The sequence below is a fragment of the Pangasianodon hypophthalmus genome, chromosome 11, assembly GCF_027358585.1.
Source record: "Pangasianodon hypophthalmus isolate fPanHyp1 chromosome 11, fPanHyp1.pri, whole genome shotgun sequence".
Classification (NCBI taxonomy): domain Eukaryota; kingdom Metazoa; phylum Chordata; class Actinopteri; order Siluriformes; family Pangasiidae; genus Pangasianodon; species Pangasianodon hypophthalmus.
Window position 1 is genome coordinate 19,964,355 of NC_069720.1, and position 72,089 is coordinate 20,036,443.

General features: G+C 38.8%; 5 protein-coding genes across 5 annotated transcripts; 2 read left to right on the top strand and 3 right to left on the bottom strand.

Moving 5' to 3' along the window:
- Positions 1-1,603: 1,603 nt before the first annotated feature.
- On the bottom strand, positions 1,604-16,676 carry nrtn (neurturin). The gene is made up of 3 exons (XM_053237884.1): positions 15,760-16,676; positions 6,248-6,515; positions 1,604-4,533 (listed from the first exon to the last, which is right to left on the bottom strand). The coding sequence occupies exons 2-3, from the start codon at positions 6,486-6,488 to the stop codon at positions 4,109-4,111; spliced, it is 666 nt and encodes a 221-aa protein (XP_053093859.1). The 5' UTR covers positions 6,489-6,515; positions 15,760-16,676; the 3' UTR covers positions 1,604-4,108.
- A 12,105-nt stretch (positions 16,677-28,781) lies between these two features.
- On the bottom strand, positions 28,782-32,391 carry ndufa11 (NADH:ubiquinone oxidoreductase subunit A11). Its single transcript, XM_026924074.3, has 4 exons — positions 32,233-32,391; positions 30,852-30,944; positions 29,113-29,235; positions 28,782-28,958 (listed from the first exon to the last, which is right to left on the bottom strand). The coding sequence occupies exons 1-4, from the start codon at positions 32,309-32,311 to the stop codon at positions 28,846-28,848; spliced, it is 408 nt and encodes a 135-aa protein (XP_026779875.1). The 5' UTR covers positions 32,312-32,391; the 3' UTR covers positions 28,782-28,845.
- A 1,624-nt stretch (positions 32,392-34,015) lies between these two features.
- Positions 34,016-38,729, top strand: vmac (vimentin type intermediate filament associated coiled-coil protein). The gene is made up of 3 exons (XM_026929071.3): positions 34,016-34,412; positions 34,598-34,798; positions 37,319-38,729. Exons 2-3 carry the CDS (start codon positions 34,608-34,610, stop codon positions 37,671-37,673), a joined length of 546 nt encoding a protein of 181 aa, XP_026784872.1. The 5' UTR covers positions 34,016-34,412; positions 34,598-34,607; the 3' UTR covers positions 37,674-38,729.
- Positions 38,730-38,917: 188 nt separating this feature from the next.
- Positions 38,918-43,343, bottom strand: larp6b (La ribonucleoprotein 6, translational regulator b). Its single transcript, XM_026926336.3, has 3 exons — positions 40,828-43,343; positions 40,480-40,693; positions 38,918-40,214 (listed from the first exon to the last, which is right to left on the bottom strand). The coding sequence occupies exons 1-3, from the start codon at positions 40,929-40,931 to the stop codon at positions 39,105-39,107; spliced, it is 1,428 nt and encodes a 475-aa protein (XP_026782137.3). The 5' UTR covers positions 40,932-43,343; the 3' UTR covers positions 38,918-39,104.
- Positions 43,344-43,725: 382 nt separating this feature from the next.
- On the top strand, positions 43,726-45,497 carry gadd45ba (growth arrest and DNA-damage-inducible, beta a). The gene is made up of 4 exons (XM_026926350.3): positions 43,726-43,939; positions 44,114-44,215; positions 44,334-44,562; positions 44,677-45,497. The coding sequence occupies exons 1-4, from the start codon at positions 43,896-43,898 to the stop codon at positions 44,788-44,790; spliced, it is 489 nt and encodes a 162-aa protein (XP_026782151.1). The 5' UTR covers positions 43,726-43,895; the 3' UTR covers positions 44,791-45,497.
- Positions 45,498-72,089: the final 26,592 nt, after the last annotated feature.

The window sequence follows — 72,089 nt, forward strand, 5'->3', positions numbered from 1 at the left end:
TCCTGTAGCACCCTATGTACTCTTTCTAGTCCATGTTTTCTGGTACATGACTATTGGTGTTTTTCTCTTTTGGTGTGCTGTTATGTGCTGAGACACCAGATGACCTGTTTTCCTCATGAATATGTGGATTAAATAAGGAATAATATACAAGGGCATGCTGTTATAGAAAAATAATAAATGATGCAGTGGTGCATTACCAGCCCAAAGTTGATTATTTTCCTTTAACATCATGCTCTGTCGTGTTTTATTCATCTTATACCACAGCAGTTTTGCAATAGTAACAGTTTTTTGATTTATTAAAAATGGCAGGTTATATATTTAATCCATTTATAGTAAATTTAATGTTGGTTAGCCTCTGCGAAAGTCATAACAGCTATAAACTGTCATGCTTTCACTGCTTCTTTTTTTCTCTCTCCTGAAGTGAATAAAACAATAGAAAAAAAATAATACAGCTCATCACGTTACAAAGAAACCACAAAGCGCAACATCCTCTCTTCTGAACACTTTCCTGTGTACAGCTATTTTTCTGCCTGATGCTGGAGACTCCTTCCAAATGTTAAATAACAATCTCCTAACAGAAAACTTCACCATATCAACAATTCGTTTGTGTTATGTTGTAACCTGCGCAGTGTGTGTGCATGTCTGTGTGTGTATGTTACTGATTGTGCAAAAGTTGATGAATCATAGTTTCGCCTGAAGAACATTTCCTTTGAAGATGGGTTAGATGCATTAGCTTTGGGAAACGTTATTGATGTCTTACAGAAGGAAAAGACATGAGCTCTGTTTCAGCTCATGAGCAATTTTTTGTAAATTCCATTTATGTGTACTGTCCATCATACAAGTCCCTGTGTAAGTTATTACCACAGAAACTATAAGATATTAGATGTGTGATTTGCCTTACAGTAGACAATAGTGTCAGAGCTGCTGTTCTAGAAACTTAATCAATACCATCTGACCAATCAGAGTCGAGAACTCAACAGCACTGTGGTGTAATCTGTATTACTATTAAGATTATACTGTATCATTCTTACTGAATTACTGCTTTCACTAGAATGAACTCTCCAAACCCCTGTGTTTAGCTACCTCGGCTTTTTCTACAACTATTTTGCACTTGTTTTTGTTGGAAATATGATTTTAATGCATTTGCATCACTGCTGTCTCCTTTAACAGCTCAATGGTTGGATTACATTTTCTCTCACTTTGGATAAAGGCATGCACAAAATCAATAAAAGTAATGTGATGTACACTACATTAGTGGAGTTCTTTTAAGCTGTTTCTCTCCAAAAGACATTGTATATCTCCTTATATTGATGAATATCAGAGTATGAATGGTTTTACCTTTTGAAAATGTGCACGTCACTACTGTGACGTGTTGATCGATCACGTGTGCAGCTTTGTAGAATACTGTCTGAAATGCATTAGTTTCACTGTGTGATATTAAAACTATTAAAATGAATGTTTCAGTAATAATGAACTTTAATATATATTTTGAAAAGAACAGAAGGCAACAGAAGACACAATAATACAAAAATAGGCATCTTTTAAAGCTTGTACAGTTTATTAAACTGTGATAAGAACATAATGCATGAGACTTTGGCACCAATACATTCAATAAATAAATGCTCCTGTTTTTTCTGTGATGCTATGTAAATAAATAAACCATAACTTACTCTGTAATAAATATAGATAAACCTTTATACAGATGCATTGCATCAATGTTTATTGTAGTTGGTCAACAGGGTCCAACAAAGCCTGGGCAAAGTGGCTAAAGCTCTGGTAATGGTTTTTGTTTTCTTTTTATAATATGTTCATAATAACTGTTTAATTAGTACATTTTGGTTTGAAGAATGTGAAACATAATGTGTCAGAATGGGTAGTGTTCCAATATTTGCTGTGCCTTAGTTATATTTTGCCATGCTGCAATGTAGCTTACCTGCATGCACAAAATCCACCAGCATCCTTAAGTCTGTTTTAATGCACAGGTTTGGGAATAATCTATAAACACCAGTGTTATATCCTGGAGGTTTTAGCACAATGCCTTGCCTGCTTAGAGTTTAATTAAATAGTTGGACTCAAGATGTTCAGAAAAAGTCATTACGGGTCATTGAATTTGTTAAATACGAAAACATGCTCATTAGCCACTTTTTTTTTTTTTTTTTTGGATTATTTGAAATGTTATGTTAAAAACAGCCCAGATATGTGAAAAGCACTTGTGCAGACTAATGTGCTTTGCGCTCCCTGCAGCTAAATATTGATCTGCCTGAGGTCGTGACATTTCTGGATGGAATTAGCTTGTATTTCAAACCCAGGGATAGAAGAGGTATCTTGTGATTCTAATGCATTGCTTTAATGATTTTACTATAGAAGGAACTATGCATTTAACTCAAATGAATATGACGTGCTAATAAATAACTCCTTTAAGTACGTAGAATATTTATTTAATAATAAAATGACCTACTGTTCTGTCCACTTCAGCATTCAGTGTTTGTGTGAGTCTGTTCGAAAGGCACTAAGTGGATTAGAGTAGTCTGTTATAGGATTTACAAAAATGGAATGGATTTGGTGAGGCTATCTCGGACACAATCCTCCTGTCACAGTCTTAACGGGACACCTGCTCCTCGACTGATTTTGCAGTCAAATACAACAATCAGATCTAATTCTACATGAGATTTGGAATTTAAAACTTTATGGTTTCCATAATAGTGCCTATATTTTATCCCATATTTTATTGAGGTTTTCTCAAATCATGCACTGGGTATGAAACAACTCTTTCTAACCATTTGTTAGGTCTTCATCCCATATATGTGCATAAGCAGCTGCACTTTTATTTTCATGAGAAAAGGAGATAGCGTTTGTATTATGTTATGACCGGCACAGCGCATGTAAGTTAAGCAAAAGTTGATGATTCATCGTTTCCTCGATGGAACATTTCTTCTGAAGAATGTGGCCTCGATTGTTAAAATTGCATCTGATATGACAACGTGGCATTAGCTTTGAGAAAGCTTATTGATGTCTCATAGATAGATAGATAGATAGATAGATAAATAGATAGATAGACATGAGGTCAGACAGAGTCACTGTATATTCTTATAAGTTCCTGTTCCAGCTTGTACAGACCACCAATAAATAATTTCTCATGCTCTTTCTCATTTTGTTCAGGAGAACCTGCCAGGCTGCCATAACTTGAACAGTAAAACATATTGCCATCCATTGTCAGCAATTAAATGACTATATTTTTTTACCATGTTGCAAAACACCAACAGATGGATTGTTTTGTCTTGAGGTACACAGGCTTTAACAAAGTTCAGGGGACAGACTTCATCCTCTCTTACCCAGTGACACAAAACTTAAATGAGCAGTGCTGAATGTTGCCTGTGATCACTCTGCATGTCAATCTTTTTCTTTTTTTTTCTAATGCCTACTCTGTGCAAAAGATCAAGCAGTCTTTTAATGTAGTGTATTTTAAAGTCGAAATGTTACATATTGTTACTTAATGGTGGAGCTACTCTTTTTACAGTATATCTGTCTATATCTATTTCTACTCCACTTTCATTACCAGTGTCTACAGTATTACTGTTCATTTCATCTTTTCACACAAGTTGTTTTTGCTGTTCTCGCGTCATAGTCTTGTTAAGTGTGTGGTCTGGGGAATGTGGTATTAGACTTGCTTGTAAGGGCAACAATTATGAGTATATTTTAAATACATCTTCATCTTATAGAGTAGGACTTTTCAGGTTGATTCCTCTGAGTGCTCTCATAAGTGGAGAAGTTTAGTGGAGAAGAAAATGATTGATTATTTAAAATTCTGATTACTCTTGCAGTTTACTAGCTGACTGACTAATTCTATTTCAAAACCTCTTCCCAGAAAGGCAAAGAAAAACATAATTTAACAGCTTCTTCTGTTTGTTTTAAGACCAGACATGTAAGACTATACTCTACATGTCAATTGCAGCCTCCTTATATTTATCTTGGTCTCTCTCCTTTTTATTTTCCCTAGAGCTGTCATGACATGTTCCCCATTTTATATTCGTTTTGTTGCACTTCTTACGAACTTCTTCTTATGCCTTTACTTGAAAAAGAAGAATCCGCCTTTTCCATGTAATTGATGTCATACACAAGCACACTTCAGTGCAGAAACCTCATGGATGGTGTGGTACTGGCTGCGGTTGTCCAGGAAGGTAATCTCTTCGTAGGCCGTGGGCCGGCAGCATGGGCTGTGCCGAGCCCTGTCCATGTTCTCTCGAGTCAGCAAATGCTGACCCTTCAGCTTCGCCAGTGCCAGGTCATAGTTGCGGCGACTGGACACGCATTTGCCACTGCAGTATCGGAAAAGGATGACTTCGTCGCTGACGTAGCCCAAGCCGAGTTGGCTTACTGTCACCTCCTTGTCTGTCAGTGAACATGGCTTGGTACCCTTCTTGGCCCGCTTAGTTCTTTTGCCCAGTTTAGCATCCTTTCGAGCTTTCCTCTGCACCAGCGTGCGGATGACCTGCTTCAACTCTCCCTCCGTGAAACTCTGGAATATATGCATGACTGTAGATAGGACAGAAGGAGACACAGTGAGCTCAAATGTTTTACTCAGGTCAAAAGAACTGTACAGTTTTGCTAAAAGTGGAAAAAGTCTTAAAAAAAAAATTCTCCCAAAATGATATTCCATGACAGTTCTTAGCTGGTCACACTACTAGTCAGCTTTGATGGTTTTAGAGGGGCAGGTTCTCTAATAAATACTAATGAGTGTAACCAAGGTGAAATAACTACATAAAGAATGACTAGATTATGTAAATGTGAAATAAAAAGTTTAAGGATATGAGTTTCACTCCTGTCACATGATCTTCATCTCCGGCATTTATACCTGTGCCATCAGTACCATCTTCAAGTATGTGAAGAGGTTTTGCACGTTTATTTTCTCATATATTGTAAATGTACCTAATACAGGGTGAAAAATAAGGATTATTTGGGTATTTTATCAGCTTTTACATTTCTATTTCTATAAAAATCAGAATAGAAGACCTGGCTCAAACCTGCATCCATTGCTAACTAGCAACCAGAACAAGAGGGTTAAAGGGTCATTCAAGGTAAGCTAATGCTAACAAGATATGCTAATACTAGTGTGTTCCATTCATGCTTAGCCTAAACTGGTAACACTTTACTACAGTAAGCACTTCCTTGAACTGCATACAAAGCCATAGCTTGTGGGGTGAAAGGAGACGATAATTCCAGGGGCACACAGCTGGAAGTTGAGCCACAAAAATTCCAGTAGCATGTCCGAATATATGTCTAATATATCCAAACGCAACATAAAATTAAAGAGGGTTTGAGGCCCAGAGCAGTAATCTTTCAGGGGGTCCAGAATTCCTTACTGCATGTATGAATGGAAAATCATTCAAAAAATATCCATCTGTTTGTGATTAATACACAGTACATGTATAGCCTGAACATGAATATTTCCATAAAGATATTGTTTTGGTAAAGAGCTTGTGCTACATTTAAGTAATTATTCAGCTCTTTTACTGAGTCAGAGGATGAAACGAGACAAACGTCTTGCTAACCTGTTAATAAAGTACGTATATACCTGATATTTTACTTATGGCTCTGTTGATGTATATTAAGAAGTTTTCTTGGTATCTTAATGTAGTTTTGAGTCATTTTATACATTATCCTTAGCGTTGTGCTAAGTACTAGAGTTTAAGGACAGCTGGCCAAAGAGCACACTGAGCCCTTATTGACCTGCTTAGCACGAGTAATTCTCTGATCCTTCCTCTAATCAGACGACTCGGTAGTCAATTGGATTCTCATGAAGTCGTCTCTGCTGGAAGTATGCAAGTGTGTGCTTGTGTCTGTGTCTGTTTGTATCATTACGCATTAATTAATATGTTAAATTATTATGGGATGTTCAAAGCAATTGATCAGGATCCATTAGAGTTATTTCTTGTTTCCAAAACCATTCATATGAAAATACAAAAAAAATCCATTTATATTCCGTATAAGAAGAATTCAAATTAAACAATGCTTTCACTCTGACCTCTTGACGTCTTGCATTATTGCATTACTGCATTGTTGTATTATTGTATTGACTGGACCAATATAGGATATGCTTTTTATAGAATAGGGAACAATGCTTTTCATTCTGATACAGCCCCTGAGCCTCTAAATAAATCAATTCATTCATATATAAAAGCTTTTTCATTAAGCCAGGAAATATATTGCATACTTCCAGCATACTGGGAGAGAAAAGACTGTAGCTTACAATCAGAGATGACCGAGTTGTCCCCATTTGCTGATCTGACCCTCCGAAACTTCCCCCCAGTCCCAGATGAGGAGTTGTTTGAAGACATTGATGATGATGATGCTGATGATAATAAGGAAGATGAATGCTCGAAGTGAGGAAGAACATGTGCCTTGGAGGAAAGCAGGATTCTAGAGAGGAAGACGGAGAGTGCAGCACCACAGAGCATCAAGACGATGGCGACACACTTCCATAACTTCATCTTAAAATGACTAAGAGCATTGGCACTCTGTAAGGAAAAAAAACAAAAGGGTTCGTGTCAATGCGTCAAATCAGTTTTGTTTTTAATAAACATGACTTGTAAAGAAAGCTCTGCATATTATTCATAATATCCTACATGCTGGTCATAATGGTAAAGTAAAATTAGCCTCTGATATCTAATACCATTGTTTAAGTCTCTAATCCATTTGTAGCCAGGGACGCTTTTAAGTGTAAAATGAATTCCATGGCCCTGTGAATACAAATTTATTTCATGAGCATTATTTAAATGTGTACAATAATATTTTTTGTATTTAATAGAGCCATAGAGCTTTTTAATCATGAACTCTTCACTGACAGAACACAATATGTTCAAGTTGACATTATTTATAGGCCTAAGTTATGGAGTTTGGATTAATTCAATTCAATTCATTTCTATTTTAATTGTATAGCACTTGTAACAATTGACATTGTCACAAAGCAGTTAATAACTATAAGAACTCACTGATAAATATAACATCTTTGATAATGGTGGATTGTAATCCAGTGGTAATTGTAATGCCCTGGACCCTACTCTGAGAGCTGCTGCTCTAACTCATTCTCTGAAACAAAGCCTTGGAAACATACAAATTGCTTCGTCATCTTAGACTTACACTCACACGCTTTCAATGAAACGCAGCAATTTCTTGCCGTTGCTGCATACCAAACAAATTGCATGTGCACTGAAGTATTTTCCCTGCTGTGAAAAGGGTTTCCTGTAGACAGCTTCATCATTCAGCAATTTCATTCACAGATGTTATCACAAGTGGTTTTAACATCCGCAGATATTTTACCTCTCTTCTGAACTCTCCTCGTTATTTAATACTCACAGGTGTAGACTGTTTGAAGGGATGTGATGTCCCTCGATTGAGAGAACTACCCTGAACATTCAATCCCTCCATGCCCTTATTTATTGTTGTACTATTTTGAATTTGCAGTTACAGTTGAAACTGAAAATCCAGCACAGGCTCTGGATAAACTATTATGGTGTTACACTGGACATAGGATCCTCTTTTGGGGGTTTGCCAACACACACATGAAAAGTATATTAGTGCACTTCTTTCATTGATCTATCCAGTTAGTGGACACTGCGGTGCCTTGGGTATCTAGACTTATGGGGGTATTTTTGTTCATAGATTTATAGGCCTTTTTGTATATATCCATGTTGTGTTATCTAACTATTTCTCATATATGCTTCAAAAAATCATCAGGGGGCAAAAAACTTTAACAGAAAACTTTTAAATTAAACATTACATTTTTTTACGCCATTCCTTAGTTATTTTCTAATAGTGTTATTCTAAAATCACCTGAATGGAGTGTTTACGATGTATTTGGAATTAATTCTTGTCTGAATGAGAGAGAGAGACTAGAGATACTTGGATGCAAAACAGTTCTGTAAATCAGGAAAAATAATCTCACAGTGGAGGATTTCTCCAGACCAACAACGTCTCAAAGTACTTTTCCAGACTTTTTTTTTTTAGTATACATTGACTTCAATTAGCATTTGCCTCATAACCAGAAGAACCTAGAAAAAGTCAAACATGGAACAGAAAAAGTGACCAAGATTTTGAATTCCATGCTTGAAAAAATGAATGGTTTACAGATATTGTTATTTTACAGTCCTATGAATAGTGACTTCCAGTTTGAATTGTTTGACGCTCCTGTTAAGATCATTCCATTCCACATATACAGTTAAAGATTTAAACAAGCCATCATGCAGTGAATGGTGACATCTAAAATACCTGGGATTTATTTTATGAATTTAAACTTGCGCTGGACATTTGATCTGTCTGAAATGTAACCATGGAGGGTTGTAAAAGTTTCTTTAAAATGTTTTAAGTGCACTTTGGAGCTTAGTGTGCTTGATGCCTTGAAGGGAGCGTCAGGGGAAAAGCACTTCATGCACTGTGAAGTAAATTAGTCATTTAGACTTTAGACTGCAAGGGTCAAAGACATTTGAATGGTAAAATTAGCAGATGTCCCTTAAATATTCACATAGCTCCTGTCTCTAGTGTGCTACTTGTCTTTTATAAAGAAACTACAATAAGAGATTGTTCATTCACCGATGATGGCAACAAGCTGAAACGGTCAGTCCAGACTTCTCTAGCTACAGCTACAGATTCCAGCTCCTCCTGGAGGATTCCCAGATTTTCCCAAGCCAACTGTGAAATCTAATCTCTCTAGCAGGTCCAGTGGGACCTGCCTGATACAGCTCTAGTGGGAGTTGAGAAGGGGGCATCCTTGTTTTTTTGTACAAAAACTGAGCCCCTGCTTCACCACTGGTACAGTCACTTTTACACTGCTGCTGCTGATCCAAACTGTTTCGTCCTAATCTTACACTCTGTTTTTCCATCACTTGTGAATAGATGCTTAAACTCCTCCACCAGAGGCAAGGTCTCTCCCCTCATCTGAAGGGAGCATCCCATTCTTTTTCCAGGAGAGATCCATGGTGTCTAACTTGGAGTTGCTGATATTCATTCCAGCCTCTTCACAAACAGGTAAAGACAAGCCCCATAGCACCATGTTTTTTTTCATTGAACTGGGTTCTTATTAAGCTATAACATCGATATTTATCTTCATTCCTCTGACTTATTAATCCTCCACTATCATTTTCCATAAAGTATTTTTGGAAAAAATACTTTTTTTTCCAAAAAAAAAAAAAAAAAAGCAGATCTTACTCTGGTATGAAGGTGATGAAAGAGAAAGCATTTCAATACTTACAGTACAATTCTTACACAAATAAAGTACCAAATGAAAAGAAATGTAGAAATTAAGGACTTATTTAGCACTGTGAAAATCAGATCCATTTGAAGTGTTTCATTTGAGGCATTTTAGCAATAAGTGTATGTGTTTGCTAACACAGAGCTTGATAAATGTAATGTAAGTTGGTATTTTGCTATTATATGAAAATGTATTAAAATATTTGCAATATTTTCCCCACACTTGGTCACTGCTTATTCAAACAACTACCTAGTTCTCCGACATGATGGAGGCCGAGAGCTAACGCACATCCTGTGAGACATAAGCAGCTCTGCCACTGCATCTTTCTGAACTGCTGGTCACGCATTGTCAATTGTCAAATGTCAAGGGCAGATAAACACCCTAGGAGGAAATCGCTATCTGCCTTTTTCCACATACTTGAGCAAAAAGATGCCCATGATTGGCCATTTTTGCTGCCTTTGACTGCAGTCCACAGACAGCTGTGCTGTTGTCTGGATTCAAACTTGCACAACCCCCCACCCCCAACCGCTTGCATGACTTGGGAGCCCCATGATGATGATTATTTTTATCACCTTGATTAGGTCCAAACATACAGAGCATGATAATATACTTTCATTTGATGAACGTAGTCCTGAAGTAATGGAAAATATCTACTTCTAAAAGGACAGATAGAAAAATATGATCATCGGTTTAAAATCAAACATTAATTAAGCATTTATCTTTTTTTGTTCTCAAATGTATTTCCCATTCAAAATCAGTATTTCATACTGTCATTGTTGAAATGTCCACTTGACCATGGCGTCTCTGTGTGTATAATTTTTCATGTGTGACTCTTTGCGGCCTCAGTCTTCTCTAAACACTTATCTGACTAATAGGTCTTGTTCTTCATTCGCAGAGAAGTTTCTTTGTTTCAATAGCTACACCGGAAATGGAGTCCAGGTTATTCTCTGTCCATAAATCCCCCACTTAACTGCCTTTTTCCTTTATTAGGAAACATGCAATTGTTTCATTTCCATTACAAAAGAAACTTGAATGTTATATGTATATATGGAATACAGAAAACAAGACTAAAAATAAAACAACTTCTTTTGTCGAGTGGGTTCTTAACAATACAAAGACGGACACAATAAGACCTTTAGAACTACCTTTCCTCAATGCAAGGTTCTCATGCTAGAGAAACAATTGGAAATTAACTGTCCTGTAGTTTTTGCCAAATCATGCCCTCTATCACAGTATATCATATACTCCTGGATTTCATACACCTCAGAAAACAGGTTTGACCCTGAGCAAGTAATCTAAAACAAATCAATTTCAGTTTGAAATATTTCTGGTTATCAACAAAAAAAAAATTGTGTGTCTTATAAGCATACACATTCACTCAGATGCATGAATGAACACAACAAAGGGACGGAAAAGCTGTTTAAAGCTTTAGTGGATTAGTGTTAAGACTGTCCTATTTACCTTGTCAATCATGTGGAGCGTCAGTTTTTTGGAAATTGACATAATGAGGGTGTTAGGCTAAAATATCAAAACTAATATCAAAACTGTCATTCGTAGAACTCAGTAAATACAAATATACAATTGTCCTCCTATTATCTATTATATCTGATGCTTTCTCTTTTGGCCATCCTGAATGAATATGTATATTTGGATGAACATATGTGTGGCTTCCTTGGAACACCATTCAAATGGTCAAATGTTGACATATTCTAATATCTATAGCATTGTTCTGAAAACCACCTGCTTTCCTGAAATGATGTATGCTTCTCTTTTGAATGTATATTACACTATATGGCCAAAAGTTTGTGGACACCTGACCATCCACCTATATGTGCTTGTTGAACATCCCATTCCAGATTTAGCCCCCTTTGCTATTATAATAACATCCTCTCTTCAGGGAAGGGTTTCCACTAGATTTTAAAGCGTGGCTGTGGGGATTTGTGTTCATTCAGCCACAAGAGCATTAGTGAGATCAGGCACTGGTGTAGGGTGAGGAGGCCTGGGGTGTATTCGGTGGTCCAGTTCATCCCAAAGGTGTTCAATGGGGTTGAGATCAGGGCTCTGTGCAGGACATTCGAGTTCTTTCACTCTAACCTTGACAAACCATGTTTTCATGGAGCTTGCTTTGTGCACAGGGGCATTGTCATGCTGGAACAGGTTTAGGCTGCTTAGTTCCAGGGAAGGGAAAATGTAATGTTACAGCATACAAAGACATTGTAAACAATTGTGTGCTTTCATCTTTGTAGCAACAGTTTGGGGAAGGCTCACATCGATGTGAAGGTCAGGTGTCCACAAACCTTTGGCCATATAATGTATATCAACCAGAAGTAAAGTTTTAGCATTTGAAAAATCTGTGGCACAGGTGCATCATGGACAATTTGACAGCCAGTACTGATTAGGCTTATGTTCATTTTACCACTGCATTTGTTAAACTGGCTCCCTAACATGATCTTTTCAGAAAAACAGGCAAGATTGAAGAGTAAATTTTAAAAAATTCCACATCATTTTGGTGCAATATATTTATGGTTTCTTAAGGTAGTATTTTCATGTTATTAGAAGACAGAAAACCCAATTTCGCCAGAACATGATTTTTATTTCAATCTTCCCCCATCCCTCCAGAATTCTAATATAGGTGCATCCAATGGGTTTTCCCAGACCTCCACACATATTAATAATGGTTGAGAGCAACTATTCAGCTCACTTCTTCTTGAATTATCATTTATATTGGTTTAGGAGAGGCATGTTTCAACAATGACCTACAAGTAAAACTTAATACAGTGAACAAAATATAACTGAGCCCCCCACACACAATGAGTCTACTGATGAAGGAGTACATTGAACTAGCATGAAATTAAACTAGCAAGACTGTTCTTGGATTATGTCAGAGAAACCAAACCGCATTTATAAGCACTCAGCTACCTCTGATGAAAAAATATGCCGTTTTAGCTAAGTGTGGTAGAAAAATCACAACATTAATCCTCAAACAACACCACTAATGGATGTACTGTATATCCTCATCTGTTCACAATGATTTTATAAGTGTGACATGGTGTAGTCCTTAAGAAATTACAATACATCTGATATTCTGTCAGTGTTTGTAACTATTTATGCTATCCCAGAGGCATCTTATTACTTGGATACGAATGATTATCCACGAAACATTCTTCTACTACAACCTCATCATTAATCAAAATTAATAAACATCAAAGTGAACCAAACATTACAGTAAGTTTTCAGAGATTTTTGACTCAAAAGAACATGTTGAAATGCTTTGGTTGAGTGACAGCATGATCCTTTAACCTGACAGCAGACTCCCCAGTTCTTCCCCATACTGTGTAATCAGTGTAAAATTTATGAGTAATAGTCTGCGTTCTTCCTCGTTCTTTCTAGTTGAACCAAAGATATTTATGTCATTTGAAGTCATGGTCCTCTTTTCACAACCCCACCAGGGGTTGAGCAATAGGCACACCCTGATTTTTTCATCATGTAACTTTCGATAAATGCTGATCTGGGAATAGATAATGATTTCTTCACATACAAAGTTGTGAACAACGGGGAAAACACCTAGAACACTTGAGTATTCCAGGTGTCTGCATGAGCGTAGGCAAGACTAATGTCGACCATACTGAGACGCTTCAAAACACTAAACGCTGAGTTTATTATATTTTCCAATAAAAATATTCATTCATGCTTGTTATGCATGGTGTAGCTCTGGGATTTTAGCCAACCCTGGACTTGCGTTCTATGTTCATCATCAAGTTGACGCTAGCTAGTCAAAGCCTGTATGGAAGTGAATGAAACTAGACAGATGTCTGCTAAATGAAGAGAACTTCTCCCGGTGTTTATAGGCCCTATGATGAATGTTTAGTTCAAAACCCTTGTTTGTTTTTTTTCCTGCCTTTGCAGCTCCTATATTGCATGTTTATATTTAGTTGTATTTCGTCTGTCATAGTATCTCCTTTTACACAGGAAAGTTTAACGAAGAGTGAATGTAAATAATGTATTATTTATGAACTGCAGTATATTCAGTGTTGGTAGGACAAGCATGAGACAGAAATACCTTTATGTAACCTTGTATATTTGTTATCATTTCCATACCCTAACGCTTTTTATCCAGCAACTGCATGGAACACAAGCTATTGTCACTCTGTATGAGTGAGAAGTGGAAGTGTGGAAGTATTCACAGTATCCAAGTTCATAATTTGCATCCACCGTGTTATCATCTCAGTGTTTTTTTTTCTTTTTCTTGATTGGCATATATAATGATATGGCTCAGTTTTTTAAAATGCTCTCCAAACAGATTACATCAAAAAAACTATACCTGCATATACCATATTCAAATATTAAATCTATTTAAAAGATCATATTAATAGAAATTATTTTTTATCATCCCAGCATCCAAATAGATGAATATTAGCAGCAAATAACTATAATATTGTTGTTAGAGTTGATAACAGTGACTTTAGTGTGGTTGCCTTCATTCATATATTAATACTATAACAAGCACTCTATGTTAGCGCTCATGATCTAACCTCATATATCAAACATTACATTATTACTAAATAATTCCTGTTACTCCATGAGATATATACATAGAATACTTAAAATATAAATACACAAAATGGGCCGATACAAGACATTCTATTTAACAGATTGACATCATGCTGTAGACACACATCATGCTATCTTTGGCCAGGTGATCAAAGCAGAAAAAAGTGAACGCTATCAATGATCTCATCTCTCAATCCTTTCACTAAATGTCTTTCTTCTGCCAGGAGCAATTGCTCAGAGTCTAGCCATAATGGCTGTATAGTCTGTATTTATTTCTACACCTCAGTAGGACCATAACTCTTCATTTCTGAATCAACACAGGTGGCCCTTCAACTGCGCTTACTGATGGGAATTTCATATTGAATATTCTCAGTACCATCAATCATTATCATCCATGAATATACACTCACTGACCACCTAATTAGGAACACCTATACACCCGCTCATTAATGCAGTTATCCAATCAACCGATTGTGTGGCAGCAGCACAAAATGCGTAAATACAAAATCATGCAGATACAGGACACATCAGACATTAGAACGGGTTAAAAATGTGATTTCAGTAACTTTGACCGTGACCATGACCGTGACCGTGGTTAGATGTTAGTGCCAGAAGGGCTGGTTTGAGTATTTCAGAAACTGCTGAAGTGGAATTTTCACAGACAACAGTCTCTAGAGTTTACACAGAATGATGCAAAGAACAGAAAAACACCCAGTGAGTGAATGTTCGGTGAGTGGAAATGCCTTGTATGATGAGAGACGTCAGATAAGAACAAGCAAACTGGCTCGAGCTGACTGGAAATATACGGTAGCTTAATTAACCGTTCTTTACAACCACTCTTTACAACCGTGGTGAGCAGAACAGTATCTCATTAAGTGCAATATGACGAACCTTGAGGTGGATGAGCTACTACAGCAGACGACCACACTGAGTTCCCCTCCTGCCATTCTGATGCATGACGAGAACATTAACTGAAGCTCTTGATCTGTATCTATAATGATTTTATGCATTGCTCTGCTTCCACATGATAAGCTGATTAGATAATTGCATGAGCAGGTGTACAGGTGTTCCTAACAAAGTAGTGACTGTATTTGTATTTGAAATTTAAAACATATATATGATATAAACATTTAGGTCCTTAACCATCAACAAATGTTATCTATGCTGGGAACCAGAAGGAGGTTGTGTTGTGCCTTTGAGCAGAACCTACACCTTTAGATTCTTAGCTTTATGACTGGATTATATTCTGTGTAATGTACAAGTGGTTGCCTAATAAATAAAGGTTATTTTATTCCAAATAAATAAAGCTCACCACACAGGTTTTGACTAATCCCAGCTGGTTTTGCATGGAGTGGCTTTTTTTCTGTTTGCGTGCTGCATTGCACATCATGCATGCTTTCGCAGAAATAGATGGGGCCACGTGTTTTACACCTGAGGCTGTCCTTGGATATCTACGTGTGGGAGTGAGAGTGAAAGTGCCACTGTTCAGTCACTAAGAACACACAGTTTTGAGCATTTTACGATCCGTATTTGGACTAAAGATTTCTCAATTTATATCTGCCAAAGTAAACTTCATATTGAAATGCATTTCTTTCTTGATGAACTCTACCACCTATTTCAGCATAGAATGAGCAAATAAACTTACAAAACACAGATCCAGCAGGTTTGATGTCTAGCACCATTATGATTCAAGTTTTAGTGGAAAGGTTTTTTGTGAAACTAAAATAAGGAAGACTAAGCTACCTTAGACATGTTTTTCCCTGATTACACAACTTTGTTTACATGAACGTCACAAGAGCTTTCAATTGGATTTTACTTAAACAACTATATTTATTTCAGCATAATTTGACATTTTAATAATAATTACCTTGTACACATTATCTGATGCATATTTTAAGCCTGTTCACTTCTTCGAGTGACATCTTAAGCACCAGCTTAAATGTCAAAAGAGGATGTGCTCTTACCGTTTGCCCGGCTTATCCAGACTTGTAAGAGTGTCTCTGTTTTTGGTTGACCTCTGGGTAAAAATGGCATTAATCAATATTCCAGCTCTTACACTTGAGAGCAGTGAAAGACAGTGTAGTTATTTCGTCCCCTGTTTATTGCTGTCTTTTGCAGGTTTCATCCAGGAGTCTAGAGCATTAGCCCCCCAAAGTGCAGCATTGTTTCAGCTTCAAAGGATCATCAGACATCGAGGAGCTCAGCGTGTGTAAAAAACATCCCCAAATCCACATCTTGTTGCCAGGGTCTTGTTACGCATTCAGCGTCAGACAGATAAATGATCTGTAGATTTCAGAAAGTTGATGTGCTGATAAAAGCAAGTATTTAAAAAAATTAATAAATAAAAATGCTGCAGGACCGACCAAAATAGTGATAAATATAGTCTGATGAGATACAAAAGTTAATTAAAAAGCACTTGGTTTGTCAAAAAGATTCTCTGCATGCAATTTGCCATTTCTCACCAAGCTTCTCATGAAATACCATGCTGAAAGATAAAACTCCTTGGGAAAGTTGTTTATTCCACAAAATTCCTTCGCAGTGATTCACTAAAATGAAGAATAGCTGGTGGCAGCACGCTTATTTCTCGCCGACAAATCTCCTATATTAAGCTTCCAAAATGTTCTCCAAGTAATTTAAAAAAACACTCAAATCTGCTGCTACAAGGTGTCTAACAACCACATAAAAGGTTGTAATCGTTTCCCATCCACAGCATGACCAGACCAGTTTCTTGCGTAGTGAACAGACTGGTGTGTAAAGATGACTCTCATGCTGGTTTAATGCTGAAGTGCTACTGCAGAGGGATGGTTCAGGAGAAGAGATGGGAGGGAGAAAGGGGGGACACTATGGGGAGTGTTGTGAGAGACACACATGCAAGATAAATAAGCTCCTCCTGTGGGACATTGTTGGAAAAAAAAAAAAAGTTAATTATAGATTGCTAAAAATTCTTGCACACTGACTGGTAGCAATGTCTAATTGTGTATATTTCCATTATGTATATTGATATGGCACACAATATCACAAAAGTCTTGTGTTTTTATAGTCATTTCACATATTCCCTTCACTTAAAACTTTCCAAATGTTTATGGACACCATTGTTTTATGTGTGTTATTTATTTTAATAATAAATGCATTTGTCATAATTACAATTCCTAATTTTCATTTTTTTATGTCAATAAGTGGTTCGCTATGACAGGTGTGACATGCTTATATGCAAATAGGCAGTTTGGCTTTCCTCCTTTTTTTTTTTTTTAACTGATAATTTCAGTATCAGGTGTGGTTCCTGCTTGGTTGGAAAGCCAAACTGGCCCTTTTGTGGATGAGATTGCATAATTGCCATATTGATATACTATTTGGAAATAAAATAAAAAATTTCTTGCGCTCTTGTTTCTTGTCACATGACCTGTGTTTTCACATGATCCGTTCTGCATTACATTGAGCTAGAAACAGTGCTGGCAGTTCGCCTTGTTTTGTGCTGCATGACCAACACTAAAGGATCAGTATGATTCTTTAGCAGTGAAAATGTTTTAGCGCCTTAATTTTGTATATTTGAATTATCGATATGTCGTCATTGTTGAAAATAACACTCCATTTTAGAAATTCACTGTGTGATTTCAGAGGTTTAATCGAGGTGATGATCTAAGCAGCCTATCAACTGTCCAAACTCCAAAAAAAACACCATTAGAACAGAGGTAATGAGTTTACATTTCAAGGGAGAGATTGTGTACAGCTTGGGAATTATATTTCCTAGGTTAGTCTTAGACTTATGCTTCTGTATACAGTTTCAGCATTACGCTTCACAACAATCAGCCCGTTTAACATACTCTGAGGGTTTTAAAATGAAATTTGTTAAATGGGGAAAATGTGCCACAAATATTAAACATTCTAAAATCTAATATTAAGATAAAGTCATTTTGTGCTTTTAACTTTGTGATGAAAATATACAGTAAATTACTTACAGATCACTTTCATACATGGGTGTTTGTGTGTAAAAGAAGCATGAGATATAAGTGTCTAACTGAAATATTCCTTCAAGCTAGTAGTTTTCTTAGTAACTGGGATTGGTTTTTTTTTAATTCAGTAATTTTAATTTAAATTCCCATCTTATCTGCACCCAACCTCCATCATTAACATACTTTTTCAAAATCAAACAGGTTTAGACTGAATTTTTAAATTCTTTTTTGACAAAATGAAGGCTTTTTGTGTGAATGCAACTGAATGCACTTACGACTGATGATCCATTATAGATGTCACTCAGATGTGGATCAGCACATTTGTTTGGTTTCCATAGAGCAATGGAAAAACACTCAGGGCATGGGTTTAAGTCATGTATCAGCAGCAACTTTGAATTTTTTTTCTTAATAATGACCTTGAGAGTAACTTGTAATAATAATGCTTGACAGCTGTGAGAAAGACTGCGTTACACCTTAGTAAAAGCGGATAATATACACATATATACGTAGTTAAATAGAGCTTCATAAGAAGATTAAACTTTAAATGCTGAGTTCATAGAGAAGCAATTAGAGCTAGAGCTTTTATTTCATGCTCATGCAAGAAGATAATAGCAAGACCCAACAGGGATTTTACAAATACCTCTGTCTGCAAGCGTGCGTTAATAATCCACTGGGGTGCTGAGAAAATTTCTGTTTTGTGTGGTTTAATTGTAATCCCAGGGCCCAGGCTGAGATTTCTCTCCTGGCATGGCATCCTTTGCTAAAGGCTTCCCTTCCCTAATGAGAGAGGTTTGTGACATGACGAATGAAAACCGCAGTCCAAACATACCGTCTGAGGCAAGAAAATCCCAGTAAAAATGGCAGCTGTATGTGGAAAATAGTGATTTCCATGCAATCACACCCCAAAGTCATTCAATCGCTTTTTTCAGTTTATACTTTGGATATTAAGGTCAAGAGACTGTGTGGGGACAGACCATTCTCTGTGTGAATACTGATTAGGTCTTGGCTAAAGACTGAGGATCAGGTAAGTGGGTTGTGAAACACACTGCTGCCTTCAGATCATAGTGACTATAAACATCTCTGAGAGGAAGGAAAAGCCTGCAGCTGTGCTTGGCTGAGAAACTGAGGCCTTACATCTGCTGTGTGTGTAAGAGGAGCTTGGTTGGCCATGCTTACACTCGCCCTGTAACATGGTCTAACCATTTGAAATGTGTAAGATTTTGCAAAATGGTATGGAAGGCTAAAGTTTGGAGTTGTGATGGGGTTACGAGTCTTTTCTGGCAATTTTGTTTGCATGAAATGCAACAAATTTAGTCTTTCTCGTTAGATTTCTACTTTCTGTCCCGTATTATGGGTGTGGGTGGGGTTTCAAGTGATGGGTTTGGTCCACTAATAGAAGAATGAATAAGGGTCAATAATGCTCTTGAATTACATTTAAAGGATAATAAAAAGGAAATTCAATTCAATTCAATTCATTTTTATTTGTATAGCGCTTTTTTACAAAGGTCATTGTCTCAAAGCAGCTTTACACAAACAAAAGTAAAGTGAAGTGTGTGTGTGTGACGTCTCTGATGAGCAAGCAGGGCGACGGTGGCAAGGAAAAACTCCCTGAGATGGTGATAGGAAGAAACCTTGAGAGGAACCAGACTCAACAGAGAACCCATCCTCATATGGGTTTACACTGTAGTGCGCGTGTGTGTGTACAATGTGTGTTGGTGTAGTCGGTGGACAGGTCCAGAGTGAAGGGGGGGAGGGTCTGGATTACCAGCAGCTCAGGAGTGATGCTCATCTGGTCCAGAGCGTAGGGGGGTCTGGATCACCGGCAGCTCAGGAGTGTAGCTCGGCAGAAAGAGAAGGAAAGTGGTTAGGTACACTCACAGTCACCGTGTGGAGATAAAACTTAATGAGGAGTGCAGGGGACTCCGGCAGGACTAGCTATAACCGCGTAACTAAAAGGAGAACCAGGGGGAAACACAGACGTGAGAGATCCCTGATATGTAAGGCATACAGTCACTCTGCCGTCACAAACCTGAGTGACTAACGAGAGTGAGGAAGACAGCATCCAAACACACCAGATCACCATAACACTCAACATCCACGAGTCCCCCAGATCTACTCCTTTGTCTAAAACACTAGTCGCTGAATGCTAGGTTAAATAAATAAGTCTTCAACCTCGACTTAAACACTGAGACCGTGTCTGCTTCACGTACATTAACTGGAAGGCTATTCCATAATTTTGGGGCTTGGTAAGAGAAAGCTCTGCCCCCTGCCGTGGTTTTGGCAATGCGTGGTACTGATAGACAGCCTGCATCCTTAGAGCGAAGTAGGCGCGGCGGAACGTAAGGTACTAACATATCGCTTAAATACTGCGGAGCGAGACTGTTTAATGCTTTATAGGTTAGGAGTAATATTTTAAAATCGATGCGGAATCTTACTGGGAGCCAGTGTGATGTAGATAAGACTGCTGCTGCATTCTGAACTATCTGAAGCTTATTTATGCATCTAGACGAACATCCAGATAGTAAAGCATTACAGTAATCTAATCTGGACGTGATAAATGCATGGACTAGTTTTTCAGCATCACTTAGCGAAAGTATATTTCTAATCTTAGCGAGATTTCTGAGGTGGAAAAATGCTAACCTGCTTACATTATCTACATGCGCCTCAAATGAGAGATTAGAGTCTATAATCACACCGAGATCTTTTACTGTTAGACTACTTGAAACAGAGAGACCGTCTAAAGTAACAGTGTGATCTTTAAACTTACTTCTAGCGGCTTGTGGTCCCAGTACCAGAACCTCTGTTTTTTCCGGGTTTAGCAGGAGAAAGTTGCTTAGCATCCAGTCTCTTATGTCTATCGCACATGCCTCAACTTTCTTTAACTGGCTATTCTCATCTGGCCTACCTGAGACGTATAACTGTGTGTCATCAGCATAACAATGGAAGCTAATATTATGTTTACGCATTATGTTACCTAAAGGGAGCATGTATAACGTGAAAAGCAGTGGGCCTAAGACTGAACCCTGCGGAACGCCATATTCTACTCGATAACGTGCTGAGTGGTCACCGTTTAAATCTACAAACTGATAATGATCAGTTAAATAAGATAACGTGAAAAGCAGTGGGCCTAAGACTGAACCCTGCGGAACGCCATATTCTACTCGATAACGTGCTGAGTGGTCACCGTTTAAATCTACAAACTGATAATGATCAGTTAAATAAGATCAAAACCAGTCGAGGGCTGAGCCCTTAATTCCTACAACCTTTTCCAGTCTGTGAAGAAGGATATTATGGTTGATAGTGTCGAACGCTGCGCTAAGGTCGAGTAAAATTAATAGACTAATGCAACCCCGATCAGAGGCTAATAGCAAGTCATTGACTACTTTGACTAATGCTGTCTCTGTGCTGTGGTGGGGCCTGAAACCTGACTGATAAAGTTCATAGATATTATTACTTTGTAGATATGAAATTAGCTGCTGCGCTACTACCTTCTCTAGTATTTTAGATAGAAAGGGAAGGTTTGAAATCGGCCTATAGTTGGTTAAGTTGTTAGGGTCAAGGTCTGGTTTCTTTACTAGTGGTTTAATAACAGCTAATTTAAGTGATTTTGGAACGTACCCATTGCTCAGTGAGGAGTTAACTATTTTAAGCAGGGGTTCAGTTACGGTTCCAACTATTTGCTTAAGAAGACGTGTTGGTACCGGATCTAATAGACAGGTTGATGATTTAGCAGAAGAGATAAGCGAGATTAAATCATTCTCTTCAAGAGGAGTAAAACTTTCTAAGCTCTGATCTATGGTTAGTCTATCCTCCCAGTCTATTGTATAATTTGGACTTTGGGCCTGTATCTTTTGCCTAATGTTTTTAATTTTGCTATCAAAGAAATGTCATTGATGAGCACACACAGCAACAATGCTTTAAAATTTGACCTGGAAAGAGCAAAATTTTCCAATTAGCGGCAAGCAGGGCTTTGCTGAAACCGAATACATTTTTATACTACCCTTGTGAATTTTTAGGAAAATGTGAAAATGTGTAGGACAAGTATTAAAATATAATTTTATTTTCTTACAAAATGAAGGAAACACAATGACCATAACAGTGATCATTGCTTTCAGTTGTGAAATTTCAACCTAAACCATGGCCTTATGATAAAACACTAGATGAATACCCACAATGCACTGTTTTTGGTGTGAAAGGGACATACTGCATAACGAGCATTCATTAATAGACATACTCTTGCTTCTAATCTGCCGTTTAAAAACATTAGTGTACGGTGACTAAGAGATGCACAGCACTACAAAGTTACCGCAACACAAAAAAATTTAATCTGACAAAACAAATCCAACAGATCTTGATTTGAAACAGCCTATTGTGTTTGCGCTGTAGAGTTTTTAAAGCCGATTGAAGCACATGGAACAGGGCTGCTGCTGTTAAAGCGCCTTTTAAAGCGATCACATGCATGCTAAGCTTAAACAAACTTTATTTGATCTTAGACAGACGTAACATTCTGACTGTCCAGTGCAGACATTTGCAGGTTATGTTTATTGAGTAAAGCACAGAATTTAGGCTCCAGGCTTCCCTGATGCCTGAGTTGTGTGCAGTGTGAATAAAAAGCCTCATTTGTTGCCAAATACTGTATTCGTATCTTAAAATACTGTATTCGTATCTTAAAATGTATTCATTAAATGAATAATTTCATTTTTGTTAGCTTTTTCATGTAGGTAGTTAGCTAACTTACTTTGCTAGCTAAGTAATAGAATATTTTGTGTTGGCCATTGTGCTAGCTATTAGCTAGCTATGACGACGTTACATCGCCTGTTAGCTGTCCTTAATTACAGTCCATGTGTAGAATGTGACAACAGCTTATTATCAGTCAAATATCCAGTTGTTGGTGGAAAGTTAGTTATTTATATTTCAGTAGCTGCTGCCAGCTATATGGATTACCTATTTAAACTAGCAGGCTGTTAGGTAGCTAGCCAGGCTAACTCATTTAAGCTTGTTGCACCTGGGTTTGTGGATATTCTTGAAACTTTTATCAGGTTTTATCAAATGTTAGGAAATAATGTATGTAAGATGAGTATTTAGGGTCTTTTGTTTTACAGTAAAGGTAATGATACCATCATGAAAGTGATTGATACTGTATTTAGTTACAACAATATTACAGTAGCAATACTGTAAGGCAAGAGTGTCAAACATACAGCCCGTGGACCTGGACCATCCCAACAAATTCAATTCAATTTTATTTATGAAGCACTTTTAACAATGGACACTGTCACAAAGCGGCTTTACAGATATCTGGATATAGATTTAGATTTAGACAAAGGTTCTAATCTGGCCTGCCAAATGAATCCAGAATCCGTGTTGTAAATTAAAATCGTCTTGTGGAGGAAACTGAATCAAAGTCTCTGTTCTTACTAGAGGCGAAAGAGATAATAATAATCCCAGCTACTGACAAAATGTGCTAATGAAATTTAATTCTAAAAATTGGACTCGTAATGATGTCCCTTTAAGGCTTTCACAGCAACGGGGGTGAATATTTATGCAATCACAACTTTTTATTGATAAGAGATTTATCAATTTTTCCCCCAGTTGAATATTATTATTGCATAGAATCATGACGTATAATCTCAATTGATGAACTGCAGTCTGTTCTTCTGTTTTGCAGGTTATATATCTGTGTGTTTGTGTGTTCAGGATATAGCTTTCAGATAAATGCTGATAAATGAACACCTTTAAGAGGAGCTGCTTGTGTGTTATTGGTTACCAAAACGATCTTTTTTGGTCCAGCTCGCTTGACATTGGGCTAACTGTAATGTGGCCCATTACCTAAAATGAGTGTGACACCCGTGCAGATCTTTTGATACAGTATCTGCCAGAACTGTAATTCCCAGAATACCAAACACTGTATGTTATTATAGAAATTACAACTAGCCTGGCTTTTTATAAGTAGCTAGGCTGGATTGTGTTAAGGTAAATACTGCATGAGCTTACGTGCGCTCTCTTGCATAAGCTAATTTTTTTTTTCATAACAAGTGAATTCAAACACGTTTCTCAGCTTTGTTGCAATATCCTGGCCTTATATTTAGTCTACTCTGGAAACACTCACATAAATCAATTCAGAAGAAAAGTGAAAGCGTAAAGTGTGTGTCTGTCATCATTTCTCCTCAAATGACACACTGCTACGAAGGCACATGGCCGAAGAGGGAGATTTCCTCTGGGACAGCTTATGGGCTACTACACAATGTTCCATCTTGTCTGCGAAGACAAGCCTTTCAAACAGCATATTATCGCTCATGAAGGTCTGCACATTGCCCCTTTTAAGTATTTTTTGCTGACCTTTTTTGCATTCCACTTTTTTGTGTGTGTCAGGATATGTGTATGACTGATTTTGCAAGCAGCCAAATCTCAATGTGTGAGAAGTTTGGCTGCAGTGTATTGGATTCCCGTGGCTCAGCACTGTGTAAATTATTCAGTGGTGGGATTCTCTTGGTTTGGAAGTTTATTCGTTTAAGCTCCATTGCATGCCTCAATTTTCACTTGCCACTGGTTGTATAAGAAATGCTTCCCAGCCAAAGATTCATTTAGTACATGGGCATTGTATGACATTGGTATGAGTATTTATTATAAATAGAATTTACTATGAATGTAAATATCTATATTACACCTGATATATACTAGTGTAGTCTATTATTTGGAGAAGCTGTGATGCTCATTAAGTGTCTACATGTCAACACTTACATTTACATACAGAAAGTTATTTTTACAAATTGTTTACATTTTTGGAAGTCCTTAGTAAATGTATCATAAGCACTGAGCTAATCTCGTCCATTACTTTATAGCAACCAGTGCATCTTTGTGCTAAACAGTACTAAAGGTTACGTCGTCCTGCAGATCTGTTGTTGTAATATGTAATGAGAAAAGGTGACCTTTCTCAACGTTTGTTCCGATTGTGTTCAAGACAGAGATTGTAACAGGTTCTGCTAAGTGGATTATCAGCGTGCTGTCCATTATGCAAAAGACCTTTCAACAAACACTGATATCAAAGATATTCATAGAAGCATTTGTTCAATTTGGGGAGCATACAATTAAGAGAGAGCAGAGGTGCACTCACAGACTCTCAAGGGGCTTGTGAAGATGAAAATTAAAATGAAATTGAAATCAGTTTTATGCCCACCCTCATAATGAATGTGATTTAATGTTCAAAAAAGAAAAAAAAAAAACATTACTTCATCTGAATACACAATATGGATCAATACTAACTATATTTACTTAGCCTCTTTAGATTAAAAGGTTTGCTTGAATTAACCAGACTTGCTGATCCAACCATAAGATAAGTGACAATCAGGTTTTTTCCTCCATACACACGTTACAGTCTGAAATTACACTACAGGCTAATCAAAGACTAGCACTACATTTACCACCAGTCATAATAAATAATGGGACACAGCAACTAGCACTATGGCTGCTAATGCTTAATGCTGCTAATGCCACTTGACTTGACTTGACTTGACTAATGCTTACTTGTGAAAGCAAAGCGAAGCAGCTAATCAATTAAGGATGTAAGTCAAGGAGAAAGTCCACATCAGCTGCTTTATACCTGCCGACTCATTAGAATGGGAGAAGTCAGGAGTCACAGTACAGGATCAATATGTTGTACGAAAGTCAGCTGATTATTTTATACAAAAGCCAATCCTTGGGACTCCTTTAGCAAAATGGAGATTTGGAGACTGAAAGAAAACTCACCAGAGGCTAGGTGTAGCAAACCTTCCTGTCAGATTTATCCGAGAGTCTTATTTATTAGGACACATTTTACTTGATAGCTATTTTCTTCTCCAAAGAAGATCTGGCTCCTAAGTGTTCTATGTAGAAATCTATGATAGATGGTTTATCAGAGAGGGTTCCAAGTAGAACCCCTTAAGGAGGTGCTTAACTTTGAAAGAAATCCTTTTCTAAATGTGTTGCTCACAAATTATTACATATGTAATATGTAATCATAGAAAAATCAGGGTTATGAATTCTTAGCTTGGGCAGTATGGTGGTGCAGCGGGTAGCATTGCTGTCTCACAGCTCCAGGGTCCTGGGTTTCAATCCAGAGCTCAGGTTTCTGTTTATGCGGAGTTCTGCATGTTCTCTCCATGTCCACGTTCCTCTGACTGTCCAAAAACATGTGGCTAGGGGGATTGTTTACGATAAATTATCCATAGCTGTGAATGTGTTTGCATGGTGCCCTGCGATGGACTGGTGAATTCTCCCACACTATGCCCAGTGTTACAGGGATTGGCTCCGGACCCAATAGGACCCTGATGAGGATAAAGCAGTTACTGAAGATGAGGTTATAAGTTTATACATAAAATCTTTAATAAGAGATCCATCCAGAGGGACAAGAAGACACTTCAGGGTTCTAGATTTAACATGTTTTTCTAAGTGTGTACAAACCCACCATTATGAGACAGAATTATGAGGCCTTACACTTTTGTGTGTGGTGGAACCAATTTGATTTGCTCAACTGAATCGTGTTTCATTGAGACTATGACAAATTTAGAAAAGACATAAAACACAGACAGCCAGATAGAACATTTAAGACAGCCATGCACAGCTCAGAGTCCAAAACAGTTTGGAGATATTTTCCAGCTCAAACACACCTGTTTCAACTCATCATTTAATAAATGAGGCTTCAGTGGAAAAATTGAACACAGCCTCATATCATGGGCAATATTTCATCATAAACATCCAATTGTTCCCAAGAAGAAGCCAAAACAATATAAATCCCTGATTTGGACAGACCGCCCTAATAAATATCAACACTTTATTTCCTAAAAACAGTGACAGACTTCACTTGCACTTCACTTTTTCTCTTGTACTTTGACACATTATTTACAGTATAGACTATGGCATGATATACTTTAACACTGGTTAAAGAAGTCAAACTTCAGACCAAAAAAAATGTACCTACTCATTTTAAATGGACCATAAACCATCATACTATAATAAATTAAACTTGCATAATGGATTTGGAGAGGACTTTATTAGGAACACTTTACTAATAATGGTGTATTACCATGCTGGAAGTAGCCATTAGAAGATGGATAAATTGTGGCCATGAAAGGATGCACATGGTCAGAAACAATACTCAAATAGGCTGTGGCATTCAAGCGATGACTGGTATTAACGGGCCCACAAGGCAGGTTGGGTCCATGGATTCATGCTGTTGGTGCCAAATTCTGACCCTACCATCTGTGAGCCTCAGCAGAAATTGAGATTCATCACACCAGCCAAGTTTTTCCAGTCTTCAACTGTCCAGTTTTGGTGAGCCTGAGCCCGCTGCAGCCTCAGCTTTCTGTTCTTAGCTGACAGAAGTGGAACCCAACATGGTCTTATACTGTTGTAGCCCATCTACCTCAATGTTTGATGTGTTGTGCTTTCTGAGATGCCTTTCTGCTCACCTTTCTGCCTTTCTGTCAGCTCAAACCAGTTTGACAATTCTCAGTTGACCTCTCTCATCAGCATGGCGTTTCCGTCCGCAGAATTGCCGCTCAATGGATGTTTTTTCTTTATCGTACCATTCCGAGTAAACTCTTGAGGCTGTTGTGTGTGAAAATTCCAGATCAGCAGTTATACAAATACTTAAACCAGCCCGTCTGGCACCAACAATCATGCCACCATAAAAGTTACTGAGATCACATTTTTTCCCCATTCCGATGGTTGATGTGAACATTACTCAAAGCCGCTGACCTGTATCTGCATGATTTTATGCATTACACTGCATAGTCACTATCACACAATTGGCTGATTAGATAATTGCATGAATGAGTTTTCCTAACAAAGTGTATGTTCTTGGAATGAAAGTTACTAGAACATACAATTAACCATCACCATAACAATGAATTTTTGCATTAGTCCAAGTAGTTGAACTCATTTTCCCACCTCAAAACCTCAACTGTATATTGGTCTTCACAGAAAGCCATAAGAGACAAGTCATCTCTACAAATCAGCCGTCCTCTTGCAGCTGAGGAAGCAACGTAAACAGCTAGCAGCTGTTTCTTGCATTCGTTATATCAGTTTTAAAGGCCTCTCTGTAAATGTTGCAGTAATTGCCTGTTAATATGGTCTAGTGAGTTCAGTGGCATGGCAATAAAAATCTAGCACCTTGGCAATCTCTCTAACCTACTGATAATAGAGCTGAGGCTCTGTTCGGAATTGAGATCTGAAGAGAGCTGCTTGGAGACAGGAGACCAGTCCAAGTTCTCAGTGAACACAAGACCAAGTGCGTGCCAGACCACCCTGAAATGAATGTGTGCATATGAATGGAATGACTGCAGTTACAGCAGACTCAGGCATTAAAATGTAAATAACTTCAAAACATGAAGGAATCACAAAATCATTAAGATTTACCTTTTGATCACGGGTTACAGGTTAAACCTCCCTTGCGCTGTGGTAGTCTTGGGATTTAAATTCACAGATTTTCTGTCCACTGTCCCTAACACAACATGCTAACAGAAAGAGACTGATACTGACAAAAGAACATGCAAAGCTGTTCTTTAACAAATTGTTGAAAATGTTTGTACTGTACTCATGGTTTGCACTCTCTAGGATATGGAAGAGCAGGTAGGAGTATGCCTCAGTGTTGATGAACATCTCCACCTTGTGGCAAAGTCCAGGAATAATCACCAGGTTAAATGAGCTTCTACGTCACAGATTCCTGCTTAAGTGTAAAAAAGTGTACCCTCTTTTCTTGGTAAAAACAATACAATATTATAAAATGTTAGAGGAAATTATACAATTATCATAGCAATTAAGTCTAAATCAGCAGTTGCCTTTTCAGCGTATGCGTGTCCGCATTCCCTGTTGAGAGCACTCGCTCACATTCAGTAACCGCTTTATCCTGGTCAGGGTCACGGTGGATCCAGCGCATACTGATGCAAGGGTATGTAAACTTTTGCTCTCAGTATAGCCGCAAATGCAAGGGTGAATAACATGTCTCAAATTATTTAGCATTATTAAACAGCAGTCAAGCATGAAAACACCATTCAACACACTTTTCCCCATTCGTAAAGATTTATTTAAGCAATATACAATATGAACACAATAGTAGTTAAGGTTTTACAGTCTGGGTTCACCATATAACCTCCAGCCTTCCTTCTTCCCAACTTTAGTGAGCATGGCGACGATCCCCAGCCCCAGACAAGCAGTTGTGCCCGTCGTAACACTGTGAGCTATACAGCAGACAAATATAAAAAGAAAAAAAAAACAGCACATTATTTCACATTTATTTCATAGTCTTACTGGACATCATTCACAAAGACCACGTCTTTCCTAGTTAACACACAGATTTGATATTTTTGACAATGTTATCTTTGATACACTCACTTCGAGCCCCAAGAAAGGCTCCTGATGCACATCCACCGAGGAAGTAGTTGGTGGGATCATCAGGAGCGTCTCTAACATGCGCACTCAGGCAAGTGGTGATTCCAAATATCGCCCCCAAAGATGCTGAAAATATCACAAACATATCACAGCAGTTATCTATAGTTTAGCACAAGCAAACCTTTTTTCTTAGAATGGAAATTAAATTCTGCTGCTTATAAAGATGTCCAGACAAGAAGTACTATAAGATAAGTAATCCAAACGAGAGGAGGTTTCAGGCAGGCTAGCAGATAATAACTGCGTTTCAAATGGTGCACTTCATGTAGTTAATATGGATAGTGTGTTCACACTGGGAAACTTTGTAAACCACTGAAAAAACAAACTGGGTAATGTAGACACTTTACATTAAACAGTAGTCATGCGCAGAGCCACCAAGTAGCACTAAGGTTTACTTTGTAATGAGACTCTCACTACAAATTAGGAGCAAAAGAAAACCTTCCAACTAGCTTGTTATGAACATATTGGCAATAACATCACTAGTATTACTGATAAACACTGTAAAATACCCCATATATTCAACCCGTCAGATTGGATTTTATATGTTATTGGCTTCTAACAAGATCAGTTACGTGAATATGAACAAAACTCTTTTTATTTGTCATTATTTACTGTGAGCAGAGGAGATCAATCATGAATGCAGTTCCAGTGGAGTTATGCGATTTTCCCCTTGCAGCTTGTAACATAACTTTAGCTAACTGCTTTATTTATCTCCATCTTCAATTCCTCCTATTTAAACTACTATGATTGCTGCTGAGATTGGAATACATCAGGTTTAAAGAAATACATGTTCACTAAATTCTTTCTACAGGATAGACTCTTCCCCAGTCTCATAAATACTACGTTTTGCATGCATCAGTCCACAGTGCAAACCTTGATGCATGTCAATTTTGGTTAAACTTCTTACAGCTGCAACTATTTCCGCTACATCTGATTGTCATTTTGCATTTTAAAATAACCTGCCTGTGAATGTTTTTAGATACAGTTCAATGACGTGAGGCACTGTGCTATAAATTGTCATTTAGTACAAAATGTTAGTGTTCGATTCGAGACATTTACACGCTGCTACTACAAACTCAAGAACCTAGTGTATAGTAAATAGAATGTAGTAGACTATTTGAGATGAAACCCTTTAAATGTCTTTAAATATAAATCAGCCACTCTACTGACAAAGCAATAGAAATAAAAATCTTTTAAAATCAATATTTCCACATTCTGCTAAATGCCCATTCCTGTTTTGGGGTTTATTACACAAATATTAGGTGAAACTGATTTTATGAAAATATGAAAACTAATATTGTACCCTCTCTCTAAACAGAAAAGTAACATGCAAAGTAACAAGTGCATCTACTCATAAACATGGGCTAAGTGAACATAAACACATACTTACTACTAAAAATCAATTTAATATTCCACTTTTGAGCAAAGTTCTGCTAATACTGACATATTGTTACAACCTCTCAATTTCACTGATCATAGTTAAACTTGAAAAGTTTAGCCATCATGCACGAGATCTGAATGCAAGAACCAATACTGAGTGACAAAAAACCCACATTCAAAATTCTGAAAGAATCATTTCAATTTAAATTGTACTTTTATTATATATATATATATATATATATATATATATATATATATATATATATATATATAAATACACACTTCACAACAGTTCTGTTACTTACCCATTGTGACTGTGCCATTTACTGCCCTTGTCAATGCTTCAAGTGACGTTTCAGGCCGGATTAACACAATGTGATATGCCGAGCCAACCAGCCCTGAAGAGAAAATAATTATTATACAATCATAATACAAAACATAATAATTTTAAATAAAAATAAGAAAGTTATTGTAAAGCAACCATTTTTGCAGAACCTCAGTCAAACACAGGTTATTCAGAGCATCATAAATATCAAGTCAGATGCTTATGGCATTAATATTTTAGATTATTATTTGCTGACACCTCTAGAACAGGAAACCAGGCTACGATTAACGTTACTCTGATATTAGGCTATATGTAGTTGTTTCACGTACAAGACCCACTTTCATTTCATTTAAGCTTTTTATGGGCCCGTAAATAGAATTTCTGAAAGGGCGTCAATTTTAAATTCAACACAGACATTTTCTCATAGGCCACCTAATCAGAGAAACCTGGAGTTTAAAGACAGGAGTAAGAGATAGAGGAAAAAGTCAAGGTTTAAAGACAGGAGTAAGAAATGGAGGAGAAAGTCAGGGTTTAAAGACAGGAGTAAGAGACAGAGGAGAAAGTCAGGGTTTAAAGACAGGAGTAAGAGACAGAGGAGAAAGTCAAGGTTTAAAGACAGGAGTAAGAAATGGAGGAGAAAGTCAGAGTTTAAAGACAGGAGTAAGAGACAGAGGAAAAAGTCAAGGTTTAAAGACAGGAGTAAGAAATGGAGGAGAAAGTCAGGGTTTAAAGACAGGAGTAAGAGATAGAGGAGAATGTCAGGGTTTAAAGACAGGAGTAAGAGATAGAGGAGAAAGTCAGGGTTTAAAGACAGGAGTAAGAGATAGAGGAGAATGTCAGGGTTTAAAGACAGGAGTAAGAGATAGAGGAGAAAGTCAGGGTTTAAAGACAGGAGTAAGAGATAGAGGAGAAAGGTGAGGTTTAAAGACAGGAGTAAGAGATAGAGGAGAATGTCAGGGTTTAAAGACAGGAGTAAGAGATAGAGGAGAAAGCTGGCTTCCAATAAGTATATTTATGATACATAGCTTTATGATACATAGCTTTTCTAATAAAACTATAAGACTCAGCATTATTTAACTTACAGTAACACGACACACCAAGGGGACTGGGGTTGGGATTTTTTTAAAAGGTTTTACATATGCTCATATGCCCATATGATATATCAGTGAACATTTTAAAACGTTATTTAACTATAGCTTGAGTTCTGATGTTTTGCTGTGAAGAGTTAGCTAGCTAGTTATGTGGTTAGCTATGTTACTAGCATGCTAACGCTAGCTAGCGTTCTCCATCGCACTAGACCCCGTCTCTCGTTTTGAAAAGGAAAACTGAAATACAGAAACAAAAATGTCCAAGGTGCTCACCAAGGGCAGTGCCCAGCTTGGTGGTAATCCATGTTTTCCCGACACAATCTTTGCCTTCTTCGAGGTCCCAGTAACCCATTATGGTCGAAACAAGGACACACGGAAGTCTCGCGAGACTTCAGCGGTAGGACAGGATAGCGCGAGACTGAGTGTTACTTCTTTTGGTTTTTGGGCGCTTTACATGCAGCTCCTTGTATTAGCGCCCTCTTCAGGACAATTAGGATAAAAAAGTGGCTAGTGGAATATGGGGTAGATTTCCTTAGCTTGTTTTCCTATTACATAAAATATTTTTTTATATATAATAAAAAATAGATTTCTTCTTCTGCTGTTGATGAATGCTCTTTCAGATTGGAGCTATTCTCTTTTCTTTACACTTTTGCAGCTTTCTTTTAAGCATTTATTGATACTCATGTAGACTTGGAGTCCTAAAAAACATTCCACTGCGTTTTCCAACCGAACTTAAATAACACAGGTTAATCAATCAGTGTGTTTATTAAAGTGATTAAAAAAAACACTAAAATTTTGGTCAGCCAGGTGCTGTGGACCATTAAATATCCAGATTGTTAGGTGACAATGGTGTATAAATACCCCAAACTACACATACATATAGTCTACACTATGTAAATCCTTAGTAATACCTGAACAACCCAAAACTTTACTGTCCCAAAATGTCCAAACCCACAGTGATGTATTTCTAAGAGGAGAAAAGGCACATGGTTTGAAGGTTGTGGACTAAAAATTAAATGAATAATTAAAAAAAAAAAAGAATACACCCTGGTATATGAACACAAGTCAAAAGGTAGAGTTAATAATAGCACAGATTCCCAGTTATACCTCATATTAAACAAAAAAAATATGTGCATAATTACAGTCACAATGCTGAAATACCTGATAACAAAAGTACATAGTCTAAGTAAAGAAAATAAATAAACAAACCCTGGATTGGGACACTGATAAAAGTTAGTTATATGAGATGAGTTATATGGAGTTTTATTTCTCTTTGTTTGTTTCTCTCTCTGCCTCTTTGTTTTGTTGCTAGGTCTAGATTATATCTTAAAATTCTCATATAATCTTCCTGGTGTTATCTGAACAGAAATGTTCATTCTAAATTGGCTACATGCTGCTGAAATATGCACATATAAAATACAGATTTGATTAAAGCATTTAAGACTCGTGTGTTCAGATGACAGTGTCCAGATGGCCAAATTACAAGTAACTTGATTATATATACATAGTGCGCTAAATAGGGTCTTTTAAGCCATTATTTCATATGTTAAATAGTGCATTTATTTGGTGAATAAGGAATATTTTGGTACTCAACCATGGTTGGTGCTTTGGCGCTTTTACTTCCGGGGCGGAGCAACCACAGGTTACTCGGCTTGTAGTGAATCAAATCAGTGAGTCGGATCATTCAGTTCACCAATAAGAACCGACTCTTTTGGCTCCCAAGCGGTTTATAGCCTTTTTGTCCTAATCTAGAAAAAGTCAACGATATTTTGACCAGGGATTTTTTTTTTAAAAAAGGATGACACATAAATTACATGTTTTACGGCTGTATCTATTCATATAGATATAGAGGACGCTGTTTGGACAGGCGAAGAAACGAAGAATATATTTGATTTAATTAACGAAAGCAACATCAAATGTCTGAAGATGAACTGATTCAGGCTAACCAACACCTCAAATGTTGAACTGAGGTTTCCAAACATTTAAGTTACAATGCACGAGTAAAGTATTAGAAAAACAAAAACCTGTTCATATGTGTGAGTCGGCTCTCCTAAAAGAGCCGGTTCAAAGAGCCGACTCGTTGTCAAACGACATCACTAGCTAGCGAAGTTGCTGAAGCTAACGAGTGCCACAGAGTGAAAAATAGGAGCAGCTTAACGGCTAATTGTGTTATTGTATTTATATTGAATGACTGTAGAATATTATTTGACAACTGTAGAATAGTCGCTGAGACTTGTGGGTAGACAGGAGGTGGATGCTGTAAGGTTGCTTTGGAGCATCAATGCTTCAAGACGAGACTGAAAGGCTAAAATATAGCTAGCTAGCTATTGGTTAGCTAGCGTGCTACGCTAAAGTCACCGCTTAGTGCCAATGAAGCTGAAGTAATTGCTTGGACAGTTCTTGTGCATGTGACTCAGCTAATAGCAGGCTGCTAATCGGGGCGGACTGAAAGGGTGAGTGTGGAGGGTGAAGGATGGATAGACAGCTAGCTACCAGCTACCAGCTGTCAGCATCACTGATACTGATACTGATGCTGCTGCTGATGATGATGATGATGTTGTGTATGCTCCTTCCGGTCCATCCCGCTGATCATACTCGCTGAGCGACTGATCTGAACTGTGTTGATACTTTCTGACAGGTTTGTTGACATGTCGTCTCCATCACCGGTCCAGATAAGAGAGGCGAACGCGCATCTGGCTGCTCTGCACAGGCGAGTCGCAGACCTGGAGCAGAAACTCGAGGCAGCCGAGAACACGCTGCGGGAGCAGGCAGAGAGTCTGATCCGGAAAGACGAGCAACTCAGGGCAGCAACACAGGAAATAACAGAGAGCAAGGACAGGTAAACGACAAACAAACAGCCCGTGCATGTCTTAAGCCATATAACAGGGATGGCACCACTACTCCAAGAGTGGAGGGGCAACATTTATGCTCTGACTGACTAAAGACTGACTTACTGTACTCTGACTGTACTATTCATATTTAGCAAAACACATACATCTCCGAGTTACTGAGGTGATCAGAGACAGGTAAATGTAAACAGACTGAAAACCATTACTAGCTGGTGCTTAAACTGATGCTGTGTGCATACTAGAGGTGTAAATCGCAAGTTTCATTATGATACGATCTAATTTTCTAAATCTGAAATTAGCCAGCGATTCGATATTTCCTGATCCCTCAATGAATGCCATGATGCGATTTCGATTCGATTGATTCAGGGGCCTGCGATCGATATTAAACAATGTGTCTATTTCACACAATCGGTAACATTTCTGTTAATTCACGAATGCAACCAGAATATATTTTGAAAAATTTACTGAACTTTCTTCCACTATGACCCGTGATGAGCTTAAAATTTGGCGGATGTCACATCTGGGACGTGGCTGGAATTAGAGTGTCTTAAATAAAGGTCCATTTCGTAGAAATTATACATGCATCAATATTTACACATTGCATCGATACATCGAGGCATATCGATGGATCGTTACACCCCTAATGCATACCTGCCTGTTTCCTGGGACCTCAGATCTTGGGATGCTGCTCTGTCATCATCTTTTTTTCTATTATCAACTGAAAAAACAAATACGATGGACTTACAGATACGATGCATTTTGTTACAGTATGTATTTGGAGCCAGGGTCTGCTTATAATACAATAACAGGGCAAAACACACCTTTTTAATGAACGTCAGAGTAGTTGTTTCAACCCCATATGCTTCATTTTGCAGTTTACTCATCAGGCAGCTAATAACAGACCAAAAAAAAAAAAAAAACTCATTCACAAAGTTAGATAGCACTAATTCTAAAATATGTGTTAAAGATCGAAGACGTTCACATTCCACAATAGGCTGTGTTTCACTGTAGTAACTGTTTCGCTAAACATTTTTCCAGCAAGCCTTAATGAATTTATTTGAAGAATGTCATTTGAAGAATGTTCCTGTAATCGACTCAGAATACAGAATATGTGCATACATTACTTAAAATATTGAACCGTTAGCGATACTGATTCAGCACACGATTATTAAGTGAGCGCCAAAGCGCGGTTAACCCTTAATTGCTCACAGGAGATCCCCTTTAGGAGAAATGTCCCACCCTCAGCTGAACTGGAAGTTTTGACTGGTTTTTCAGCCGAGTCAGACCTGTCTGTTGTTACCGGAAATGCTGGGTCACCGTCCCAGTAGTCTGAAAAGTGCCTGGTCAAATGCCAGCTCATCCCCTTTGCTCCGGCAGCCCTGCTATATAATCATATCATCACCTGCCATATGATCGTGGAGATTTAGTAATGGCGGAGCTTTTACTACCATATGTTGTTTAATGCTTGTGTTCTGTTAGCTACTTATCAACGGATGCACTGTTCACAATTCATATTGACTTTGGGCAGCTGTGACAGGTAATAATATCTGAAATAACCAGCCTGCCTGGTTTTGGAGAACAGGCAAGACACAAAACCATTTGTTATATCAGGTCTGTGTGTATAATCCAGTATTAGTGAGTATGGGGTATTGTAACAGAGTCAGTTCACATTTAGTTGGTGTCAGTTGATATTTCACTATTGTAATCTGTTTTATTCTCTGGTCAACATGGTACCTGTGTAATATAAATATAAAGGGATGTATAGAAGCAGAGGCACCAAATATAATTTTGTTCCACTTTGAGTAAAACAGAACACAAGAGTTAACATGCTTAGTGTCCAGTGCATGTTTGTAGGTCTACAGTTACTGACTGCTGCTCTGCTGGCCCTCTCTATCCATTATTGAAAATGGAGCACCATTTACCGAGCGAAAAGGTTATTGGAGAATGTTTTTACTTGGACCATTTTCAGTTTTCAGGGTGTTCCACTGGTACAAGTGTATCAGGTACAACGTTGTTGCTGGGGTTTTTAAACACTGTGTATTCACACCTACGTACATTATAGGTGTGCAGTTAAAGACTAAGTCATTTTCTTCATGCACATTGTGTGTTCATCCTCTAGCCCCATCATCAGTGCCAGTTTCTGACCACAGGATCAGCATCGGTTGTATGTTATTGCTCGGATGACTGTTTTTAGAAAAAAAAAATCCTAGCAGTGATGTTGTGTGTCATGCATTTGTTCCAGCGCAACACACACTTGTCACCCACTGGAAAGTATCTGCTCAGGTGTGGTCCCTTTCCAGTAATGGATGAGGTAGAGAGAGCTGACAGACAGCGCATAGCAACAGATGTGCTATTGTATACCAAGAAAATGCACTAACTAGTCACTAAGTGTAAATTTATATTATGAATTTTCAAGACACATTCATCCAAAGTGATGAAATTTGAAATCTGTTAAACCAACATCATCTGGTTTGATCAGGTGGCCTTGTTTTTTCCACTCTATTTTTAAGGGAGATTTCCTACCTCCACGAGAAGCTTTGTCAGTCAGAGGAATCCATTCAGAAACTCCAGCACATGGTGAAGGAGAAAGATTCCCTGATTGGGCAGTTGCAGCACCGCTGCCAGCTGTTGGACAACATCTGCAAAAGCCGTCCTCTGTTAGACAGCATGCTGGCCCAGATGGCTGAGGCTGAGAGAATGGGGCCTGTTATTGACTTGGTAAACGCCACAGCAGACACTTCACTCACAGATGGAGAGTCCAACTGCAGCCCTTGTGGTCTCTCCAATCACAAAGACTTTTCGCTCAGCGAGGATGACATGGACGATCCAGAGCTGGAGGGCGTAATGTTTGGAACGACAGTATGAAAAGAACAGCGGACCTATCATGTTTCCATATTTTGTGTCTTGGGTAGAGCAGATGTGGAACTTTGTCCACTATGAGAAGCATTGGACAGTTTTTGGTTGATTCTTTTCATCCAAATGTGTATCCAGTCCTATTCATATCCCTTTTTTTTTTTTTTTTTTTTTAAACACTACATGAGTATGAATCAGCAAACTGCTCCCATGACATTATCTCAGTAAAGCTGGTTTAAATATGGTGGCCTAAGACAATAATTCACAAGGTTTTAACCTCTTATCAACCCATTTCTTAACATTTTCATTTTAAGATTTGACCACCAAAAGTGATGTATTTACACATGCAAGGTTTATCTTTTTTTTTTTTTTTTAAAACCATAATTATTTGGGAACCGTCATTCAGCACGACGAAAAGCCTCACCCAATTTGTACATGACCTACATTCCTTGGTGTCTCATCATATTTGATTCTGTGCCACTAACATTTTTATACAAATGCAAATGTTACTGAGTAAATACAAACGTTACTCAGACATTGAGATGGGTCAGTCAAACAGAAGTCGATGTCTGGGTTGGTTGCAAATAATCTTCACACAATTTGTAAATGCTTTATTCTTAATTTAGTTGTAATTCCCTTGTCACTCCTTTAACATTAATTTTTAGATCACAAAAATCCATTTTATTTTCAGTTACATACTGAATTCAGTCTGAACACATGCAAGTTTTAACATTATTTGGAAAAAATGAATGGTTCCAGTTTCCTCATCAGCTTGTTGGATGGTTTTTCATTTGTCTCTCAAAATGACATTCAAGTGGGTAACTGTTGCACATATTCTAGCTATCAACTGTCCTATTTGGAACATTACAGCTAGAAAAAAACTGTTAAGTATCTTACTCTGTTTTATGCAAAGGTGAAGTGTGCTACTGCATTATGGCACAGTGCTTGTGTTATCAGGGCATGTGTGTGTTACCTTTTATTTTCTACAGATTTAATTGGTGCCTCAAATGTGATCACTTGGTCTATGGAATTATTTATTCTACATTAATAAACTATTTTGCTATTCTACATTGGCTCATTTTAGTGCTATTTTGATAAAGCCAACACATTCTGCATGAACCTTAAGTCACCAACTCACTATACAGATTTTTTGCACCAAAATCAAAGCTACACAAGTTACATGAAACTATTTCTGGTGATGTTCAATCCTGATGTACATTTCTTGACAATTAACATTCCAAATAATTCACACCATGTACTGATTACAATACAACCTTTATTTATTATTTTATTTAATACAAAACAATTACCATAAAGGAATACATTTTTTTAAACCATGGACATAAGTAATTACTGACAATAGCATTCATTGGACACTGGTTTAAAAAAATATTTTGTACTGCAGATCAACCCATAAGTCCACTTCAGAGACCCACTAGTGCCTCACTGTGGCAGCAGCACCTTTCCTCTTCCAATGCAGTTGTGAAAACCTTTAGTACCATCAGGGCCCAACGGCTGGCGCACCACTAGCACATTGATGGCTCCCTTTATCTGATCTGGGGACAAGGGGCAGCTTTTCTCTGGATAAAAAGCCTGTGCAGCATTTTTACGCCGTTGGACCCATGGACTCCCTCCATAGCCTGTGCTGTCCTGTGAGAAATCACCTGAGCACTTGCTTCTGTTATATGATGAATGACAGGCTGAAGTCGGAGTGCTGCTTAATGGAGAAGTGGCTAGTGTCGAGGCAGCATGACCTCCAGGAAAAAGCTTGTGTGGCAGGAGAGGACTACCTACCGGGCTGCCCAGAGGGTTTCGAAAAGGGTCAGAATGGGAAGTGGAAATCCGTGGGATGGCCAGGGGACTACCATACTGAGCCTGAGGGCGAGAGACTCTACGGATAGGACGTGGTGAGGCTGGAGTGAAATCCGACTCTGATGAACTGTACAAAACTGAATCTTCCAGACAGTAGAAGTTTTTCTTGGACTTCCGGTTTCGCTTTGTTGAAAAGTCAATGTCGATGCCCTCCTCTGACTCCTCCTCTGCTTGACCCTGGCTGCTCCCTTGCTTCCGTGTTCCCCGGCTCCCAAGGAGTACCACGCGGATACCTTTCCCACCCTGCGCCTGTTCCTGGGCTTTCAGAGTTTCATATGCCTTGCGCACCCCATCCAAGTACTCATATTCAACCACAGCACATAGTTTTCGCCCAAGCTCGGCATGTTTTTTGGCATAGCGTTTGAGCTCCGCAGGGATCTCTTTTCCTGGGCGGAGGATACGAAGAGAAGTGATTGTACCATATGAAGCAAACATGTGCATGGCGGTCTCCATGATTCCTTGCTGATCAGTTTTGGGTGACCCGCTGTCCTCAAACTTGGTAGAACTGGAACTGGCCAGGAAGTTCCAAACTAGCAGCAGCTTAGTGGTGGGGATGCAGAGCAGGCGGTCAGGGATCGGGGTTCTCCGTCGTACCTTGGTTCCCATCTCATTCACCTCCAGGTGCTCAGACATTTGGGCAGCAGCCAGAGTGGTGCGCCAATCACGTGTCAGATCTCGTATCTGCCAAAGTAGGAAGGTGGATCAAGCTGGCTGTGAAGGTTGTCAATAATTCTGGTCATTTCAGTGAATAGGAAAGTCCAGTCACCATGATTTACTACATCTACACTCTTAGAAAAAGGGTTCCTCATGGGTTCTTGGCTTCCTTGAAGAGGTTCAATTGGAATACTGTCTAACAGGCAAACACTCTGCAGTTGAGTTCTACTTAAAAGCTTTGAGGGTACCATCAATTATTGTTTTCCTACCGGCCTTAAGTATTCAGACTCACCTTTTTGAATGAGGTCAGCAACTTCAGGCTGACGTAACCCATCCTGTTCCTCTGGACATGTTTTAAAAGGAAGGCATCGGCCTCAAGATTCTCATCAGAGAGGTAGAACTCAAGCTGGGCAGCTATTTTGCATCTCAGTTCGCTCGGTGGTGGAGTCCAAACCTCACCCTCACACCCTTCCTCTTCAAACACATCAGTCAGTTCTGCTGAGCTCCTGCAACGCAATGTTCATTTGTAGCTTGAATACACACCAAATGATAGCTAGGTTTATTGTTTAACAAAACCTTACCATCACCACTGCTAATGAGCATCACATTATTGCATGGCATGAATAAATTTAAGTCTTACCCATCCAAACTATCATTTAGCCCATCGTCAGTGTAGCAGGATAAACTTTTCAGGAGCACACTCTCTTTACAATGAAAGATGTCGGTAAAGATGGGGGAAGACATACTTGAACACTCAGGGCGTTTTCATTCATAATACACGTTTTTGACACGAAAAATCGAGCAGCCAGTACAAGAGTTGACAGTCTGGTTACAGCTGGTTGAAATATAACTGCTGTTGAAATAGCAAGGTTGAGTTTTCCAGCTTTTCACGCTGCCTCCTCTGGCTGCTTCTCCTCTCTCAGCAGGACACCTGAGGCCAGGTGAAGCGCTTTACAACACTGATCTTTAAATGTGCCCACGTCACAATTGATAGAAAGCGACTATTGGGCGAGGCACAAAGCGACGTTAAATAGTGATGCGGATTCGGCTCTTTTCAGTGAGTCGGATCATTTGGCTGAACTCAGCCGTAAGAGCCGACTCCTTCGCCTCTCAAACGGCTGCACTGTTATATATATATTTTTTTCCTAAACAGGGCAAAATTTGCAATATTCTGACTGATGAATGTTTATCTTTGCTTGGCTATGGCTGAAATTATTCAGTGAAAATTTCAAAATTAGCAAAATAACATTACTTTGCATCTTAGACACTTTATTTTCAATATTTAAATATTTATCTTTATTTAAATCAGCATCCCTGAGCACCTGTGTCTGTTCTTCAGATTTACTTCTATCTATTCTGATAACTGATGGCCTCCCTATAAACACCCTGTCATGCTGCTTCAGACAACCTAGATGAACCGAGTCAAAGAGCCGACTCGTTCGCGAACACACTAAAGTGAAACGTAAAAAAAAATAAAATAAAATAAAATAGGCCAATGTAGCTTAATAGGCCAATGTAGGCTAAATGTAAATGCAATGTGTTATCATTTGCATGTTTCCAAAGACATCAATCAGACCTAATATAGGTAGGGTATAAGTGTTTTGTCAGTGATTACTGGAGGTGTGGTGTTTAAGCCATGGCTGCTTTCTGTGTGTGTGTGTGTGTGTGTGTGTGTGTGCGTGTGATGGTGCGTATTCCAGCTGCAGGGGTTCCCCAGAGGACAATGGTGGCAGCATGACCACCGTCTTAGCATGAGGGGAAAACGTCGGGCCTATTTTCCCATCCATGCAAAGTGCTTCCTGTATATTACGTTTTTATAGGGGTGTCAAATAAGCGTTGCTCACTAATGTATTCCCATCGAGGAAAGAGGCAATCTGCAGCTCTTTGTAGACCAGCCACACACACACACACACACACACACAGAGAGAGAGAGAGAAAGCGAGCATATGTTAAATGTCTTTATAATCAATTAAAAATCTATATAATCAATTAAAGATTTCTTTATTTATTTATATATTCCGTGCTTATTATTCATATTTCCAAAACCATTACATGGATGTTTCTGGACCAACAGCTTGATCTGATTCAGTTCTCTTCTCTTGATAACATTTTTCCCCTCCAGGTGGCACTAGCTGACTACAATGTCGACCCCTACTTAAAAAAAAAAGTAGTATTTATTAATTAATTAATTGTAAATTTAATACCGTCACCTTACCTCAAATATAATGCATTACTTTATTATAAGACTTATACAGTATATGCCAATATATGACATTATGTTCTATATTTTTAGAGTTTTTATCCCCAGCAAAATACAAATGGTCAGTGTATGGAAGGGTGCAGTTAGGTGTTTTAACCGCCAGGTGGCAGTAGATGATCATGGACTACATGGTTATTATATAAACAGGACTGAGCCACCTGAAAGCCATGTACTCATCCACTAAGGGGCGTCATGGGTGTAGTAGTGTGGTTTTAGCTATAACGCAGCTTCAGTAAGGTGTTCCTTCGGTGTCTCTGTGTGTGTGAGTGTGTGTGTGTGTCCAAGCCATGGCTAAAGGCTATGGCTAAGGCTAAAGGCATTTGTTTCACCACAGTGGTAAAGCATAGGCTATGCATGAATCATTTGCTCTCTTAGATTAGTAGTAATGGAGCAAACAGCCAATAAGAAGAAGTCTCTTTTTGCATATGACTACATATGTTTTAATAAATATATACCCTTATAAATAAATTGACCTTATAAATAGGGTTTTGGGAGGTCAGTCCTGCAAAAGCAAAAGCACATGAAGAAGCAGTCACAGCATGCTGATGTTACTGCAGCAGCCCCTATAATTAGAGCTGCTGGAACGGGAACAGCGAGTGAGGAAAGTTCCAGGTAACGTGGACAAACCCGATCACCTTCTAGAAAGCCGGTGCAGACTGGCAGTGAGAACAGTGCGTTACGCAAAATGCAAACTAGCAGAGCTGAAAGCAGCATGAATTTAAGCCACCAAAAAAACAAACAAAAAAAAAGATTTTGATGCACCACTGAAATAGGACCCCTCTGTACTGCTAGCTAGGAACTGTGAGAAAACGCCTTTATAAATCTTGACATTATCCTTAAGAGACAAAACCACTACTGCAGTGCCAAAGTGCAACAAGACTTAAATACTCAAATGCATTTATATATATATATATATATATATATATATATATATATATATATATATACACACACACATATGAGCCTACAAATCACTTTCTAATTAAATAGTTGGCATGATGCAAGTTGTTCATCTTTCACAGCAACACGAAAGTACAAGTACAAGGGAAACTCAGGAAATTCCACCACACTCTATCGTGACATAAACAGCTACATAACTGCAATAGGTAAGGGGGGGGCGTTCAGTCTGCCCACGTGGGCTTTAAGCGTGATGATCTGTACCCCACCAATGACGAGAAAGGCATCGAAGGTTCCCGGTTGCTTCCAGACCAATAGGAAGCGAGCGAGTTGGACGAGGCCACGCCTGCGAGCGAGAGCCGATATAACGCTTGTGTTTCGCTGTCGGCCGGCAGACGATACTTTCCCAGCCACAAGAAGGAGACGAGAATCAGGACTAAAGCACTCGGAGACGCATTTGGATTACTCTCACGCTTTCCTACCGGAATCTATCCTTTGCAGTTTCACTTGGGGTGTTTGGATTTGCCTACTACTGATTATTTGACAACATCATGACTCTGGAAGAAGTCGTTGGAGGCAATATTACTGATAAAAAGTGAGTACTTTGTTTTAACTTTGCAGAATTATAATGTAAAATGACATTGCATGCATAAACAATAACACTGATGAAAAGCTCATCAGAGCTACTCCAGGCAAAATGCATGCATGAACCTAAAACTGCAGAAGTTTGCACTAGTTGCTTAGGAAATTGTATTTTTTTATTTTGTAGGATGGATGCTGTGAGTCAAGCCTTAGAGGAGCTGCTGGTAGCAGCACAGAGACAAGACTGCCTTACTGTCGGCGTTTACGAATCTGCAAAGCTAATGAATGTGTAAGTATCCTACCTTCTATGAACAATCAATAATCATCCTGGTGTTTTTCTTTTCTTTTCCTAAAGTGTGTTATTGACAGCGCAATTGACTGATGTGCGTATTATTTTCCGATCACAGTGATCCAGACAGCGTGGTGCTGTGCGTTCTGGCCACTGACGAGGAGGACGAGGACGATATCGCTCTTCAGATTCATTTCACTCTCCTGCAAGCTTTCTGCTGCGAGAACGACATCAACATCCTGCGTGTGTCCGGGCTGAGGCGCCTGGCGCAGGTGATCGGAGAGCCGAGCTCCAACGAGAGCAACAATAACGGCGAGCCTAGAGACTTCCACTGCATCCTCGTCACTGTAAGTAGCAGCTCAAGCGCAATCACGTGCACTATTGCAGTTTTTTCTGATCTGCAACCCCTGCAACCGAGGTTATATGATTAACACTTTTTTTATCATCCCTCTTTCATGCAGAATCCTCAATGCCAGCCTCTGAAATGCCAGGCTCTGAAGGAGGTGGGGAACTACTGCGATGAGAGCCGCTGCAGGAACCAGTGGGTGCCTTGCCTGTCACTCCGCGAGCGCTGAAGCACAGCGAGCTGCGATCGCGCGGAAAATCATACCAAACCGTCTGGTTCAGTGAAGAGCGGAAGGAAAGAAAGAGGCGAGGGGGGCTTTTTCTTTTTACCGCTCTGCGTCAGCTACCGTTCAGCCAAGACGCTGGAGGAAACACAAAGGAAAGTTCCTTGGGGCTGATGTTGGGCTTCTCGGCCCAGTTTCGTCCTCCGCTACGAAGGAGCGTTGTTCTGCGGTGGTAGAGAAGAAGGAGGAGGAGGTGGAGGTGGAGAGAGAGAGAGAGAGAACCGTAGGACCACGCGATGTGGGGGGACTAAGTGCCCGCATGCGCGCTGCGTAGGAGCGCGTGCACTCGGTTTCCCATAAGCCATGGACAGAAATCGAGAGAGAGAGAGAGACTGTCCGGCATTGTAGAAACCTAGCTGTAGGACACCTGCTGCTGGACTTCATTGCTTAACATTGCAATTTCTCATTTGTTGGACTAACATCTTTTAAAACATCTTTATGCTACTATATAGACATGTGGAATGCAGCTGCTTTTTAATGACTGCAAACAGGCCAGTGTTAGAAGACATGTGGATGTCTGAGTCACTGTGGACATACATACTATGAAATGCTGTTTTGTAACTTATTTCCCATAACTTAAAAAGAGTAATATATGTGTCTGAATATCATGTGAACATCATTGCTGTCTCAATAAATTATTGTGTGGAAATGAAGCATTTGACTAATGTTTTGAATTGAGGGGTTGAGGTGGGCTGAGGAGTGTGTGTGGGTGTGTGGGTGTGTGGGGGGGTGATTAACAGTTCTGATGCATCACACAACCAAACCAGGAACTTTGCCCAGGTAGTCAAACACTCAAATGGGGAAAGTGACAGATTACGCAAACAGAACAAATGGACATCATATACTTTGTTTGCTGAGGGAGAGTGTTCACATCCTCATCTACTGGTATCTGCATCATATCCGTCACAGTTGCATCACTACACTTCAGGGAACAGGCATTTATAAGGTCATTCAAGACTGTTTACTTTGGCATACTCTCCAGTCTGGAAGGTGATAGAGTATGCACATTCACAAGCTCCAATAATCAGTCTATGCCTGGAAATTCTCCACAGTTTCTTGGATCAGAGTTTGGAACTGAGTGTTTTGGTAGCTCATTTTGAGAATTCTAGGAAACTTACTCTTTGCTAGAAGTCTTTACACTGGTATGATAGAAGATCACCATATAAGCAGTATGGGCTACATCAGTGTCTGTTGCAGTTAACATGTAGGAGTGCAAGTTAGCAGGTCATGTCCAACATCAACGAAATTCCAAGGCACAGTTTTATTTGAAAATAAATAATAGGTCTGTACATTGTTCAGGTTGGTACTGTGGCATGCAAGGTAGTGTTGGTGCCTCATAGTTTCAAGGTCCAAGGTTCAGTCATAAGATCTGCATGTCCTCTCTCTCTGTATGTGTGGTTAAGTGTACACTCCTGGGCTAAAAAAAAAGGGCCAAGCCCAAAATTTTAAAAGCTTTTAATGGTCTTAACAGCAAATTGTCAGTCAGGAAATTAGCAAAAATTAAACAAATAGATAAAGGTACTTAGTATAGGATAGCTTTTCCCTTTGATTTCTTTAAATGTTTAAGCCGTGTGGCCCTTGATGGGCTGCATCAGGTGTGGCAGATAACCAAATAATGACTAATCTTTTAAGGGAAAAAAAAAAATCCCAGAAGATATTTTGGAAAGTTTTGTACACCCAGACGTGTCAGTTTGAATTTTACATCAAACATCAAACATTAGCATGATTTTACCTTTGCGTACAAGAAGACTACAGAAGACTGTATACGTGAATTTCCCTGTTTCTAGCTTTTCCCCAAACAGATCACTGCAGCAGAAATAAATGAGTAAATGGAGGCACAGGAGCTCTCAGGAGTGCATGTGTTTCATTCTTGCTCATTTCCTGACCAATGATTTGTTATTGACCTTTAAAAGCTTAATATTTTTGCTATTTGGGGCTTGGACCATTATTTTTTTCCCCAGAAGTGTAGGTGGAGATGAATCCAAGAGCAACAGGTAGTCACAGGATTCAGGTTAACAATTTTCCAGTAGAATAAAAATTGTGCAGGATGAGATCCACTGTGCATTAACTTATCAGATGGCACTTTTTTCTGCATTAGTATGAGCAAAAATCTTATCAACTTATTGCTTAATATTTCATATTACAAAATAAGAACTATGATATATTTGTCTCACACTCTCTATACTCCACTTGAGATAGTCTATACACAGTAGGTGATAAGATATACTGTACAATGGTGTTTGAGTGATATTTGCACCATATAAGTTATTTAAAATTTATGATGTCAAAAAATAATCTCAAATTACGAATATTCACGCTACATTCCATATTTTTTTAATCCTTTTGGTCACAGCAGGTCTATTTCTAGGCATTCCCTGAGTTAAATATGTATTTCTTTCGCCTCTTACGTAGCTCTATTACCGATTACGCATCGGTATCTCCGGAAACGTCATTGACCATATATGGGCAATTTTCAGTGCTATCGCGGAGATTCCCCCGGCACGAACTGAACTCCAAAACAAGCAGTGGTCGTGTTTCAGAAAGCACAAGGAGAAAAAAAAAAAAAAAAAACAATAGAAAACAAGCGCAATCCCAAATCTTAACATTGATCTTTGTAAGCCTGCTGCATAACTCATTATGTCATAACTCATGCCATGATTTGACAGATATCACCGTTCTTACATGATACTAAGCCATCTAAAAAGCAAAAAATGCTTTTTTGAAACTAAATAACGCATATTCAACAGATGTTTCAGTTAGGATGCGAGGGCGGAAATAGCTCGGCTTGTCAGTTACAAAGCTACTATGAGTGGAATGCGGAAGAGAAAGAGAAAAAAATCCTCCCTCTGAAGTGCTGCGTGCCTCAGCGAGAGACGTTTCGAAACACATGAGACTGCCTTATTCAGTTGTCGTGATTAAGAAGTGAATAATTTGTGTTGCAGCACACCAGGAATGTAGCCTACTAAGCTCACGCCTTACTGTTGCTCCTGAACCTTGGACAGAAGACTTCTGATTGTACATGTACTTCTGATTGTGCATGCATACAGAAGAAACATCAGCACATCAGCAGTTATGGCTGATATTAAACCCCTCCACACACACACACACACACACACACACACAAAGCAGCTTGGAAAGAGAAATACTTCATTACAGCAAAATATTTGCAAGTATAGGCTCATTGCACTAAAAAGGCACTGCAGTGATATCTACTACATGGTTTACTCAAGACTACAATCAGGTGCATAAGCATAAGCCCATTGCAGATATTTCCCAGTAGGTTGAAATTCCAACATATTCACTAGACTCTTACAGAAAAGGGGTTTCCAACATTTAAGGGGATCTTTTCAGCCCCCTATAAAAAGTCCAGCTCAGTCTGACCAGCTACCAGCTGCCAAAAAGCAGGTCAGTGTGATCAAGCTGGTAGACCATCTTTGCCATCTGGTAATTGCTGGCAGGAAGGAAACAATTTCTTAAAAAAAAAAAAAAAAACAGTAAGGCAATTAGAAAGTCTTAAATATATATCAAACAAATAAGTGATTATGAAGCTGGTGATTATTTTCCAGCTTCCATATCACTTGACTTATTTGATTTTTGGTGCAATGAGAATACTTGCAGATACTTTGCTAGAAGAACATTTTAACTTTCCAAGGAGGAGTCTACCAGTTTGACAACCTCAGCCTGTGTTTTAGCAAGCTAGCTAGTCAGCAAACTGGATTTTTCAGCAACACTTTGATGTGGGGACCTGCATAGAAACCTTAAAGGGTGTAAGCGGGGAAAAAAAAATTGTAAGGGTGTACATATGCCATTGGTTATTTTCAAACAGCAAATAGCAGTATTGTGCATTACCCACATGGGCACTACCTACTGTATATCTGTGCACACCTATCATGCTGCTTTCTGGATATTCTCCACTATGCTCTCAGGCATGATTCTCAAAACTGTGCTCTATTTACAGGATAGGGTGTCGTTTCAGACATAGCCTTGGAATATGTAGGTAAGCAGGCACAGAGAGAAGGGTGGAGGGTGGGAGGGAGCGCTGGCCCTTCCCAGAAAAACCAACCAGCTTATACTTTCTTTACAAAGAGGCACAGACATAGAGACATTCTGCCTGGCTCCAGATGATTTTTTTTCCACCTCTTTCCTGCTCATAAAGCCTTGATCTGTGGGTGATCTGTAATGAGCGTGTGCCACCCAGCCTGCTTCTATTTCTGTGCTCCAGTCTGACTCCCACCCAGAGGTCGGCAGGTACGAGAAGTCTGGCTCATATGCACAGAGCCCGGTTCCTGGTTCCCACCCACAGAACGGGCTCTTTTACAGCCCAGGCTCTCGTACAAATTTTGAGGTTGTGCTGGAGGCACGAGTGCACAGCTTGGGCTGCTTTTATAGAACTGGTGCCATGCTTCTGCATGCTCAACTGAATTGAGCAGGCTGTAAAGAATGCTCCCACTTTCATTTCAGTGCCCCATGTGATGCCTTTAATCAAGGCGTCTTTGGAGCTTTATCTCACCTCCATAAACCAGTAGCTCATGCCTAATTAAACATACCAGTTACTAGATTTCAGCAGATGTTAAAGCCAGAGCAAGGGCATGAATGAAAACACATTCAGGAAATGAATGCTCAGTGTGTATCAGTTTCTAATGCATTTGAATATAGCACGATGACTCTGAAGACCAGCAAACGGTCATGAATTTTTTTTGACAGGCGGGTATGCAAATATTGTGTGCTCGTCATGGCAACAGTTAAGGAAGGCCTTTAAAGAATCCTAAGCAGTTCAAAGCTACCTCGTTGGAATTTCTCAGTAAGCATGATATGCAGAGGCTCATTTATAGGGTTTTATTGACTCTAGATAAACCTTTGGTTTTTTCCCCCAGAAAACATATACTAACTCATGTTTACCTACTCTGATCTTCACACTCTTTGGTTTGTGCCACAATATAATTGACATAGAGATCCTTTTGAAGATTTAGCCTATTGTGCTCCAATATAAGGCCTTTGTGAACTCTTAGGATGTATGCACCCATGACAAAAAAGCAATCACTGGATTGGTTAGGGGGTATGAGCTCATGTTCTGTTTATTTTAAGGTGTGACGTTCACTTTGACACTGGAGTGGATTATACGGCCTATAGGGAGTGGGCAAAGTTTGATAATAATAAGTGCTCTTGTACACCAAACCCATCGTGTTTTAAAGGTAGACAATGGCGTGCAGTGTGTTCCACCAGTCTCTCCAAAGTGGTGGAAAGAGAGTGTACGCAGACTCTGCCCCTGAGGCGTCACGCTGAAGCACAATAGAGGTCTTCATGAGCAGCTAAATTCGCAGAATGAAACTGAACTGGAAGACTGCATACTGGAGCCTCTCACACTGAGCTGGAGAGAGAGAGAGAGAGGGAGGGGGGTCAGAGAGAGAGAGAGAGAGAGAGAGAGAAAGTGAGAGAGAGAACAGTGGGACTTTTCTTTTTCCAGTAACGATTACTCATGCCTCATGCCTGAAACCTTCTGACAGTCTAAAGTTCGGCGGACTTTAGGAGCTATTAATAGCCTAGTGGCTATTTTTAGTCCAGCATGGCTATATTTATACTTAAGGGAGTGGCGGCCTTGTGGAATAAATATAGGCGTGCTTGAGTCAGTAAGAGGCTTACCAAAGTCCTCAACTGATTTTCTTTCCCCTCAAGTGGTTTCCCAAAATCAGCCTGCGTCTCTATGCCTCAACTCAACATTGCACACAGGCTCTTTAGTTGCATATGTGCTATGCAAGGCTGCTAGAGTAGTGGTTGGGAAGACGGCAGAATGCAAAGTGTGCAGACGTAGCCCAAATTACAGGCTGGTTTGGCCCCCACCCCTCTCATCCCAAAGCCTTGGCCTTCTTTTTAATGTCAAGAATGCTCCTCCACCCCTTACACTAAATACAGGCCAGTCTGTTTGATATATGCCACCATGCAGAATCTAAAGGAGCATCTTCACAAGTCTGACTGGACTTAAATGCAGTGAAACCACACTTGAATTGTACTGTTCGTTTAGCTTGATAGTATTCCTGAAACTTGACCTATTTGTACTAGCAAGGGAATGTTTTTGATGGAAACTACAAAGCACTTCTGTAAGTCACTCAGGATAATGGCATCTGCAAAATGCTGTAAAGACAACAGTGATTCCATTCAGGTTGATTTTGAGGACAGTGTTAAAACTAGGACTGAACAAAGAACAATGTATTTACAGGTAAACAATTATAGATGGGATGGACTATACTGTATATACATTCACTCACTCACCGTCCACTTTATTAGGAACACCTGTACACATGCATATTCATACAGTTACCAGCCAATCATGTGGCAGCAGTGCAATGCAAAAAATCATGCAGTTAATGTTCACATCAAACATCAGAATGAAGAAAAAGTATGATCTCTGTGACTTTAACCTTGGTATGGTTGTTGGTGCCAGACGGGCTGGTTTGAGTATTTCAGAAACTGCTGATTTCCTGGGATTTTCACACACAACAGTCTCTAGAGTTTACACAGAGTGGTGTGAAAAGCAAAAAACATTGAGTGAGCGACAGTTCTGTGGGTGGAAATGATAAGAATAAGGTCAGAGGAAAATGGCCAAATTGGTTCATGCTGCCAGGAAGGATATAGTAACTCATATAATCACTCTTTACAACCGCGATAAGCAGAAAAGCATCTCAGCATGCACAAAACATCAAACCTTGAGGTGGATGAGCTACAACAGCAGAAAACCACATCAGGTTCCACTCCTGTCAGCCAAGACCAGAATTCTGAGGCTATCATGGGCACAGGCTCACCCAAACTGGACAGCTGAAGTTTAGTCTAAAATAAATAAATAAATCACCTGGTCTTTTTCCAGTATTCAGCTGTTCAGTTTTGGGGAGCCTGTGCCCATGATAGCCTCAGATTCTTGTTCTTGGCTGACAGGAGTGAAACCTGATATGGTCTTCTGCTGTCCATATTTTCTATTATTTTTGACGGGGCTGACAAGACTGAAATTATTCTAACATTACATTGTTCCCAATTTGTTCCATTTGCTAATTTTATTATAGTATAATGTGAATGTGTCAGTGATATCTTGAGATCTGTGGTGTGATGTGCTGTCGATGCCTGTGATATGATACTGGCTTGGCCTCTTCATTATGGGATATTTCTTTTTGTGGTCCCTTCTTGAACCATTATGAAAGTGAGCTGCAACCTGTTAAATATTTAGGCCAGTATGAGGTATTATTAAGTTATATGTAGCCTAGGTTACTTTGTTTCCTTTAGTACTCTGTTTTAAGTGTATATTGACTCTACTTTCAAGGACTATTGAAGTGAGACCAACTTATTTACATGCATCCATTTAGAAGACACTTATCCAAAACGACTTACAAATGAGAGAGGATACAATCCAATCAGTTGAGGGTTTACAGTGGTACGCTGGCAGTCGTAGTTTATCTAGTTTATCCACTAGTGTGAAATAGATATGGAAAAAAAGAAAAAGGTGTTCCATCGAATACCTAAACCTTTATATTTAATGACTTACTCATTGTCCACTCCCAGATTCCAGTGGGACTCTAAATTAGTGCTTTACTAAAGGCAAATGAACTTGCTTGGTGAACCAGTTACTGTACGTTACTGTAAGCCTAGATTTGTTTTCAGCTGAATCCAGGCAGTGTTAGTATTAACTGTAAGACAATTATATGTAGTGTGCCTAATGAGAGTGATGTACACAGGCTTTTTCCAGTTAGATCTAGATTTTTTTCCCCAATAAAAATAAATGTCACCAACACGGCTCAGTTCACTTATACCCATTTCTTACTTAGATTTTCTAATTCTAGCATATTTAACTTGAACCCATTTCCTGATGTTTAACCAAAAATGTTAATACAGGATGGTCAAAAACCTTTGACTGGAAGTGTATATACAGTCTATAATTCTAACTCACAGTTTTCTGATTACTAGCTGAGAGTTTTAATCACTGAGACACTATTGCCTCCAGTGTTACTGCCTTCATTTTTATTAGTACATATTTTACTCTACACTCTGGACAGCCAACTACATTCTGGACAGTTTACTAAAATATTGGCTTGTTTGTTTCCAACTGCAATTTTCATGCACAATCTTTATGCTTTCATAATTGGCTTTTGAATATTACTTTGTAGAACACTGGTAGTTTTTCTCCTGCTTATATTATATGCATGTAGTAGCTGCTTGACCACTAAGCCATTGGTGCTGCTCCTATCTGCTCGTAAAATCCATTACGTCTAATTAGATTGAGCTATTAGTTCTCTGAACATGACACATTGATTAGCCAACTGGAATACAATATGGCATGAGACACCCAATGCACTTTTAATGGTGGAACAACCATACAATAAATGGCTGCTCATTTTGGAGATCAGATATGCAACCACAGAGCATAATTTGTTCCAATAGTGTGTGTGTTTCAGAACAGACACAGATATTAACAGATATGAATCATGCACAGTGGCTCATCACTGTGCAATTTAGACCATCGACACTCCCATTCCAAAAACATGATTTTCTGGCATTGTGAGATTATTTGCGTAGCCTGTATGTTACTTCTCCTTTGAGGTTAAATGAGATGGTGCTTTTTTTTTAATGGGAAATTGCTGGTTAGGAACGAGTTGTTATTATTTGTTTATAACTATGATACATAAGAACTGCATGAGTATAGATTTACTGTATACACATGTACATACATAAAAAGGGGAAGTGAGAGAGAACAGAGAAGCGAATGGTAGCAATTAAACTTAGCACAAATCCTGGGTGGTCTCATTAAGTGTTAAAAGCAATTACCACCCTGGAAAAATGATTGTGCTACATTTGAACTTAGCCTTCAAACATCATTTATAGCAGAGAGATCAAGGGCAAAAGCTCTCTTTTGGCTCCAATGGGACGGGCCTGGGCAGACCTTTGGATCTCAAAAGTAGGAAGCACAGCAAGATAAAACATTTTTTTATTCTTATTGTTTTATTTAAATTCCAGTTGTATCTGATTTAAATATCCAAAGTGATTACTTTTATGTTGTGTATGTATGGTAGGTTATGCACCTTGACAACAACTAGAACAATTCATGTTTTTGCATCATTTGAACCTTGTGTACTCAAACTAAACTCAAAAACACATTACAGACATCTCTATTGTACAAATGCAAAGAACAACCCTTTCTGATGAAGCCTAGTTGCTGAACTTGTGGCAAAGACTATTGTTTGGCCCTCTGTGCATTTGCCTTTGTTTGGGGCCATGTGTAATTAAAAGGTACGTGTAAAACCAGTGGGAGTGCTTGCTTAGGACTGGTTTCAGTGAGAGACAGGGGGTTTGCATTAACTCCAGCCCGTTTGACAAACCCAGAGTTGAAAGGAAACCTCAAGTGCAGCCAATCTTAACCTCGACCATCCCCACGCCCAGCCACAATCAAGAGGCAATGGGATAAACCGTGACAGCATTATGAGGGTCAGAGTGAGACAGTGGGCTTTACAGGGTGTGGTGATACTCTGTGATTATAACTGAGCAACAAAGAGACACTGTTGTGTTGACGCTTGCAGCCAGGGTGCACGATGGGTGCCATGTCAGGTTTGCATAAGTGTGAAATTAATTACTTTCAATAACACAAACCAGTAGCATATATACTGTAAGCTTAGTGTCAAAAGAGTATATTTCTAAAAGAGTACAGATGAGTTAATAAAAAGCATACTGGCAGTATGCATTTCAGTTGCTTCAGTCCATAATTCAATTACTTTGGGTTTTGGTGTTAAATGAAAGCTCCAGCCAAAGAATTCCTACAGTAGGACAACTGTTACTCCAACAGCATTCAAAATGTGCGCTGTGTTCAGTGTTAGTAAACTGAGGTCTAGTGCGGGGGCCGTTGTGGTACTTAGTTAAAAATTTCTGGCTGAAGCATAAAAGCCCAGAAAGTAAACATTTCTTTGAAAACTGGGACTTTCCTCGAAAGCTTATCTAGGTTGCAAAGTATACAGCATATAGGCAGCATATAGACACAACATAGGTAACAAACATCCATACATTATTTACAACTTCCAGTTCAAAAGGCATAAATACCATAAGTTATTGGCTCTTGTTTTCTTTCACAAGTAAATGATTAACAGGTCATGGTGTCTCTGAGTTTCCATTTCAAACCTTCTAGAGTTTTGGAAATGCACAAATATTTAAAAGCATAAATATTTATATTTATTGATATAATAGTATGCGATAAAAAAAATGTTGTTTATGAATTATAGTATTATTAATCACCACAACCCTGACAAAGAAGAAAAGTTTACTGAAAGTGAGTGAATATTGAAAAAATATATTGAAAAAGAGTGAATATTATTAATAAGTGCATTCTTCCCATTGAAAAACTGAAAGATAACTGCCTTTTTTTCCCCATAAAAAGCAGAAGATATAAAAATGTCAAAATTATAAAGTGATTTATAAAAGCAGTGAACAGACTTCACATCAGTGGGCTATAAATTATTGTTTGCAGTCAACACAATATACCACACCTTCTACTCCTACACACATCATGCTGGTGTCCATTTTTTTTCTTTTTTACTCCACTTATTCCCTGTGAATCAGCCCTTCACTGTCAACCTGACAAAAAACACAGACATGTCCCATTGTCTTATCTGGAATTGGTGTCCAGCCTCCCCAGCTGTACTGACATCTGTTTGTTCCTTCGGGACGTGTGCCACTCCATACTCTCTGAAAGAAGCTCTCCCAAATCTTATTCAAAGGCGTGTTTCCAAAATCACACACTCATTACTGGCTTTGTGTCCAACACTCCAGCTACCAGCTTGTCCAATTAATTGCAATTAAGTCCACACAATGGTGCCTATAACAGAGTGGTAGGTCATTATAGATTAGTGAGATGTTTTTAAGATTTTATTTGATATTTGCAGTAAGTGTGTTCTTCAATTTTATATGATAACACACATAGTTATGTTTGTAAAATGTAAAGTTAGTAATGCTAGTGGGCTAATATGCGACCTCGACAGGGGAAATTAGCCCGAAACATAAAACAGTATGCAGATAAAAGTGTCATTTCCAAACATATAATCACAATTCTAGTTTCTCTGACGTCAAATAGCAACTCTTGTGTGTTTCCGTCAGTCTAGTATGCATGTGCCACTATTAGCATCACAAAGCCTGCGCTAAATCACTCCCTGAACCCCACCACATAGTTGACTCACCTCAGTATCCCTAAAATACAGTCTCACTCACAGTGTCCCCCCTCCTCCCAACTTGTCTCTCTCGCCAGCCTGTTAACACCCTCCTTTTTTCTCATCATGCTGTCCTTATTTTCTGCCCAACAAAGAAAAAAAGGGAAGGGGAGGGTTATGGCACTGGAAAGGCAACACATGGCAGTGACCTCAAACTGTCGTTGCTGACCAAAAGTGTGACGTTAAGGAGCGAAAAAGCTATTCTGCACTTTGTTAAAGACGCATTTAGCAGCTTCCCAGAGACTTGGCAAAAATATATGCTATTCCTGTTATGTCTGTATGTTCGTACTAAAATAAGAGGGAGAAAACAAGAAAAGTCTAAAACTGTGGGAGTAAAAAAAGTTGGCCCAGACAGGGCAGAGCTATGAGTAGCTGGCTGGAGAGAATGATAATTTGTTTATTTACAGATGGGCGCACACACTCACACACTCACACACTCCCACAAACGTGCGTACAGTATCTGTGTGACTCACACACCCCAGAGCCTGGAAAAAGCATCTGGACAGAGGGGAAGCATCCCCACAAAACCCATCATAACAGTAATAATCTTACTGATGGAGCAGGCCACAGGAGCTAAACAACGGCCCAAAGTGTGACTGTCTGATCCCAAACACACACAGACACACACATGCGCCAGTTGCCCATCATTCACGTGTCTGCACACCCACACATTCAGCCAAAATCTCATAAGGGTGGAAAAGGGGAAACTCGCATTCCAGTGAAACAACCACAACAGCGAAGTTCTGCCTTTGGAGCCCTTTCAGCTCTGAGACGAGGGCTGTGGTCTTAAACTGAAAGGTTTACTCATCATTCTCAATCAGACAGAAGCCAAGCCAGACCCTCCCGAAACTCTACTCCAAACAAAAGAAGGGTAGATGGTTATAAATAAAGCATGCATTTATATGTAAAAAGCCAGTGTTTCGGTAAGAATAGAGAGCTACTCTTTCATTATCCATATCAAAATACATATTTGGTCAGACTCTGGTTTGACTGAAATGTCAGAGCATCCAAAGAGCACACTGAAACAATCATTTTTAACATTAGATTCACTGATTCCCTTTGCAACAGTAGAGTCTCTTGATTTCTTGAGAATTTTAGATAGATTCTTCAGTATTAAAATATACAGTGGCCTAGTTCCTGAGAACTCTGGCAAAAGTCTTTTTGCAAACATAACCATCTGCTGGAATGCTGAAGTAACCTGGGTGTATTCCATATAAATGAGCTAAGTGAAACCCGTGGGGATCTCAGAAAGACCAGTTACATTTACACATAAATGAGAAGCGGTGAAAATGGTTTCTGCCTAAAATGGAGTGAGAATGAGAGACTTATTTTGATGCTAACCAGACTTTTTTTATAATTTTATGCAGCTTTCAATAAAGCAGAAGTGACACCAATGCTTACGCTTCACATTCTGCAAGACGATCCTTAAACAGCTGGTGTGGCCTGGTGGTGTGGCCTTAAACAGAGTGGCTGTGTCTCTAGTGACCATCTTTCCCAAAGCACGACACACTTTTGACCTGAAGCATTTACACATATAAACATAACATATGAATGTGATAAGAAAGTTAACACTGCTATAAATAGCTATTAAGTTAGTGCTGTATTTATATAAAATGTAATTCCATGTAAATCATCTCATTTTTACAACTGATTTTCCTACATTTAAAAAAAAAAAAAAACAAGATGGTATTCCTATAGTGTTTTACCAAACTAACAAAATGACAAACAAACTTATCAAGACCTTTTAAAAAAAGATCATGCAGGATTGTTTACAATGATATACCATAAACACTGAATGATGTGTGGGTAATATGACAGATACTGATGTCATACTTCAAGACATTTTCATAAAATAGTGACATTTAATCTTGCTTACAATGTACAGTCAGAAGAGAACAAAATCAAATTTTAACATCTAATAAATAGTTTTCTTTTCCTGTGAGTCACACAAAAGGCATAATAGCACAACTAGCTATGGCATATGGCACTGATATCCTCAATGCATTACATCATGATGTGTCAGTGGCTACATGCACATCAATATTCTGATATAAATCAGAATTTAGTAATATACTAATTAGTATTGAGTCATGTAAACGCCGCAATCCAGTTGCCTGATTCAGATTAGGACAATATTCTGATTCCCCAAATTCCAATTCCCACTCCTGGAATATACCAGTTTTAATCTGAAATTTGTTGCATGTAAACACCTTATTCAGAAAATCCACTGAAAGGAGATAGGTATTTAGGAACGGCAACTCAGGCATACTTACAACAACCATGTATACGGGAATATTCGGATACTTGTACGCATATAAACATCGTATTCCGAATATGGCTGCAACCCGAAATACAGCGCTTAAACGGAATTTGATGTGCATGTAAACGTAGCCACTGACACATCATGATGTAATGCATTGAGGATATCAGTGCCATATGCCATAGCTAGTTGTATAGCCAGTTTTACACTGTTCCATCCTTAAAAGATATAGAGACAAAAAAACAGTGGGATATCTATAATTATGGAGAGAGAGAGAGAGAGAGAGAGAGAGAGAGATTTGGCCCCAGGGCAGCCAGGTCAAGGAGCAGTCTGGAGCCTTCTCCTTATGAAGGGATACAGCCACTTACTGTCATTTACCACCATCACTCTACAAACACACCTGCTGCTTTCTAACAGCAGGAAAAAAACTGATATTGCTCACTCACTTCATTGTAGAGGCTCTTCTAAGTCTCGTGGCCAGTATGTGGCATGTCCTGACATGAGCATGCAGGCGGTTAGTGCACTTCAAACAAATGCTGCCCCACTGCCTTAACTACGTTTGGTGTATTGTATAGTTTTTAACCCATAAGGTACAGTCATTCATGCCTATTCAGGCAAAAGAGTTGCTTTTTTATAGCACAAAAGACTAACTATTGTGAAGGGAAAAGTAAAGGTGGGTTTATGTCTTTAAGCAAATGGCTTTGTAGATAAAGAAATCTATTGATGCTTTTGTGAATTTCCAAATGTGTAATTACTGTTTTTGCATTAGGCCTGTTTTAGTCTGAAATCAATCATTGTAGACAAAAAGATCACATATAACATCAAAGAGTTCAGACAACTTTGTCTGTTTGATAAATGATCAGTGCTTTATGGTAGACTGGAACAAGGCTAGAGGCTAGACCAGAGATTCACAGTGTGCAGGTGTTAAGTAAGGAATAACGCACAATGGCCCATGCTGTTATAGGAAATTAATCTGTGCTGGGTTGGTGTGATACAGTCTGATGGGAAGCAGAGGATTAAAATTCCTGTAAGAGCATGGCCAAAACTGTGCCAATCCTTTCAGTTCACAGTCATTTGCCAATTGAAACAATAAATAGTTATGTTTAACATTACTGAATGTCTACGAAACAAGTTCATTCTTGTAATCACTTACATTTTAGCAGCTATAAACAGTCAGTCCATCACTAGTCTCTTTTTTTTATTCTCTCTCTTGAATTATGTTGTATTCGACTAAAGGTCATAACTCAAAATTTCCAACCACTGACTAGGAAAAACAGAAGCAAACCTGCCCTCAACTAGGAATTCCTACTCAGGAACTCAGGATGGTTTCCTCATCTCCAAGTTCAAGAAGTTACACTGTATATAGAAGTATTTGCTTTAGATCAATCAATATACAAATGTATTACCTCATTGAATTTATAACACTGATACACATATACAGTTTTGAGAAGGAAAATATACATCATTCATCACAGCTACCTGGCTAGCTTGTCTCTAACAAAAGACGAGCATGGAGTTGTTGTTTTTTCTCCCACTTTGTAGCTTGAACAACGGAGGTTGAAAATGATGTAATTCTGAGCTCCAACTTCTTCTTTTCAAGGTAAGTTCAATGTAGCATTAATAAGACAAAAAAACAGCTTGTCATGTTACAGAGAAAAGCGCATAGTCCCCTGTCCTGAAGACTCTTCCATGGCAGAAACCTTCAGTTACTGTTTACAAAGCACTGAAAGCCAAGACTCTTTTAATAAAAGTTACATGAACATCTTCTAAAAGAAATCTTCACCATATCAATTATTTCTTTGTTAAATAACAGCATGTCTTTTTAATCCATTTTTTATCTATAGGTTATGTGGAGCGTCCACCATGCAAGTCCCTGTGTATGGGCAGTTGATAATGTATTAGAATGAACACATTAATATATACCTATTGTATATAAAAATATTTATGTTACAGCCAGAACTACTGTCAGAGCCGTGATGTAATAGAAAATGAATGCACAATGTCGGATGTGAGAATTCAACAGTTCTGTGGTATAATTGTGTAGCAACAACGCAGAAGAGTAGTCAGCTTGCTGCATGCCTCAGAGGCAGAGCAGAGTCACAGCTGGTGGGTGATTCACCCCTGACTGAACAAATGTTGTTCTCTGCTTTGCACCCCTACACACCCCTGCATGCACACCCCCACACCAACAGCTGCTAGGTAGTTAGCTGTGGCCTGGTCTCTGTATGACATTTCTTGCACCTTTTTCTTTTTAATTTATTGTGGCATGACATATTAGTTTGGAAATCTGGTTATCTAAACGATGGATAATTTTATAGATTAGAGAAATCTATTAGATAAATAGATTCGATGATTATTATTTTCTATGGTAGTGGTTTACTTATTGCTCCGTTGCTTTTTTGGGGAATTCTCAAACTCTTGTTCTTGGAATGTGTAGTCTAGGCAAGAACATTTTGCAGATGATTATCTGAGGCAAGACCTCCCAAAATAATCAAATACTATAATTCTAGCAAAGCAGATTAAAATCAGGGACAAACCATTCCCAGCTGAATGACAAACAGTTTTTTTGTCTAGTCTGATGCTGGTACACTAAACAAATACACGCCAAACTTTTTGGAGCCAGGGAACCCTTTAAATTGAAAATAAAAAATAAATAAATAAATAAAATCCAGACACTTCTACAGTAGAGATTGTTCATGCACATAACCAAACTATTCAAATATTAGACGCAATAATAATTTGGTTAATTATGGGCACCAATTTCCACTGATATATGAGGTCCAAGCTGACATTATTTATAGGCTCACTTGTTTTTGAGTTATAGAGGTTTGAATTAAACCCATTAAATTTAAGTCACCAGCCAAACTGGCTAATACCTAAAAGAATTCAATAAAAAAATAAAAACTTTGGTAATGGTGGGTTGTGATTTCCATCACTGTAACAATATTTAAAAAAAAAAAAAAAAAACAGACCTTGTGGCTATGCTTCACAGAGCGGTGCACACTTTGAGAACCACGGCTTTGGACATTCACAATTTAAAGCTGCATACAGAAGTTTACCTCTGCAGACGTGCAGCCATATTAAAATGTGCTGAGTTTATGTAAATCATGTGAATGCATGGATGAGCACTGAAAAGTCAAGTTAAGACAGTTAATAAAGTCATGGGTGTGTATGTGGAGACAGCAGGATGTAGAGGGGACTGTGACAAATAGTAAGAGACATTTTCAGGTGTGGTGAATGCATGAATGACTAGTAACAAAAACGCTTTGACCTCAAAGAGAAGAAAAAAAAGAAAATTGATCATAATCCATCAAACCTTTGACTCATTTGACAGAAATAACTCACGGCTCAAGGGAAAAAAACTTACAGAAAAATGCTGCACAAAGAAATTATTTGCAAAATATTTGCATGGATTTGCATGAGTTTGCATGGCTCTGGCCAGATGGCTTGTAGCACTGCCCTGGCTTTCGTTCCTGTCTGCTACGCTCTGTCTCTGTTCCCTCCCAGTCTGAGACTCAACCGTAAGCAGGGGCTGTTACTGTCTCGGTTTTTGCAGTCAAGAATTGCGGCACACCCGGGTCTGTCTGTGTCTGGAGTGTGAGAGAGAGAGAGAGAGAGAGAGGAGGGGATGTTACTGGATGCCATATAGAAGCGATATATTGCACACTTGGACCCATAGTCTGTGTCTGCGCACAGAGAAAAAGAGTAAGAGAGAGAAGAAAGTGAGAAAGTTCATCAGTCAGCATTGACTCAGAGGGAAAAACCCAGACATGTGCAGCAAGACAGCCAAGAGGGGAAAGACTTTGTACGCAGGGTAAACAGGACTCAGACCTCCTTATTAAAAAGAAATCGGTTTTACACAAATGCTGGCTGTCTGCTTTTTTCCCTCCTGTCCCACCATCTCAGACAGATTGCTCATGCCTTCTAGACAATGTGACATTCCTTTCTCCAAAGAGATCAGTGTCTGGATTCCGGGTTCTCCCTAAATTTCCTTTCTGTTGGGTATAATCATTCAGTGCTTAGACAAAAGTCCCTAGCAAAAAACACATAGCAAACCCCCACGATTCTATTTTAAGAGCATTAAATCTGATGATGATGCCTCTGCGTACAGCATTTGTCTTATGAGCCATAAGCTTTAATGTGTGTGAAAGTAGCAGCCGGAGAACAGAGTTGAATCACACTAGTCAACATCATGATAGGTTTGTGTGGACTGTCTCATCCACTTCCACAGACATGAGGACCATCTTATGTAATTCCCAACTGACTCATGTGTTTAATTATAGGTATTTCCATCAAGGCAATAAAGCTAAAGTGAGCACTATCACTCAGAATAGATGTAGTGTACATGTCTGGTCTGACACATCGTGATGCAAGTCTATGCCCAAACACACGTTAATGCTGACCCACAATTATCCTATTTCAGAGCCATTAGAAAAATAATGCAGTGAATCATATGAAAACTATGAAGGCCCCAGAAGATCACAGTTGCTATCTTTTTGTTCAATGGTCGACATTTGAGTCAACAAATTTCCAGCACTTTGAATGCGTCTTTTGAAAGCAGTGTTTAGAAGAAACAGAAGATGACATTATATTCTTTAGAAGCAAGGCCAAGTTTGCAAGTTTGTTTTCTTGAAAAACAAGCCATTTATGAAAAGAAAATACCCCGAAAGAGCTGTTTACTAAAAATGGTAAGGCATCTTTTCTATGCTTGACATATTGATGTTTCAAAAGAAATCTCTTCAGTTGTACACTTTGTCTGTAGTAGAATAAAAGATAAGGATGATCCTGTGGTCTCAATGATTCTCCAACAAAAGGTGGATTTCTCAGGGATGTTCATTCCCTTTATAGAAGAAGGGTTTCAGTGCAACATGAACAGAAAGGACACCAGTAAAAACTTTTAAATGATACAGTTTTCACTTTTTATGTGTTGGCATTTAATTTGAGGAGATGGAGGAAACTAACTGAAATCATCATTTGCAAACATCTGCTAAGATAATAACATGAAAATCAGCCATCAAGTATGTGTGAGTAATTCATGATGCATTGTAAAATTGTCAGAGGATTGGGTGGGGGGGTAGTGAACTCAAAAGTCATCTTAAATGTAAAAGAAATTGACTCATTACTGGAGACACAGAGACCCCCAAAGGTCTTATGTTAGCTTGAATATGTAAAACTTCTGATTGTGTCTGATAAGTCACAATCAGAAGTTTTACATATTCAAGCTAAATGCTTCCCAAAGGCAACTGGATCAAAGTGATTAAAAATGCTTTCTAACTTATACGCCATAATATATCACACAGATACCAAGGAAAGGTATCATACAGAAGACCAGCAATAGCTGTCAGGATCTTCATTTTGAATACTATTATGCTGAAGTGAATGATAGCTTGCTGCTCAAAAAGTCCCTTTTGATTAAGGCTTCCATTGTTTTGTGTTGTGTGACTGACTTATGACTAAATTAAAAAAAAAAAAGGGGGGGGGGGTGCACACAGTTCTGCCAAATTGTGACTGAATAACTGGATACCAGTGGAATTTCACATTTCACCTCAATTGATGGCAAACATGCCTTTTGTTTGAACAAGCCCTCTCAGTGACTAAATTTATCCTGGCTTTTTTTTTCCACACAACAACCTATTTTAGTTCCAACTGTTTATGTACGATTTTTGACACACTCAACTTTGCAGCTAGTTACTACACTTTCTTGGAATCTAGGTGTATTCACAGAAGTATCATTTAGGACTAAAAGTATTCAGGTGTGGTTTGTTTGCATCTGCATCCAGAAACCCAAGGTTTGCTTCGTGCCGAGGTGTGCCACCACACACCCACACATGCAGAAATCTATATTATCCAACAAAGAGAGATGATGAATCAGATGCACAAGGTATGCACTTCTTACGGAAGAGGACTGTCTACATATTTGTCTAGAGTGTGGGCATGAACTGTCCTCTATTATAACAGATAGTAAGCACTCAAACTCTGATGTTCAAAGGACAGCTGTAGTCAGCTTAAAAAAATCAGGGCAGATCAGGTGAAATCAGAGATCACTTCAGAACAAAAAAAAAAAAAACTTCTTCACCTGTAAGCTGGACAAGGGACTCCTCTGTACTCACACTTGCATGTCCTTTTGGCTCTCTACAAGTATATCACACTTATTTCTGATCCATTAATGCAAACTTAATCATATAATATGGCTGTCAGCTCAACTTTAACTATATTTCAAAGCTATATGCTTTGAATATAAGAAAATTTTCCTTATAGTAATGCAACATTTTACTAAACAGCAGTGCAACTACTAATAGAACTGTGCAGATAATATACAAATGCTCCTGGTAAACTCTAGCTGGCTAGATGACCTAATTAAAAATAGCAGCACAAAAGGTTTAAACTTCATCTTTTGGGTTGAGAAGTAATCTAATACACTAATACTTGCATGCAAGTATTAGTGTATTAGATTACTTCTAATACAATACACTAATACTTGCATGCAATTAAATAATTCTACAGACTTGCTATGACTAAATGTTTGCTAGTAATACTATGACTAATAAACCACCTGAGCTTCTGCCCGCCTAAGAAGATCATCTGAGTCATTGCGTATCTGTGGAGTAGTAAAAAGTTCTTTCCGCAACAAATCACAGTTGTGGGGCATCCCCTTTTCATAGTCTACAGTCAACAACAAGCTAGTTCCAAAAAAAGAGCATTTCTTTTCTTCTAAGTGGCTTTGGAATGACCCTGTCAAACTCTCTGTTATTTCATAATATGAGGCTAAATAGCAGTCAGACAGGTGACAATGTATGAGAACATGACTAGAATGCATGGGGGTGGCAGGATGAGGGGTTTGACCTCTTTGAGACCCCTGTTTAACTGCCCTCCCCCTCCCACCCACCCACCCATTCTCCTTTGGACACACTTGGTACTCATTATGCATTAGCATATTTGGCTGCACAATTACCATTTAAATTATGATCATGATTTTTGGTTGTCCAAAATTAATTCAACATAATCGCCTGCAATACTGTCAAGCATAGCTAAAGTTAGGCATTTTGCTAATGTTAGATATATGCACTTGAAATAATAAAATATATAATATATTATAACAGTCAGTTAATTTGGTTACATACTGTGGTGGCATATTTCTTTAAGAGAAATTTGTTTAAATTTTAAAACATATTCAGATATACAGTATAACCTACATAATGTATATATTGTACATAAAAACATATTATGTGAAGGAAAAGGCTGCTTTCTACTGAGAAGATTCCATGCCAGAGCAAAAAGTAATCATACCAGAGGAAAAAAACATGAAATACAATAAAGCATTGCTTTTCATTTGTTACATGCAGAAAACATTCTACACTGAAAAGCAAAACATTATTGCATTGGTCTTACATCACTTGATCTCTTTAGTGAAAAACAATCAGCAGGGGTTTGCCATTTAAGAATTAAATGCTGACTTTGTGTCAGAAGTGAATGTAATTCCCCATTGCACTGCGTTTCACTTTCATTAATGCGTTGCAGTTGTACCACACAGAAAAATAATCACTCTCCATATTTGATGGCATGGTTGTAATTGATCAAGGGCAAAAGGGCTTCCAGGAGGCATTGATGGCCGTAGAAAGGAACCCTGTGTATAGTTTCATTTTGGGTCAACGCTTTCATTCTTACTGCACTGATTGTCAAAACCCTTAATCATCAAGCTTTTTTACTCATCAAGAATTATTACTAAAACATGAAAAAAAAAGTTATTAAATTTCTTAGTCAGGACAGCGTCATGCCATAATTGAGCAGTTGTGCTGAAGTTGTACAATGGGCTTCTCTTACCAAATAAAATGTGTATAAGTGATGCATGTAACACATAAATGTGTATATTCTGCCACAGTGTATATTTGCAGTTGATCACATTGTGCAAACCCCAAAAAGGAAGTGCATGTAGTATATAGGAAGACATATTTCTGAGGTCTGTCCATTTTACAAGAAATTAGTATTATTAATACTAATGCGAAGCTTTAGAATTTCAGAATAAGATGGAGGAATGGGATTAATCGAGGCAAAACTATATCACCTAAAAATGTCATCGACACACATTTTGTCTGCGTTTTTCGGACATTTATAAATTTTTGTTAAAGTGTTCATGGGCTAGCTGCATGCTAATTAAATTTCAGTTGTTTTTTTTCTGCATGCTACACTGAGGCCCTCCCACCACAGGGGGCCCTCCCACAGTGTATGCCTTGCGTGCCCCTCCCCTATACCACAGGCTCTATCCTTGTAAGGGTCATGATTTTCACTACAGTGATTTCTTTTTGCTCTGGGATGGAAAGTTCTCCATAGCATTTGTAGATTTAAAATGATCAAGTGCAACAAAACCATTGTTCCTACACTGGCTGAATAATTGTGACAAATAATAATACCTTTAATACTGAATAAAATATTTGTGGTTATCATTTTAGCCTTTTTTCGTCTGCTATTGTCTCTTTATGGAAAACTCAATTTACTCATTTCACGTACAGCAGTACAAATACATAGCCAAACAAACAATAATATCCATTGTTTAATGAGGACAGAAAGACAGACAGGAGTCTGAGGTCATAGAGTGGTGCTAGTCAACTATTCATAACTATCAGAATTACAGTACACACACACACACACACACACACACATACAAGGCGTAACATTCCTGACAAAACGTAGACTAAGAAACGCCCATAAAGTGTCTCTTTGGCAGAAAGGACAGTTTCTAGATCGGTTTTGCCCTTTTATCTCAATATGATTCAAATTGGTAGCACGCATGGAAACGTGATCCAAGATCAACAGACTGGCATGCTCCCTGTGCTACAGTATGAATCCAGGCCATTGTAGTAGTGAACACTAAGCGTGTTGAGCATGCTCCGTGTGAAGTGGCTCTAGGAAACCAAAGAGAACGCGCATGGTTTCCTTAATGCACATGCAAATCAATGAGCAGTGTTCTAACATGTGAATTGGGCCTTTTTCCTGTGGCTGTGCTTGAATTATAGAGCAGAGGGATCTTTTTTCTTTTTATACTGTACAAACAACAAGCACTTAACTTAGACTCTGCTTTCCCACTGCACATGTCTTGTTTAAGAAGACACACCCAGAACTCACACACACTCACACACATATGCACGCTTCTCCAGCTGCTGCAGCAGGAGCACTGGAGAGGAACTCCTAGAGAAGGTTTCCCAGCGCTGTCAGCAGTTCTTCCTGGTTCAATTCAAATAAATCATCCTCCCAGCTTTCCCAAGGCCTTGTAGAGACAGCATGTGGGAAAGTAGTCTCGTTGGAGGTGAGGGCACTCTGAGACACCCTGTGTTGCCAGCACAAATTTATAATGCTGAAGCTTAAATGAAGGGTGATACAATGCCAAAGCTTTGGGATGTATTGTATGTATAATCTAAGTCCTGTTTGTCTTAAAAGTGTATTAGTTTGTTATGGGTATATTCTAAAAATAAGAGGGAGGGATTCCCTATACTTGTGAAAGGCTGAATAAACTGCTGCCTAGTTTCCACCTACAGCTTTGGTGAACTGCACTTAAATACACACTTTAACACAGCCGGCAGCCACATTCAGGGCAATTGACCGTCATTAGTGTCGCCTTTAGGCAAACAGTTCACAATAGTAAACTGCAGGCAGACAGCAATGAAGACTTGTTGCTGTGAAGAGTGCTTGTTAATGAGAATGTTGGAGAATGAAGACAAACTCACAAGCATGACTCAACTCTACATCTCCCAAGGCATCTAATGTTCTATAACTGAAAGCGTGTTTTATTGCTATTTTTGTAATTGCATAACAGTTTGTAACACACTTTGCTCATTTTTGACTCAGCTATTCAACTAAACTTCAGATTTATTAATGTTTTCCCTCATATTTTGACAATTTAAGCTTCCAAGACAGAATTGTGTGTATAGTACGCACTTTTCTTTTGTCCCGCTGCACCCTCCACCCCTTCCCCAATTTGTTTCTCTTTCACTTGTAGTTGTTTTCCCATCATGTCATGAAGGTGTGGGAACATCAATCTTACCACTCATCCCTTTATTTTTCCACCCAAAACTCACTAATCTTTGAGCACCCCCTTTACATAATGAGTTCAGCAAAGACCAGGATACTGTTAGGACATGCAAGACTGGTTTCCTGAGGAATTGGTTAAAAAAAATCCCACAGGCGCTGACCTTCTTCTCTCCCACTTGTTAAATATCTGTAGTTCAACAAGTGGTTACCCAAACATCGGCAAGGCAAATGTACTTTCTAAAGAACATATACAGATACACACCCACGCACAAGGATATGAAAATGCATTTTCAGTTAACCAGATAGTAAATTACAGGATTAGTGTATGACACAATTGCTGTGATTTGATCATTCGTAGTCTGGAAGAAAACCTAAATATAGCACTAATACCTGATGAAATTTTGTTTCAGTACACAAGGCTTTCATAGAAAGTGAGTTATGCAAGTGTGTCACTCATGCTTGCATGCCTTCCTCCACTGACCAAGCACATGACTGGCAGCACAGTTCTAGTAGGACAGAGTTCACATGACATGTGAAAAATTCAGTCAGGTGAGTTCAAATGGCTGCACACTGGCATGTGCTAAATGGAGCAGGAAAGAATGTAAACTGAAGAATGTAAATCAGGCTGAACCGTTATTTTTAGTGATTGTCTTTATGTTGGCCATGGACCTCTGCTGTATGCTGTAACAGAAAGATGGAATATGTGTAAAGCAGCCCACATTCTGAACCACTCTAAAACAAAACAGCAACTTGAAGACAGACTGTGAAGAATCACTGCACTTATTACCCTGCCAGATCCTACCAAGATCTCCTCCAGTGAACACTTCCCCAGTTGGGACCTTGTCCTCTCCAGGCACATGCTATTGTGCCAGATAAAAACTGCAGGAAATCACTGCAGCTCCATTTCTTAGAATAACGGCATTGACAAAGGAGTGACCTTTGCTCCAGAACAGTGTGAAACTCCAGCTTGCACAGATCACAGGAGCTGATAGGAGTTTAAATACACCTGTTGGAACACATGTCATGTTCATGTCAATGTGATAACACAATCTGCATTGAACATCCCACAGCAACTTGGTTCTGGATGGCATGAACATTTACGACCTCTAAACATAAAAAATGAAGTCAGCCCTGTGGGTTTACACAATAGCTGATAACAAAAAAAAAAGGTTCTTAATGACAGCATCGTCTCATTTACAAATGGAGGCCTGAGACATTGAAATCCTTTGTCCTTTCTGCTGAGGCATGCTGATATTTCGCAATGCTGTCATGCATGCATGTAATTCCCTTACAGTATATTTCAAGTCGCTTTCTCGTCAGCCATTTATCAGTTACGTCATGCTATAGCAAGACTGCATGATGACACAGCTGTGAGCGGAAGTCACAACAGCTCTAGTGACAAAGGGGTATTGTCCAGGCCGTGTCCCGAAATCAGTGGGCAAGACTTGGGAATCAACCTCATGAAGAGAGCCCAGCATTGAGCGGCATGACAATAAAGCCGACAGCGCCAGGATAGAGTAGTAGAAGGACAGAGCTATGAAAATGAATAGCCAAGGTTATCCTGTCCAAAAGGTGACTCTTTCTCATTTTTGTATTGTAGCATTGTTCTCAGAGGCACATGCAACCCTCCACAACAAAGGGAGGAAGAAATAAAACATAGGGAGCTCACTTATGATCATCAGAACTCTTCTCATAAAACTATTTTAACTCGTTGCACTGTTATTCCACCAGCTACATGTTATATCATCAGTACACTAGGACTCGCTGCAATCCTAAGGTGCACAGATGTATTAGGATAAGAGTACTGGCAGGGATAGAATGTACCAGGGGAAAAAAAAGATCCTGGCGCAGGTCTTACATAACTAAGCATGCGTATCTCCAGCACTGGATTTGGCTACTGAGTCTCATGCTCTGCTTAATTAAGAAAGTGACTGAATGCTGTGCTGGAAAAGGACAGTCTGAAACTGGCAAGAACAGACTGTATCTGCCATTTACAACTTGTATTTACCAAAGAACACAACTCTGCATATTTAATTACACACACTATAGCTGTGTTATATTTGATATGTTGCCTGTAACCATTTTAACTCCAGGTAGTGAAGATTTGCTTGAACTATATGTTCATTAATCATTGCAAAAAAGCATTGAAGATTTTAAACAAACAGCTTTCCGTGTTGTGTCAGTTGCCCAAGTGTTTTTTTTTTTTTTTTAAGTTGTAGAGTGATGCACACCAACTCGGTTTTTGCTAGACACACCGCTGAAAAGCACCTCTCTCCAAACGCCAGGTTTCTGTGCTTTAACTGCAGTGTCAGGTTACCGCTACGGCTTGTGAAGACAGGAAGTCAGGCGACCGGAAGTCACGACTCGCGTGAAACGTCACGATCTGGTCCGTGAGATCAGCCTCTAGAAGCGTGACAGACATAACAAAACAAACAGAGCGGGATCACTCCCTCTTTCTCCAAAAAAAAAAAATTAAAATAAGAAAAATAAATAAAATAACTCTAGAATGAACAACGTAAAATACAGATTATAAATATAATAGCATAATCTCATAATATCATATAATACATAATATCATAATTATATTATAATAATTAGTTTTACAGATTCATCAATTCATAATGCATTAGATTTTCAATTCCATTTTATACAGCTTGTTTGATATCTATGTATCTACATATATATATATATATATATATATATATATATATATATATATATATATATATAGATCAACCAAGCTGTATAAAATGGATATAATAATATATATATTTCCCCTATACTGCTTATCCAGAATTGCAGGGCACCTGGAGCATATCCCAGACCCCAGGGGACTTGGGGCACACCCTGCACAGAGTGCCAACCCATCACAGGGCACAATTGCACACACTATGGTCAATATAGAGATGTCATCGGCCTACAGTGCATGTCTTTTGACTGGAGGAAGCACAGGGAGAACATGCAAGCTCCAGGCACACAGGGCAGAGGCAGGAATTGAACCCTCAACCCTTAGAGGTGTGAGGCAAATGTGCTAAGCCACCAAGCCACCGTGCCCCCTTATATATATATATATATATAGTTTTCTTCATTAAGTCATTCATCTTCGGTCACCACTTCATTCAGGTCAGGGACATACTGGAACCATGAGAGTTTATCCCAAAAAACCCCGCAAGTGAGGCAGGAATACACTCTGGATGGGATGTGGGTCCATTGCAGGGTACTATGCACACACACGCACACACACATTCATTCACACCCAGGGGCAATTTAGCATAGGCAATCCACCTACATGCTTGTTTTTCCAGAGAACCTGGAGGAAACCCACGCAGATATGAATTGGGAACCCTGGAGCAGTGAGGCGGCAATGTTTCCCCCTGCACCACCGGGCCACCTCTACAATTTTAAATATACTACATATTGCACTCAGAGACCCCAGAGGAAACCCAATGCGGTGCTCATGGTGCTGCTGCATTGTTTGGTATGTGTGACAGATGTATGAATTTTGCTTGTCACAAAAGGAATCCCTCAACTGACTGTCTGACTCCTCGTTGTTAAGAGGCACAATTACCCAACAAAATAAGATTACACAGCAAAATCCGAAGCAATTCCTCTAGAGTCTGCGATTGATGTAATGTATGTCAAAAGTCTAATGTAGGATCATAATTATATCAGTTTTTCAACATTGTCTGTCAGGCCAAGGAGATATTCAGCATTTCCAGGTTGTTTTTAGACTG

Excerpts from the sequence above, each read along its gene's own strand:
- ndufa11 (XM_026924074.3), bottom strand. The coding sequence starts at position 32,311 with ATGGGTTACTGGGACCTCGAAGAAGGCAAAGATTGTGTCGGGAAAACA. Across the intron at positions 30,945-32,232 it reads CAAGCTGGGCACTGCCCTTG|GGCTGGTTGGCTCGGCATAT; the intron begins GTGAGCACCTTG and ends TTTTCTCTTCAG. Across the intron at positions 28,959-29,112 it reads AGCCTTTCTTGGGGCTCGAA|CTCACAGTGTTACGACGGGC; the intron begins GTGAGTGTATCA and ends TCTGCTGTATAG.
- vmac (XM_026929071.3), top strand. The coding sequence starts at position 34,608 with ATGTCGTCTCCATCACCGGTCCAGATAAGAGAGGCGAACGCGCATCTG. Across the intron at positions 34,799-37,318 it reads ATAACAGAGAGCAAGGACAG|GGAGATTTCCTACCTCCACG; the intron begins GTAAACGACAAA and ends TCTATTTTTAAG.
- larp6b (XM_026926336.3), bottom strand. The coding sequence starts at position 40,931 with ATGTCTTCCCCCATCTTTACCGACATCTTTCATTGTAAAGAGAGTGTG. Across the intron at positions 40,694-40,827 it reads CTAAATGATAGTTTGGATGG|GAGCTCAGCAGAACTGACTG; the intron begins GTAAGACTTAAA and ends ATTGCGTTGCAG. Across the intron at positions 40,215-40,479 it reads TGCTGACCTCATTCAAAAAG|ATACGAGATCTGACACGTGA; the intron begins GTGAGTCTGAAT and ends CTACTTTGGCAG.
- nrtn (XM_053237884.1), bottom strand. The coding sequence starts at position 6,488 with ATGAAGTTATGGAAGTGTGTCGCCATCGTCTTGATGCTCTGTGGTGCT. Across the intron at positions 4,534-6,247 it reads CAACTCGGTCATCTCTGATT|TCATGCATATATTCCAGAGT; the intron begins GTAAGCTACAGT and ends TCCTATCTACAG.
- gadd45ba (XM_026926350.3), top strand. The coding sequence starts at position 43,896 with ATGACTCTGGAAGAAGTCGTTGGAGGCAATATTACTGATAAAAA. Across the intron at positions 43,940-44,113 it reads GGCAATATTACTGATAAAAA|GATGGATGCTGTGAGTCAAG; the intron begins GTGAGTACTTTG and ends TTTATTTTGTAG. Across the intron at positions 44,563-44,676 it reads TCCACTGCATCCTCGTCACT|AATCCTCAATGCCAGCCTCT; the intron begins GTAAGTAGCAGC and ends TCTTTCATGCAG.